We start from the raw sequence: 72,089 nt of genomic DNA on the forward strand, positions 1-72,089 counted from the left end.
AAACAATTGAGGGCGATACTTGGAGCAACGGGATTTTGTCAGCAGTAGATCCCTTGCTATGGGGAAATCACTAAGCCCCTGGTAGCACTCACAAAAAATACAGTATCTAAACCACTTAAATTGGGAAAGGAACACCGAACAGCTCTTTCAAATTTAAAACATGTTAACCTGTCTGCCCCTGCTCTAGGCAACCCAAATTATGACAAACCATTTACTTTATATGTCCATGAAAGAAAAGGGGTAGCTTCAGGTGTTCTAACTCAACTTTTGGGACCTGATCAACACCCAGTAGCCTATTATTCAGGCCAGTTGGACCCAGTAGCTGCGGGAGCACCACCATGCCTTAGAGGAGTAGGTGCCACAGCTTTATTAGTGACTAAATCTGCTAATCTGGTATTAGGATGCCCTCTGACCATAATGTACCCACACGAGGTAGAGGCATTGTTATTAAGACATAGAACTCAGGCATTTACTGATCAAAGGATTACGAGATACAAGATAACCTTATTGAATAATGAGCATATCACATTAAAACACTGTGGAGCTCTTAATCCTGCAAACTTGCTCCCTGATTTTCCAATTTCTGGAGAACCTTTTCATGATTGTACATCTTTAGTATCCACTGTTGATAAACCTCATAATGATTTACTGGACACCCTTTCAGATAATCCGGACTTAATATTATTTACAGATGGTTCTTTTATGAGAGATGGTGTGTGCTATACAGGAGCTGCAGTAGTTACAGAATTGGTTACTCTATGGTCAGCTTCTTTACCCTCACATGTAAGTGCACAAGGTGCAGCACTCACAGCCTTAAAACAGGCCTGTATCATTGCACAGAATAAAAGGGTCACAATTTACACAGACTCCCATTATGCATTTGGCATATGTCATGCTGTTGGCATGTTATGGCTTCAAAGAGGATTCTTAACATCAGCTGGAAAATGTATTGACAATGCAAACCTTATCACTGAACTTCTTTCTACCATCCAGCTCCCTGAAGCCATAGCTGTTGTTCACTGTTCTGCACACACAGGTGGCAATGACCCTGTCTCCAGGGGAAATGATCAAGCAGATACCGCAGCCAAACTAGCAACCTTAGAAGGACCCGAGTTAATTATGCCACTGACAATTACTGATAATTTGGATCTATCCCTTTCCTATAATGACAAGGAAGTGGGAAAATGGAAGCAGAGATTTAAAGCAAAACAGATAAATGGAGTATGGGTGTCATCTGAAGGCAAGCCCCTGCTCCCTAGGGCTTTCTATAACCAAATTTGTCATTCCATCCATAAACATGGTCATTTTGGCATCCAAGGCATTATAGACTCTTTTAAAAGAGTATGGATAGCACCTGGAATAACTACAATTGCCTCCAAAATACGTACAGCTTGTCCTACCTGCTAGGCTTTTAATCAGCACACTTTTCGAGAAAAAGTTTTTGGTGAACGTCCTCTAGCTTACATACCATTTGAGCATTTGCAAATTGATTTTATCTTAATGCCCAAAACTGGACACTACAAATTTTGTCTGGTCATAGTCAATCAACTGACCAGGTGGCCTGAAGCATTTCCTACTGCTCAGGCCACAGCGGCTTTTGTTGCCAAAATCCTTTTGAAAGAGATTATTCCTCATTTTGGCCTGCCAGCATGTATTGATTCTGATAAAGTAACTCACTTTACTGACTCAGTCTTGTCACAAATTTATTCATGTTTGGGGATAACTCCTAAATTTCGTAGACCATATCATCCCCAGAGCTCCGGCCAAGTTGAAAGGATGAATAAAGAACTTAAAACTATAATTGGCAAATTATGCAAGGAGACTCATTTAAAATGGCCTGAAATTCTACCTCTGGCCTTATTTTATCTCAGAAGCAGACCCAGAGGTGATTTAGGCATATCACCATTTGAGATGCTATTTGGACATCCACCTATTCAGGCACAACCATTTAACCCTGCCTATACTTCATTATTAGGAGGGGATACAACCATTGCCACTTATATCAGACAATTACAAACAAAATTGTGAGAACTCCATGACTCTGGAGCTGCTGTTTAAGCAGGCCCCTTAGACTTCTCTCTTCATGATTTAAAACCAGGTGATAGTGTGTACATAAAGAATTTCAAACATACTGGGTCAACTGAACCTGCTTATGATGGACCATTACAGGTCCTATTAACTGCACCAACAGCCATTAAAATTGGGGAAAGAGACTCATGGATTCATTACAGTCACATGAAACAAGTACCCTCTAATTGATAATGAATAATTCTATGTACTAATTACAACCGCCGGTACCTATTATATTTGATTATTGATTGTATTTGACTATTGTGATAAGAATGCTCTATTGCTGAATTTGCACTATTTTGTTGCACTTTATTTGAACGATACATATACTACCTCACAATGGAATATCTGTATTAGTGACCTATGTTTACCTGATGTGCCTTTCAAAACATTTTGTGCCTTTTGTCATTCCGTACTTTCTTGAATGTATTATTGCTTTATATGCCTCATCTGCACCCACATCACTTTGTCTACCTCATTTGCACTCACATTGTGGATTGTGGCAAGTTAAAGAGGGAATGAATCTTATTTTTTAAAATGAACCTCTATTCTTTACCTCTGTGTTAGTGTAAACTACACATTTTTTAAATATTTCTGTTATTGTTTTTGTTTGTTTTTTTCCTCCTACAAGTGCAATACAGTATTTGATTTTTTCCTTTCTTTTCTCTCATTTTTTTACATTGGAAACATGTCACCAGCATAAACAGACTTTTGACTGTTTTTTATTTTTGCAATAAGAATAAGCTAAGATGTCCATTTGCCTAACATATAAATTTATAGCTTTGGACTATAGAAACTGCCACTAGTTATTTAATTATTATGAGACTTTTGCTCAATGACTATGTCTAATCCAAGGAGAATCAGGCCACAAAGGAGCACAGAGTTTTGACCTGTGAAGTGCCAAATGAGCACATAAAAGGAAAGAGACCAAACTAATCCTACAGGGTTTGATGATATCCTACACAAAGACTTGATCCTGTGTGAGACTCGAGGTTGCAATGCTTAGCATATGTTAAGATGCAGGACTTCCTTGTACCACACTTGATATCAAGTACTCGACATCAATTGTTCTGGCTCCATTATCTCTGAAAGTGAAGAAAAGGATTGCACTGGGAAGTGCTATTTCCCATTTGTCTTGAGATCTAGTCTCTTTTTTCTATTTCTTTCATAATGTGACAACTTACTGTAGTCCAGGCTGCTAAATTGGGTTAGTGAGTGATTGTTGTTGCAAAGCTTATGGGACATGGATTACTATAGGAACCTGCTTTGATTTGTGATTTTTTTTTCCTTTCACATTTTTTTTAATATCCTATATTTCCCTTAGAGGTTATTTTTTTTCCCTTTTATTTTTCTTTGGACTCTTTGAATTTTTAAAAATTGATTCATATACCTTATGCCTTGACCATGTATTCCTGTGTGATTCTCATGTGTATCCTTGTATTTTCCTCAGGGGGGAATGTAAAGTTATACTCCTCTGGGGGGACTATGTTATTGCTGTGAATTTGGACTTGAATTTGACCCTAATTTAGAACAGAAGACTACCTCCCAGAATCCAGAAGGTGCCATGAAGATGCCTGCAGAGACCACACACTGCACCAGAAGATCCAAAGTGAATTTTGAGACATGGCAAATTTGAACTTGGGGGGGTTGAATGTATTTATTTTAAATGGACACTTTTATGCCAGAAAGGGGACTGCCCCCTAAATGGCTTTTTGTCAATGCACCAAACATTGGTTTTGTTCTTTCTCCCTTTTATTTCCCTTTTATCTCTGAATTATTGTAAACTTTAATTTGATTATGTTTTCATGATCCACTGGGGAGACTGTTCTCCCAAAGGACCACAGGAGGGGGGATGTAAAGTTGAAAAGACCTTGTACCCCTTTTAAACTACATTACTCAAACTCCCTTTCACCATACCCATAATTCCTTAAGCCTTTTCCTATGACCAATTGGTTTTCATGGGCTGTATGGATATGGGTGTTTTGGCGTGGTCATGAGGCTTTGGGGACCAGAGGCGGTGTGGTGAAGGGTTGAGTTGGGACTCTTTTCCTGTGCTTTAATAAATCCTTATAAATATCATACTTTGGAGGCATTGAATATTAATTTTAAAACTTACAGGGGACAAAGACCCAAAGATGAACAATTGATCTTCTATCATCCATACCTAGCTTTGGAAAAGCAACAACTATAGAACACCTCAAACTTAAAGACTACTGTGGAACCAAAAGTAGTCCAGAAGCATCTTGGTTTAAGAGATGGAGCATTGGCTTGAATTTGAAGTTAGTTTCTGGGTAACGCATTCATGATAGACTGGTTAGAGACCTGGCCTCAAAGAAAGGAGAACCCGAATTCAAATATTGCCTCTGACACTCTGAACCCTAGAGAAGTCACTTATCCTGTCAGTGTGAGAGTAGAAAATAGAACATATGTAGGAAAGCTGTTATGAAGATAGAAATAAGGGTTGGCATTATTGGATTGGATTTGTGGAATGAGTTAAGACTAGCTAGAAAGACAGGTTGCTGTCAGATTATAGAGAGCATTACATGCTTTTATCTTAAGAGGCTACAAGTAGTCTTTAAGGTCTTTAAAATGGTGCATAGCATTATATCTGTGTCTTAGGAACATGATTTGAGAAACTGCAAGAAAAATAGGTTAGAGAATGAACTGGTCTGACTATTCTGGAGGACAATTTGGAACTATGCCCAAAGGGCTATAAAACTGCATACTAAAACTGCATATAAAACTGCATGATCAGGGACAATGCTGAAAGACTTATGAAGGGGAATGCTATCCACCTCCAGAGAAAGAACTGTTGGAGTCATCTTTCAAATCAGTGTATCTTTGGTTTTATTTTGGGGTTTGGGTTATGTATAGACTTTGTTCTTACAACAATAATTAATATGGAAGTATGTTTTGCATGACAATAAAAAACTGGCAGTTCTTTTTGTGGTGGCAAAGAACTAGAAATTGAGGGATACTCATCTGTTGAGGAATGGCTGAAGAAGTCATGGTTTATGACTGTGATGGAGTACTATTGTACTTTAAGAAATAATGAAGGGGGGGCAGCTGGGTAGCTCAGTGGAGTGAGAGTCAGGCCTAGAGACAGGAGGTCCTAGGTTCAAACCCGGCCTCAGCCACTTCCCAGCTGTGTGACCCTGGGCAAGTCACTTGACCCCCATTGCCTACCCTTACCAGTCTTCCACCTATGAGACAATACACCAAAGTACAAGGGTTAAAAAAAAAAAAAAAGAAATAATGAAGGGATGGATTCACAAAACCTGGGGAAATTTATATGAACTGATGTGAAGTGAGCAGAATCAAGAGAACATGGGTACTATACCCGTGTTCTCCTACAATAGCAGCAATATTGTAATGATCAACTATGAAAGTTAGCTACTCTGATCAGGACAATAATCCAAGACAATTCCAAAGGACTCATAATGAAAAATGCTATCCACCTTCAGAGAGAACCAATAAACTCTAAGTACAAACTGAAGCATACATTTTTGATATCATACTGTTTGCCTTCCTAAGGGAAGGCAGGGGTGGAAGAGAGGAAAAGAATTTGGAACTCAAATTTTTAAAAAATTAATGTTAGGGGCAGCTATGTGGCTCAGTGAATTAAGAAAGCCAGGCCTAGAGATGGAAGATCTTGGGTTCAAATATGACCTCAGATACTTCCTAGTTGTATGATTCTGGACAAGTCACTTAACCCCCATTGCCTAGCCCTTACCACTCTTCTGCCTTGGAACCAATTCACAATGTTGATTCCAAGATGGAAGGTAAGGGTTAAAAAAATGAATGTTAAAAATATTTTAATATAATTGGGAGATATCTAACAAAATAAATAAAAATGTTTAAATTTTTTTAATGGGTCAGGGAGGGAAGGTTCATGAGATAGGGAAATAAGTTATGAGATAGTTACAGTAGTAAAAGGTAATGAAAGTCTGAACTAGGGTAGTGCTGTGAGAACAGAGAAAGGGGCAGATTTGAGAAATTCTGTGGAGAGAGAATCCACAATACTACAATTGATTGGCTATGGAGAGTGGGGTGAGGGAGAAGAAAGAGTCACGGATAACTAAGGTTAGAAGTGTGTGTTACTGAAATGATAATGAGGACCTCACCAGAAATAGGAAATTTTAGAGAATCAAGCAAGCTTAGAGTTAGGGAAAGATAAGTTTCATTGAGTTTGAGACACCAAATGAATTTCTTGGTTCAGCAGGCAGTTGGCCTGAGAAAAGTCATTGGATTTGGAAAGTGTGATTATCAGTAATCTTTGAGAGAGCAATTTCTATTGAATGACCATATCATATGGTACAATGATGAAAAGTGTTGAGGGAAAAAGAGATATAGGACAACTTGAAGAAATGACAAGATTTTTTGAAAGTTTGTTTTTTAAAGAATAAGAGAGACCTGATAAGGAAAGACAGAAGATGAAAACAGGGAATGATAGATGGGGTAACCTCATAAAGGAAAAAGGAAGAATAGAATCAATGGCATTAATGGCTTGATGAGAAGGATCACCTCTTCCTCAGAGACTGGAACAGAGGAGGATTAGTAAAGATATTGTTGAATATCAGATGATCAAGTACTCTAATAATGACCAGGAGGATTGCTGGAACAAGAGTCAAGCATTTCTTAAAACCCAAAAGAATCTCTTAAATAAGTGGTAAAGCTCTTAGGGTAGCTAGGAGGCACAGTAAATAGAATTAGAGGCTGGAGTCAGAAAGATTCATCTTTTGGATTTATATCTGGCCTCACACATTTACTAGTTGTATGACCCAAGGCAGACCACTTAACTCTGCCTCAGTTTCTTCATCTATAAAAATGAGTTGGAGAAAGAAATGACAAACCATTCCAGTATCTTTGCCAAGAAAACCCCAAATAGGATCACAAAGAACAGACAAGATTGAACAACAAACCACTTTAGGAGTGGGAGTTGGGGTTTTGGGCTTGCACCACGAATGCACTACTTCCAGGCTTCCCTAACCAAATCCCATTTAAATCCCAACTAAAATCCTGCCTTTCCCCACTCCCCTTAATCCTATTGTAAGAGGGAAATTTAGGTATTTTATAGATATATATTTAAAACGTGGCCACCAGGAATCAACAGTTCAGATTGATTCCGTAATTAAATCAGACCTAAGTCAGCATCAGGTTGAGGCAAGTTTATTTACGACTAGGAAGGTAAAAGTATAGGAATAAAGAGAAAGGGAGAGGCTAGTCCAGGCCTGGTCAGGCCTGGACGAGAGAAAAGGTTAAAAGGCTAAATTAATCAGGCTACAAGCCACAAGGCCTAACAGCCAGCTAGGTTAATGCCTACTTAAAGCAGAGTTTAGAAGTGGCCTAGGTAGGCCAAGGAAGCCAGCCTAACTTACCCACGTGACTATACAGAGTGTAAGAGTTCTGTGGTCTCAGGAGATCCTTCAGCACCAAGTTCAGAGCAGGAACTGCCTCCACAGGAAGTAACCAACTTACTTAAAGAGATAGTACCTTTCGTCACTTCCCATGGGTCCACCTCTAATTCAAGTGGACAAATGGCAGTCTCTACATTGATTTGGACTGCCCAAAGGGCAGTCCCTTGTTCTTGATTTGTTACTTATTGTCACGTGTGGATAACTCGTCTCCCCTCCCCACTAAGGAAGGTGAGGGTGACATCATTTCTACAGCTAGGATGAGTAGATTTTTGACTATGAATCAGCTAGAGTTAATTCCATTTACACACTATTTATCCTTTATACTGCTTGTTCCTTGTATCCTATATGGAGCCAGTATGTATTTGTTTGTTATTTCCTCTGTTTGATTATGAGTTCTTTAAAGGCAGAGACTTTGCATGTTTTTGCAGTACTTAGGATAATGCCTAGTGCATAATAGGCACTAAATAAATGTTTTTTGGCTAACTGCTTGCACATCACTTTACTTTACTTACTGTGAAGAATCTACAGATTTTAAGAAGTCATGCTTTGCATCTTCCAAATCAGAAAACAACTTTTAGGCACTAAAGCCACTAATAAACCCTTAAATCATTTTTAGCTGAGAGTCATAGGAATGTGGCTGGAAGCAGTTCCTATTTAGGAATTAGACCAAGTCTTCTGCTACCCAACGTTGAGGAGAGGATGATGAAATCTTTGCTGTCACCACATCATCAGGTTAACCTCAATATCCCTTGTACTTAAAGACTTTATGTCCTTTCTCTTCCCAGGATTATCTGATTCAGCTGAAACTGGCTTAGTTCCAGACCAAGTAAGGGATTTACAATTATTAAAGGAAGCTTATATTGGCCTAGTTTGAGGCTTGCCATATGCAAAACATGAAGAGGCTACAAACCCAAACATGTGTCTGGCACACTTGACCTTTTCTTTTCTTTTTTTTAATGTCTTTTTATTTTATTGATTAATTATGAAAAATTTTCCATGGTTACATGATTCATGTTCTTTCCCTCCCCTTCTCCCATCCCCCTCCCATAGCCAAAGCACAATTCTCCTGGGTTTTATATGTTTAATCTTTTCTTTTAAAGGGTCACATTCAGTAAACCCAATACAGAACCAGCAAGAATGCCAAGGCAGCTCCATCCTGAGAAACCTCTTAAGAGATTTCAAAAGGTCCCTTGCCTTTCTTAGTTTGCACCAGAGTAATTTAGAGACCAGTGGGCCTGTGCCATTCTGGCTTCCATTAGGAGTTGGAATAGGAGTCATTTAACTGTTTAACTGGTAAAGAAAAGAAAAATAAATTAATAGTTGTACTGTGTTTTAGACACAGACTAGAAATGACTTTTATTTATCACTAAACGATTCATCTAAAAAGAGAAGGGCATGGAGAAAAGAGAGAAAGAAAAAGAGTAGGGAGAAAGAAAGAGAGAGAAGGTAGGGAGGGAGGGGGGCAGCTAGATGACTCTGTAGATTGGGAGCCAGACCTAGAGATGTCTTAGGTTCAGACTTAGAGAGACAGTTTCAAATTTGTCTTCAAGCACTTCCTAGCTGTGGGACCCCTGGGTAAGTCACTTAGACCCCCAGTGCCTAACCCTTACCACTCTTCTGCCTTAGAGCCAATACATAATATTGATTCTAAGAAGGAAGGTAAGGGTTTAAAAAAGAAGAAAGGAGAGAGAGAGAGAGAGAGAGAGAGAGAGAGAGAGATCTAGTAGGCATATGCCCCTGTGTTCTAGGATGACAATTTGAGGTAATTTTATAGGAGTTTTGAGACAAAACTACAATATATAAAATTACTGATTATTTTAAACATTTCAGAACTATTACTTAACAGTAGTAACTATTCTCTTCTATCCCTACCTTCAAAGATTGAAAAGGAACTCCTGCTGATCAATTTTTTTAAAAATCAATTTTGAATAATAGAAAAAAGTAGCTCTCTTTGAATGGACATGGGGGGGCACTATTGATATAAAATAAGACATGACTTTTTATATATTTAAAAAACTTTGAATAAGTGATAAAAGTCCTCCATTTGCCACCATTTATTTTACATAATTTCCCATTGAATTCACAAGATTTTGACATATATTCCTTAGCTTTTCATTATGAAACACTTTTATCACATTAGATATTAAGCATTCCTTTGATAAACATTATATTCTTTCAAGTCTAGCCTTGATTACAAACCAATGGTTTTCTTTCCATTTTAATTTTTTTGGATTATATATAGAAACAATTTGAATAATTTTTTTTCTGATATTTTGCAATGCATGTTCTTTCCCTCCCTCTCACCCCTCCCCTCTTCTAGGGACAGTAGTTAATATGATATAACTTATTCTTTTCGTGTTTGTCATGTTGTGAAAGAAGACACATATTACTTTTAAGATAGAAAAAGTCATGAAGGAAATAAAGTGAATTTCAATTCAATCTGCATTCAGTTCCTTCTATGGCAGTAGATAACCTTTTTCATCATGAGTTCCTTGGAGTTGTCTTGCCTTGCATTGCTGATAACGGTTAATTTATTCACAGCTGATCATTGAATGTTATTGCTGTTAACATGTACAATATTCTCCTGGTCTGCTCACTTCACTTTGCATCCCTTCATATAAGTCTTTCCAGATTTTTTAATGATCATCTTGTTCATTTCTTATGGAACAATAGTATTCTATTACAATCATATACCACCACTTATGAGTTCGATAATAATTCTGCTTCTCATTATATCAATATATTTATCAGTTTTCAATATTCCCTCAAAGAAGGTCAAGACTTCCAGATTTATATAGCCTAGAATACATGTATTATATATAAAATATATAATGCATATATGAACACATACATATATGTATGTATACATCTCAAACATTTTTGTGGTGGATTTATCCTTAAATCAAGAGGGTACCAGCAGACCCTCCATCTATTTAAATTCCTTTACTAGCTTATATTTTTCTGTCATTAATTTTACTGATATCTGTTAGGGAATCACAGAAATGGAGAACTGGAAGATATCCCTGCAGCTACCTCCTTTAATCCATACCCTAAAGGAATCCTCACTATAACTTATTGGACAAGTAGTCTTCCAGTCTCTACCTGAACTCTTTTTAGGGAAAGGACATCCCTTCCTTTTGCTGGAAGCAGCCTATTCTGGTTTGGGATATCTCTTGTGGAATTTTTTCCTGACATCAAGCCTAAATCTGATTTATGGCAACTTCCATTCTCTGTTTGTCCTGGTTCTGCTTTTGGAACCAAATAGGGCAGGTCTAATCCCTTTTCCATATGTCAGCCCTCCCCATACATACTTCTTCAGGATAAATATCCCCAGTTCCTTCAACAGTCTTGGAGAACTGCCTGGGAGCACTGAGGATAAAAGACTCACCAAAGGGAGAAAGGGGAGTGAAATGTCTTCAAAGTTTCTTTGAGAATAAGAAGATAGAAAATATCCAGCATTGGGCCTGGAACACTATACTCTTGTCGATTCTTTGAAAGAACAAAAGAAAGAGATCTGGAACAAAGGAGAGTTTGCTAACAGCTCAAGGGTTCTGGGAGGCATAACAGAAGGGGGAAAAAACAGAGGAGATATGTGAGAACAAGGAGAAGTTTCAAAGGAAAGGGGTTTTGCCTTGATGACCCTGAATCATTGGGATAGAGAAAGCAGAAAGTGTATGGTGGAAGGAGCCCTGGTTCTAAAGTCAGAGGTCCTGCGTCCAAATCTTGTTTGTGTGACCTTGAGAAAGCGACTTGGTTGATTTTTTTTTGGTTGTTTGTAAAATGAAAAGATTGAACTAGACAGTCCTTTCTAGGTCAAGACCTAGAGTCCTATAAAGTGGGGTGTTGCCAGTCACAGGACAAGGGAAGTACCCGTTGGTGGTAGTTGATCTGAATAGACTAGATGATCTGTAAGGTCTCTTCTACTCAAGAGATTCTGTGACCTCGATGTTGTTGTTCAGTCTTTCAATCATTTCTGACTCTGTGATCAGAGATCATCTAAAACAAGTATTCTAGCTTTTTTTGCTAGAAGACATCTAGTTTCCTCCTCTAGGAAATGAGGGTATTGGACTAAATGGCTTCTGAGCTCTCTACTGGTTTTTAATTGATGCTCCTAAGATCCTATTATGGAGAATTCATTCTTTCCCCAATCAGGCCATTCTAATTGTGAACATCTGTGTTAGGAAGTTTTTCCTAATAGCAAGATTACATTTACTTTTTTAAAAAATTAATTTTTAAAAACCCTTACTTTTCATCTTAGAATTAATACTAAGTTTTGGTTCCAAGGCAGAAGAACAGTAAAAATTAGGCAAATGGGGTTAAGTGTCTCGCCCATAGTCAAAAAACTAGGAAGTGTCTGAGGTCAGATTTGAACCTAGGACCTAACTGTCCTTACTTACACTGAGCCACCTAGCTGCCCCTATATTTGCTTTTTTGCAGGTTTCACTCATTGCTTCTCATTCTGTCCCCTGAGCCAAGTGAGGCAAGCCTAATTCATTTTTCACCTAAAAGCTCTTCAAATACCTAAAGTCACTTATATTCACCTAAGTCTTATCTTCTCCAGAATAAACATATACAACCCAGTCTCTATGCCTTTGTAAAGGCTGACTCCTTGTGCTTATGATGAATGGTCTTCTTCCTCCTCACCTCTCCCTTTTGGGAACCTCTAGCTCTTTTTAAAGCTTAGCTCCTATTCAGCCTCCTTCATGAAGCATGTCGTGATTTTTCCAGAAGTTAGACCCCTCTTCTTCTCCAAAAAACTACAATGTATTATATGAACATACAGATGATATTATGTAGCATATATATCATGTGAATATTATATACATAGATACATGTGTGTTTATACATAATATATTTACTGATCTGTGAACAAGTTGTAACCCCCCAATAGAATGTAAGCACTCTAAGGGCTGGGATGTCTTACTATTTTCTTTGTATCTCCAGCACCTAGTATAGTCTCTGGAACATTTGTCGTTCAGTAGTTCAGTCATGTCTGACTCTTCATGACCCCTTTGGGGGGACTATGTAATTAGAAGATATTGAACCCTTGGACTTCATCTCCCAGAATTCCTTTCCTTTTCATCCCCAAGTTGCATGCTTACGTAGTTTGTATATAGTTGTGTGTGACCCCACCCTGGCTCTCTCTTTTCCCTCGTGCATGGCTTGGGAAAGCTGGTTTTCCTTACTGAGGTTTTTCTTCCCTTACTTCAAGTTATTATAAATAAATCTTTTTAAATATAACATTTGGAGTATTTGGATATTAATTTTTTATCTTACAGGGTCCATAGTGTCCACGGGGTTTCTCAACAAAAATACTGGAGTAGTTTGGCATTTCCTTCTGCCGAGAACATAGCAGGCACTTAATAAGTATTTGTTGACTGATTGATGAACTTGAGACCCTTTACCATCCTGGTTACCTTCAGCCAATGGACCAGTGTTTCAGTCTTTGGAACTACCTCTTAAATCTATATCTCTTTGGTCTGTTGTACTCTACTGCCAGGGTTTATTCTAGAAGTCTCAGGATAAAGTTTGTTTATAGATCAAATCTAGCTTGAGTCTGTTATTATATAATTAGAAAACACCACGGCTACTTGACCAACAATAATTAGCACAGTGCCAGACACATTATTAGGCACTTCATAAATGCTTATCAGTTGATTGGCTGATTAATAAAAGGTCTGATACTAGACTGGGCTTGTTCGGGGCTTGAAGTCAGGAATAACTGGATTCAAACCCTGACCAGAAACACATCACCTAGCCTTTCTATGACTCAATTTCTTGTCTGTAACTTGGGTTTAATAATATCTAGCTCACAGAGTTGTTGTGAAGCTCAAATGGGAAAATGTGTACAAAATCATTCAAAAACATTAATGTACTATATTTCTCTATATAATTTCCCTCTAATAGACCATGAGTGCTTGAGCTTCAGGGCTGATTTTTTTTGTCCCAATATTTAGCATGATACTTGGCACATTGTGGGGTATTCATCAATACTTGTTGAGTTGGTTCGAATTGAATTGATCCAATGACTATTATGTTTGAACTGGTGAGTTCTGCTTCTTTTTGTTTGAAGTTTGAACTGCTTCTTCTCCAAAATATCTCTGCAATTGATCACTTTCTATCTGTCATCAAATTAATTCAGGCCCTCTTCACATTTCCCGGAGACTATTGTAATTTGATTAAAAAAAATAATAACCCTTACTTTCTGTCTTAGAATCAATATTAAGTATTGGTTCTATGGCAGAAGAGTGGTAAGGTCTAGAAAATTAGGTTTAAGTGACTTGCCCAGGGTCACACAGCTAGGAAGTAAGTGAGGCCAGATTTAAACCCAGGACTTCTGTCTCCAGGTCTGGCTCTCTACCTAGCTACCTGTTGTTATTCAGTCTTAACTGGTCTTCTGATCTTCAGTCTTTTCACATTGAAATTCATTCTTTACATCCAGCACTTAGCACAGTGCCTGGCACATAGTTAGGTGTTTAAAAATGTTTAATGATGTTTATTGAATTAATGACCAACATCTCTGCACAAAAATCTTAAATGGCTTCCTTTTGCCCTTTTTCCTCTAATAGTTTGTGAACACTTGGAGAGTAGAGAAGCAGTGTGCTCTTTAAATCAGGTTCAGGAATTCTCTTCCCCAGGGGCACATCTGCCATATAGAAGTGCTAGAAATGGGCATGCATGCAAGTAGGCAGAATAGCTGCCAGGAGTACAAGCTCTGCAAAAACACTAGGTGGCACCCAGAGCTTGAGCTGCTCAACATCAGCTCAGTCTTCTTGCAGGAACAGAATTACCAGCCTGGACCCCTTCTGCATCCCCACTTCTAGCCAGAGTCCTTTATCTATCACTGTGCTGATATGAATTGACTAGCTTGTGTTCAATGCATTTGTCCCAGGTTCTGCCTTGCCTCATTAATTTGGGGACCGAACACTTAAAGATTATAACTAATTTCCTAACTTTTATCAGAATGGCCGTCTTGAAGAAGTATATTGAGATACCTGCCTAGAAAGAGGAGGTCCTGGGTTCAAATTTGATGTCAGATACTTCTTAGCTGTATGACTCTGGGCAAATCACTTAACCCTCATTGTCTAGCCCTTACTGCCCTTCTGCCTTGGAACCAAAATATAGCATTGAAAGGTTAAAAAAAAATGGCTCCATCTCATCCCATCAAGATTCTCTTCTTCTAAACTCCTTATAACCCATTTTATCTCATTGGAGTTTGTAGTACATTTACTGAATGGATTGAAAAAATATGTAGCCCACAGGAATTTCCCAATTAGCTGCTGTAAGTATTCTATGAGTCAGATTGGTCTTTAAGACATAGTTTGTGAACCTTGACCGATGCAATTTTTTAACCAGTCATACAAATAAAATACAACATTCATAATAAGGGAATTTTAGATAAATTGTAATATAAACTCTTGCACTCACTATACCACAAATGTGTGTGTGTGTGTGTGTGTGTGTGTGTGTGTGTATACACACATATACAGAGGGGATCTTTATAGGAATTATTGTGGACGTACACACATGGAAAATGTGAGGCTATACATGCTTAAGGAACCCATTGATAAAGACATAATCTCGTTTTAGTGCTTTCTACTGGACCTACTCCCTGTCAAACACTGATTTTCACTGTTCTTTTCTAAATGACAACACTTTACCTCTCATCTTAAATGAACTATTGTTCTCTGCTGCTCCACCTGGTCATCAACCCTAGTTATGTATTTGAGATATGTTTTCTATGTATCCTCTTCTGGACCTTCATGCTTCTTTTCACATATTCCCCATAATTAGGAAACTTTTTTTTTGAGGTAAGTATCCCAACAGCCGGGATCCTTGAAGTCCACAGACTCTTAGATATAGAGACAGACAGACAGACAGACAGACAGACAGACAGACAGATAGATAGATAGATAGATAGATAGATAGATAGATAGATAGATAGANACAGACAGACAGATAGATAGATAGATAGATAGATAGATAGATAGATAGATAGATAGATAGATAGGCTTCAGTGGATTCTTGAACTTAGATGAGAAAAAAAGAAGTCGCAACTTTATTTTTCCTGACCTCTAACTAAAATTTCACATTTCTTTCAATTATTTATAAGCATTATTCTAATAAGGGATTCAATAGGAAGAGGTCCAGAACACACACAAAAAAAGTGAAGAATCCTTGTCAATGTAGCAATATAACATCGATGGCCTTATAAAACTCCTTTTATGGGGAAAGATCTGAGCAACTTATTTCTGGTCCCCCATTTTTGTTTGTCTCTGTCCCTTAGAAATGGTAACAAATGATGGGAGAGAGAGCCCAAGCAGATTTCAAGCAGAGGCTGCATTTGTTTGGGGATGTCCCTCAGCCACTTTCATAACTTTATCAAAATGGCTCAGCACCTAGTAGGTGTCAGAAGAATAGTTCTCAGCCCAGTATCCTCTTAGTTCACATTTACTGTTGGGATGAAATGAGGCTCTCAAAAGTCATTGTTCAGTTAACAAAAAGTTTACTTTACCCTAATATATATATATATATATATATCAAGTCAGATAGATTGTCATTCATAGTGTCTTTGAACACAAGCTTCCTTTGTTTCCATGCAGAAATCTGTGGAGTCAAGGTATAGGGCATGGTGACTCTCATAGTCATAAGCACCCACCAAGTCTGAGAGGTCTGAGGGACCTGGACTCATATGGCTGGGATATCCTTAGATGACCAAGAGGCTGTGTCAGGGAAGCTGCAACCAACCAAGTTCCAGGAGCAGCTTTGTCCTAGACCTATCCCACATTGGCTCCATCAGGGTCAGTCAAACAGGTCAATTAGATCCCCAGAAAAGCTTTGTCTTCTTTTAGCTAAAATTTCCCCATAATGTAAGAGAGAGGGAAAATTAAGAAAGAAGAAGAAATAAAATTGGAGACAGAGTCACAATCAAAGAAAGGGGAAAAAAACCTACAAATAGGTAGAGAGATAGTAAGAAAATTAGAGATAAAAGAAGTACCAAGCCTCAGATCATGAAATCTGTGGGGGTAAAAAGACATAGACACAGAGAGATAGACCTAGCCAGTGACCTTTTGGTTCCATGAAGAGCTCAAGAGAATCAATGAGCTGAGAAGACAGAGGACAAAGAGAAAGTGATTATGGTGCAGTATAAAAAATATTAGACATACACCTTACATCTCTCCATTGACCTTTGAGTGACATAACTTTGGTTCTTTGTAGATGATGGTATTCTATGATTCAGATCCAGATAGTATCTCTGAAAGAATATGCTCAAAAAAAGTCATTGAAAAACACTGGTATTTAAAAAAGAGGGTTTGTTTCAGGAAAAACTTTGGATATATTGAAAGTACTCTGACATTTCCTAAATGCAAACCAATCTTTTTTTCTTCCTCACATGCAGTTCCGAGCTCAGGTTTTCATTCATCAAGGGTATCTGTACCAGAAGTACACATGATGGACCATTTTAGAGGTCTGTCCATCTAATAGCATACTATAGTCAATCTAGACCAGTGATTCCCAAAGCGGGCGCTACTGCCCCCTGGCGGGTGCTGCAACAATCCAGGGAGGCAGTGATGGCCACAGGTGCACTTATCTTTCCTATTAATTGCTATTAAAATTTAAAAAATTTAATTTCCAGGGGGCTAAGTAATATTTTTTTCTGGAAAGGGGGGAGTAGGCCAAAAAAGTTTGGGAACCACTGAACTAGACCATGTCATGGCCCTCTTTAGCAATCTGTTAAAGACCCTTTCTCTTCTTAAAAAACAGTATATGTATTTTCTACATGAAACGTAGAGATTATAAAGGAAACCAGTTATATTGAAATGAAGTTGCCAATTTTTCTTTTTTTTTCAATTAAAGCATTTTTTTTATTTTTATTTTTTTATTCAATCCCCCCCCCCCTCTTCTCCCTATGCCATAGAAGACATCATCTGGCAAAAACATAATAGATTTTGTCTTTCATGTTTCCACTTCTAGGTTCATTTTTTGAAGGTGAACATTCACAAAGTATTCTTCAAATATTAAATCTACGGCTGTATATAATGTTCTCTTAGTTATGTTCATCTCACTCTTCATTATCTCATGTAGTTCTTTCCAAGTTTTTTATTTTTTAATGAATCTGCTCATCCTTTCTCATGGCACAGTAGAATTCCATCACAATCATACTACATTTTGTTTAGCCATTCCCCAATTGATGGGCATTCCCCCAACTTCTAGTTCTTTACCACCACAAAGAGAGCTACTATAAATTTTGGAACATATAGGTTCTTTTCCTTTTTCCCTGATCCCTACTTGGGAAATAGCCCCAGCAATGGTATTGCTGTATCTAAGGATAGACGCAATTTTATAGTTCTCTGAGCATAATTCCAAATTGTTCTCCAAAATGGTTGGATCAGTTCACCACTAATTTTTTTCAGAATAAGTTCCTGGACCCCACGTTAAAAATTCCTTCTCTGGAGTTGGTGTTCTTCATCTATTATTTTTCCTGTGTCAATTAGTAGGCTGAACCATTTTGAGTGATTGTGAATCTCCTTTAGAAGGATAAAGAAGGGGCAGCTGGGTAACACAGTGGATAGAGTGTCAGGCCTTGGTTTATGAGGACCTGGGTTCAAATTTGGCCTTAGACAGTTCTTTAACTTTGTGTTCCTTAGGCAAGTCATTTAACTCTCGTTGCCTAGCCCTTATCACTCTTCTGCCTTGGAACCAATAGCTAAGGATTTTTTTTAAAGAAAAGAAAAGAAAAAGGGTGAGGGGTGGAGAAGAAGGCTTGTGGTGCCTGCACCACAAAGAACAGAAATATAGAAAAGAAAGTATAGAAAATATGAGATTACTGCACTTGTTGACTAAAAAAAATGCAATCATAAATAAGCCTTTTCTGCAACAAGGCCTTGCAATCATTAAAGCCTTCCTCCCATTCTAGAAATTACTTTAGTATTTTTGTTGTTCAGTTGTTTCAGTGACCTCATTTGGGGTTTTCTAGGCAAAGATACTGGCATGGTTTGCCATTTCCTTCTCCAGCTCATTTGACAAATGAGTAAACTGAGTCAAACAGAGTAGAGTGATTTGTCCAGAAGCACACAGCTAGTGAGTATCTGAAGCCAGATTTGACCTCAGGAACATGAGTCTTTCTGATTTTGGTCTGGAATTCTATCCCCTTACTTGTATTTACTTTGTGTTTTTAATGAGAACTGGTCATAAAGCCTGGCCAAATACAGGGACTATTTTAGTTTGCCAGTCACTAAGCATCTATTAAGCATTCAGGCTTAATGTGCCAAAAAGATGACAAAGCCCTCAAGGAGTTCATGTTTTATCAGAGGAAATAACCATGCTAATAACTATGTTTATACAAGATAGACACTGTATAAATGGAAAGTAATCTCTTTTTAAAATTTTTTTAATTGATTTATTGATTTTTATTTTTATTTTTTGGAAAATAATCTTAAAGACAAGACCCTGAAGATGGGATCAAGTTACCAGGAAAGTGTTCATTTTTGTCTTTGTATCCCTTCTTCCCATCACAGTTCCTTGCACATCATGGGTACTTTAATAAATGCTTAGGGGAGAAGCACTGGACAGAGGAAATCAGAAGTCCTGGAGTCTAGGCAAAAGTATGCTGGTAAACATTTAACAATTGGCCCTATTGACCAAAAAAAGAAGTATTTTCAGCTGCTTTATTAATATTTTTTCCCTTACTTTCTAAGACTAGATAATCAAGAAAACAATAAATAGAGGCTTTATTGGTAGCTCTCATTTCCAGAAATGTAAATGAATGCTCACATCTGAAAGCTGGGTCCAACACACCCTTGGTTCTAGATCCTAATCTTCCATTTAATCATTTCCTGGCCCTAGGTAAACCCCACAGTAGGCATCGGGTCTTTTTCTCCTAGAAAATTAGCAGAATGGACTAGATTATTCCATCAGTAAGAAGAAATATTTTACCACCTAAAGAGGAAGTAACTATTCTATACTCCTTGCTCATCTATTTCCATGAGTTCACCTAAGGTCTAGAAAACAGGTTTTCCAGACTATATATAGCATGGCACAAGATAGGCACTGGGCCATACAGGTGGTTATGGACTGAGCCAAGGACTGGGCCACAAAGGGCTCACAGAAAAGGCCATAGCTAATTATGGAATATACTGATTGTGTAGATTAATAAGCACTGCTTAGAAGAGTAACTGGCATTTGAGGAAAAGTGGGGTGAATAAGGGAAAAGGAAAAGAGAATCAAGGAAATCAATGATAGGAGACATCTTTCTTCCCTAGATCCAACTGAAAAGACTCTTATTCTCTCAGTATCTGTTGGACAAGGGCTCAGAACTTCTGGAAAAGCAGAGAAACCATAGCTAAGTCACTACCTAGGAGACTTGTTATTGTAATTGAGCAAAGGAACAGAAACATTCAATGGAACCAGGCTTTGAATATGTCTCCTCCTTTTTTCTTCTCCTACTTTTTGTCATTTTTCTTCCTCTTTCTTTTCCTTTTTTCTCTTTCATTTCTCTCTCATTCACTCAATGTATTAATTATTTTTCTGTGGTACCAAATACTATGCAGGTTGTCAAAGACATAGAAGATAATGTTCAGTCATCTGTGACTCTTCATCATGCCCAGTGGTTCCCAAACTTTTTTGGCCTACTGCCCCCTTTCCAGAAAAAATATTACTTAGCGCCCCTGGAAATTAATTTTTAAAAAATTTTGATAGCAATTAATACAAAAGATAAATGCACCTGTGGCCATCATCATCTCCCTGGATCGCTGCAGCACCCACCAGGGGGCAGTAGCATCCACTTTGGGAATCACTGATCGTGCCATTTGGGTTTTTCTTGGCAGAGATACTGGGGTGTTTTAACTTTTCCTTCTCCAGCTCAGTTTACAGATGAGGAAACTGAGGCAAAAGGGGTTAAATGACTTACCCAGGGTCACACAGCTAGTAAGGGTCTGAGGCTAAATTGAACTCAGATAAGTCCTTGACTCCAAGCCTGGTACTCTATCTATTGGATCACCTAGCTGCCCACAAAAAATAATACTTGCCCTCAAAAAATGTATAGTCTGAAGGGAAGAGGGGGGAAGATGAAGAAAGGAAACATTTATTGAGAACTTACTTTGTGCCAATAATTGTACTTCATAATGATATTTCATCTGATGCTCACGACCACCCTAGCAGGTAAATATTATTATGTTTATAGTGTTTACAGTTGAAGAAACTGAGACAGACAGAACTAAAGTGACTTGCCTAGAATTGCATACTATAAGTGACTAAGACTAGTTTTAATTCAAATATTCCTAACTCTAGGCCTAGTGCTCTTTCTAGTATGGCTCAGTAAATGTTAATGTGTCTCTGTGAACCGAAAGGCACACATTCTATAATCTGTTCCAGTTCCCTTCTTCCTATACACCCTCTTCTCCCTTCCTTCCTACTCCCCATTTCCACTCATATCTTCTTTTTCAGGCAGCTCCAGTTTCTCTTCCTCTCTCTTCAAGCTCCAATTGTCTTACCCTAGGCCCTCAGGGTGAGGATCCTTTCCAAAGACCTGAGCAATAACTTTTAGCAAATTGGAGTGAGTCAGGGCAGGTGGGCATAGAGGGTGCTTCTGGGACATGAGGATGAAGGAGACATGAGGATCCTTGAAAAGGAATAGAATTTCTGTTTGGAGCAAGAGACAGACCAAAATATTTCAAGTTCAGTAACCATGTTTTATTGCCATTTTTCACCCTTGGGTAGTAAGCCTGTATTTCTAAGAGGAGATGAAGCTTTGGAAGGATGGTGACTAGCTAAAGTTGAGGCACTAAGGATGCCTGAGTTTGGTTTAGCATCTAAGTGCCTGAGGACAAAACAAATGTGCCTTTCTGACACCTAACCCTGGGACACATTCGTCCCTTTGCAGGGCCATATATATCCGGAGATCCTTCTAGAATCCAGTTTCTCAGGGATGATTTTGGTATCTAGGAGGGATGTTCCAGGCAGAACTGGGAGGGCGAAGGGCTCCTGGGTATTGGTTATTAATTCCCCATGTGTTCCCTGGATATTGATTGTTACCTCCCCAGTTGATACTTGGGTACCAATTATTAGTCCCCCAACTAGTGCCAGGGTATCTAGTATTAATCCCCCAATTAGGACCTGGATATTGATTAATACCCCCCCAGCTAGTACCTGGGTATCTATTAATACCCCCCCAGCTAGTACCTGGATACTGATTATGGTTTCCCCAAACAGTACCTGGGTATTGATTGCTAATTCCCCAACTTCCCACAGGAAGTCTAAGGGGCCTCCCTCCCCAACCAGTCCCAAGACCCTGACTTCCCCAAGACACCTCAGGATTGATATTCTGAGTCCCCCATGGGTGACCAGGCAAAGGCTTCTGACGAATTCGGTTGTTGAGGGACCAAGGAGAGCGTTGGGCAGGGATATCCCCACTTTGTCCTAGAGGATCAGAACGGGGAGGCCGCTTCTGCTCAGTGTCCTTGAGGAGGAGTGGAGTATCAGGGGAAGAGCTGATTGAGTCTGAGGAGGTAACTGCTGTCTGGGACCCACTAGCCACAGAAGGTATAGCACTTTCAGGGGAAGAAGGACTATCAGGCAGAAAATCATCATAGGAGTGAGCCACCATTTGCCAAGTGTTATCAGAGGCCAGGGGCCCCTGGGTGGATGAACTCTCATCCAGGAGCAAACGTTGAAGCCCAGAATTCCCAAATTGCGAAGGGTGGTCAAGGAGAGAGGCATCAGGCTCCAAAGGAACAATAGTCCCTGAGCTATCAGACAAAGGATTTAATTTGAGCCCAGAATGGTCAGGAATGGAGGATTCCAAAGGGTCTGCCAAGGAAGAGTATCCAGGAAGCAGGGGGTCAGATCCCAAGTCCTGCAGGGTTATTTCCTTGGTCCATCCGATGCTCCTGGCAGAGAAAGCTGGGGACCCCAGTGGGATGAAATAGGAAAGAAAAGGGAGATAAGGAAGGTTTAAAAAAATAGCAAAAGTTTTTGGTTCTGCAGTTTTCTCCTTAATACCAACTTCCTTCAGGAACCTGGGTAACTCGCCTTCTATTTCAGATCTCCATCCTTTGCCTGCCACCCACACCTCCCTTAGATATCTTACACCTCTCTCCCTCATTCCTCCCTCCCTCCCAACTCCTACTATCCTTCAGGGACCTAGATATAAGCCACTATTCACTTTATTCCTTTATCCCACCAATCTGCATTCTCTCTCTACAGCTCCTGCTCCTTCCAAGGGCCCAGGTGTTCATCCAATAATCCCCATACCTGGAAGATGACTGATCATAAACAGACCCAGGAAAGCCCAGCTCCAAGTCCTATGGTTCTGCATCTCTTCTGCACCTTGTTTCTGTCTCCTGTAACCCCAAGAACTGCCAACCCTTTTTATGTTCTTTTTGAAAAGGGAGGTGGCATAGTACAGGAACAGGCTAGGTCAGTGATTTTAGAAACTATAAATCTATACATTCTTCTCAGATTCCTAATCCAAGGCATGGTAGGCAGTTAAGTGTCACTTGAATGCCTTAGGGAGAATAGGGTGTTTCCCACATCCTGGCCCTATGCCCCAGCTCTTAGAGGAGAAGGTATCCCAGCTCTCAGCTTAGACAGTCTTAGACAACCTACCCCTAGAATCACCTACTCTTTCTCCCCTCCCCACTTCCCCAGGCATAAAGATGCTACAATTCTTCTCTGCCCCACCCCTTTCCTCTTCTTTATTTAGCACAAGAAAGCTCTCTCTCTCTCTCTCTCTCTCTCTCTCTCTCTCTCTCTCTCTCTCTCTCCTCTCACACACACACACACACACACACACACACACACACACACACACACATTCTTCCTCTTCTTCCTGTCCCTCCCTTACTTCCCTCAGGTCATCCAGCCTCTCCCATGTAGTTCCTACTCACCACCTTCAATCCCTTCTCCCCAGAATATAACAATCTTAATCACTTAATAACTAATAATTCCTCCTCCTCCCCCCATCCTTCTTTCTTCCCAAGAATCTTCTCTTCCAGCAGAGTAAATACTTGTTTTCCATACCTTCCCCAGGTATGGAAAAACAATTTTCTTTCTTTCTTTTGAAACATGAGAACCTTTTCTCTCTGATTAGGAGATTACTCCAGAACTCAGAGGGAGGAGAGAATGAATCAAACCCCACCAGGTGAGGACAGGACAAGATACAATCTGCTTCCATTCAGCTTCTAGCTTACTGTCACCTGGCTGGAACCTCTCTTACAAAAGCCAAGTGAGTATTTTATTTTGGTTTTTTGTTTGGGGGGGTTGATTTTATATAATTATTCTCTTACAAAAATGATAATATGGAAATATATTGTGCATGATAATACATGTATAACCCAGATAGAATTGCTTGCCAGCTCTGAGAAGGGGGGGAGAAGGAAGAGAGGAAGAAAATTTGGATCATTTAACTTTGGAAAACTCATGTGGAAATTTGTTGTTACATGTAAAGTATCTTTATAATACATTAAAAATAAATAAATAAAAACCAAGTGAGTCACTTTGCTTGGGATCTGGGCTTCCTACTCAACTGCCCTAGCCCTGAAATGTTTCCACCTTTCTTGTCTTCCTATTCCAACTTTCAGGACTTGTCAGCACCCTGGGCCTCTTGTTCATTGGCCAGGAATGTAGTCCTGTGATTGTTTTTGTCCCTGTGTAGATTGGAATTTAGATCTTTCCCATGGGCTCAGCTGTCCCTGGAACCCAATTAATCTCATTCTTGGCTCCAGGTGATGAAGGCTATAGACAAGGTGACTTCATGGTGGGAAGTAGAAATGACCTGCAATGAGCTTTCCTTGGGAAATAGGAGAGACTCTAAGGAAAACAAACAAACAAAAAAAAAACTTTTAACCCTTTTGGGGAAAAGAGAGATAGAAGAGTCTTTACAGGGGCTAACAAATCTTTGGGGAAATGGGAAGAATTCAAGGATCTTTGGAAAGATGTAGGGGAGGTAATCTCAACAGGGCTGGGGCAGGAAGCACAAAGGAGGGCAATAACAATATTAAGAAGACCACAGAGTCACAAAGTTGGGTTCTGGTATGTTTTATTGATCTACCATCATCTTCATGCTCCAGAAAAAAGTGGGGAACTCAATTCATTGCCTGAAGATGCCCCAGTTCCTCTCCAGAACATTTCTGAATTCTGAGGAAAGGGGATTTAGTTAAGGAGTAGGCTGGGGGGCTGGGGGCAGGAGTGGTTGCATGTGGGAGCATTTGAGCTCCAGCAGCTTCCCCAGGAGCATGAAGGACTATTTAGTTCATTGTCAAAGTGATAAAGTAGGGGGCAGCTGGGTAGCTCAGTGGAGTGAGAGTCAGGCCTAGAGACAGGAGGTCCTAGGTTCAAACCCGGCCTCAGCCACTTCCCAGCTGTGTGACCCTGGGCAAGTCACTTGACCCCCATTGCCCACCCTTACCAATCTTCCACCTATGAGACAATACACCAAAGTACAAGGGTTTAAAAAAAAAGTGATAAAGTAATTCTACCACTTTAAGGTCCAAAGCAGTAGAATAAAACATGCAAGCAACAAATTGGGCTTGACCATATTGAAAAGAGATTGGGGGAAAAAAAAAAGAAAAGAGGTTGGGAAGTGGGGGTAGAAGGAGTACTGGTATCAAGATGATAAATGTCACCACTTTGCAGAGGGTAAATTGTATATATGTGAGGAGTTAATTGTCTAAGAAGATGCTTCACTGTCTAACAGAATCTTTTTGGTTGGAATAGTGCTAGAGAAAGAAATTCATTGTTTATGGCAAATATATAGGGTAGGCTTTTGGGAAGCAAGGGGCATCATCACCAAATTGATTCAGGGATTTGTCCATGTCAGGATGAGGAGTTCTCTTGAGTTAGAGATAGGAAGTGGAACCAGCCAGCCCCATGCTGGGATCTTTATCCCATCGGAGCTTTCTCCATCATCCCAAGGTGATGGCAGAAGAGCATTTATGTATGTGTGTATGTTTGTATATATATTCAGGAATTCTCAAGGGGCTCTCCTTGGGGCAAGAAAACCTCAGGGTCAACCAACTGTGGCCCCAATGGCTTCACTTGGGCTAGGAGGTCCCGAATGGAACGGCAGGGGATGGTGCTAGGACCACAGGGCTTGGCCCCTGCTGAAAGGTCTATTTGGGAGGATCCCTGACTCACACTAGATCCAAGGGAAGAAGAGGACAGAGACCCACAAGGTTTGCCAGAAGAAGAGCTACTCCCACAAGGCTTGAAAACCACATTGGAGCTACTGAGGGAGTTGGAGCCAGAAGAGGAGCAAGGCCCTCTGGAGCCTTGATAACCAGTCCCACAGGGTTGGGAATTAATTAAATTGCTGGACCCACTGGAACTACTCTGAGACACAGAGATGGAGGAGGAGGAGCAGGGACCTGCTGAGATTTGGGAACCAGATCCACAAGGTTTAAGTACAGAGCTCCCAGAGGCCCCAGTTTGGATACCACCAGTACCCACAGGCCGATAAATAATAATTGGAGAGCTTCCTGACTGGTAAGAGACACTGGAACCATGGCTGGAAATGAAGGGGTTGTTGGAGAAATATTTCCCCTCAGAAATAGGGGGTCCAGCAGCAAAGTTGGGGACACCTGGAGAACCCTTGGGGGGGTTCTCCTTAGAGAAGTAGCCAACAGGGTAGATCTTACCCTTACTATACGTCATTCCTGGGACCAGGTAACTGTTAGAGGACCCACCTACTACTTCATAGCTACCATAGGAGTTGGATGAGGTGATAGGGGAGCAGGGTTTGCCAGGAACCCCCCCATTGCTGCATGGAGAGCCCCCCACAACCTGGTTGCCACCAGAACCATGCTGCTCTACAATTACCACTACTGGCTTATGGCCTCCTGATATAGAGTGGGAGCTGGAGCTGGAGCTGGAGGATGGAAGAGGGCCCCCACTACAGTGTGAATATGGATTGTCTGGACCACAGGGTTTCAGACCAGAGATAGACACACCAGAGTTGCCACTACTGCCAGAGTAAGAGGAACTAGACTGGGAGGACCAGGATCCAATGGAACTACTGGAGCCACTGGAACCACTGGAGCCACTGGAACCACTGGAACCACTGTAGACCTGGTAACCGGTGCTGCCAGAACCACCATTGGAGCTGCTAGAATCACCACCAGAGCTATGGAAACTATTAAAGCCATCGGAACCACTAGAACCACTGGAGCTACTGGAGACATGGTAACTGGTGCTACTAGAACCACCACTGGAGCCACTGGAACCACTGGAACCACTGGAGCCACTGGAGCCACTGGAGCCACTGGAACCACTAGAGACATGGTAAGTGCTACTAGAGCCACCACTGGAGCCACTGGAACTACTGGAGCCACTGGAGCCACTAGAGCCACTGGAACCACTGGAGCCACTACTCCCTGTGATACAGGGGTCATTGGGAGTGATGATTCTGGTGGGGTCCTTACAGGGATCCGGGAAGGCCCGGATGCTCTTAGCCAGGGTTCCTAGGAGAGGAGAAGAAGGTTCAGTAGAGTCCCCAAAGTTTTTCCTTCAGCCCTGTTATAATCAATTTTTCAGTTCTCTGAATTTCTTTTCTCTCCAACACCCTCCTCACCCCACTAACTCCAAATGCTTATTACTACTAAGAGGCCTTGATCTCCTGCTTGCTGAGAATTGACAGGATTTATGAAGTAGGCAGAATGAGAGAGAGAGAGAGATGGACAAAGCTGCGGATCAACTCAACTTGACATTATGGAACAGAAAGACAGAGAAGGAGAGATGGGGATAATAGGAGTGGAGGAAAGACTAAGGCATAAGGGAAGACTGACACAGAGATAAGAGACCCTGGGGCACAGAGAGATGAGAAAGGAGACCCTGAGAGAGATAAGGTAGAAGGCATATTAAAGGGTAGGGGGAGAAAGAAGTCCCAGCACCAGAGAGAGGGAAATAGTGATAGAGAAAATGAGAACACTGAAGAACAGATAAAATAACCTGACCCAAGTGAGTCAACATTTGGATTAGGAATAGGTCCCTGATATCCTACATTCTGCTCTTGGTCGTGTTTGGAAAGCAAGGGTGGGGGCCAGGACCATCTAGGCCTGTTACTTCAGAACCTGTTGATACCAGCTGGACAAGACACCACACCCAAAGACACCCCCGTTGAAGGACGCCCTGAAACTTCTTGCACTGACACTAAAGCCCTGAAAAGTACCACCCCTTTATCATTTGCATCCCCCATACCCCACCCAGGAAGTAGACTTTTTTTTAACCCTTAATTTCTATCTTAGAATCAATACTGTATATTGGTTCCAAGGCAGAAGAGCAGTTAAGGGCTAGGCAATGGGAGTTAAGTGACTTGCCCTGGGTCGCACAGTCAGAAAGTGTCTGAGGTCACATTTGAACCCAGGACCTCCAGTCTTTAGGCCTGGCTCTCAATCCACTGAGCCATTAACTGTCCCTGGAAATAGATATTCTAAAGCTTCCATGCTACTTGGGGAATCAGTCTGACTCCACTCAGGTCTTACATTCCCCTAAGGGCCTGACACTTCTTGTTTCCTTAATGTCTACTTTGTACTCAATTTCCTAAAAGCCCTCTTTATCTCCATTTTACCCACAAGCTCTGCTGGCCCTCCTCCGTCCCTGAACCACTGGGATTTCTCCCTTCTCTAACTCCCATGTATGATGTTCTAGAAAGAACAAGTGCTCTGTTCTCATCCCAGTCTGGTCTTTTACTAGCCCTGTGACCTTAAGCAATTCACCTCTCCCTCAGCATCTATTTCCTCATCTGATAAATCACACCTGCTGAATAACCCAGAGTCATGAAAAACAAATAAAATAATGCTAACCACAATAAAGCACATGAAAATGCTTTATAATTATGAAATAGATTTATTGTTAGTAGTAGTATCAGTCTTTCCATTCATTGCTTTCCTCCCTCCCTTCCCCAGCTCTCCATGGCCTCTTGATGTCCCAGGGATGTTTTACTTCCCTCATATTTCACGGGGACCATCTGACCTCTAGCCCGAATTCCCAATCTCATACTGGTTCCTGATATTCCTATTCGGTGCTACATCTGCTCTCCTTTCTTTCATTGGTATGTGTCCCCATTCTGGAACCTCTCAGAAACCCATTCTATTCTTCAGCTACTGAGGCTCCATCCTGCCCACCCCTAAAGTTTCGACTCTGCAGCGTCTGGTTCTGACAACTCCTGGCATGGTGGTATCTTCTTCTGAAACTGAAAGCCCCTAATCTCCCTCCACATACAATGCTACCAGCCAATATAATCCAAATTCTCATGTCCCTATCTCTTTATCTTCCTCCTATCACTAGTCGCCTCCTTCTCCAGCGCCACACCACACACCTTCCCAGACATTCAATCTCTCTCCCCAAAGACTCAGGGGTTCTAAATCTCAGTCTCTTTCTGATTCTTGGACATGGAGTACCCAAGTATCCATTCATTCTCTTCATTCTGGGAGCACTGCCTTCTGCTCCCAGAGAGCACTCAGATTCCCTTGTCTCCTACCTGGCAGGAGGAGAGCAACCAACAGCAGCACCTTCAGGGTGAGCGGGCAACCCTTCCCTCGCCCCATCTGGGCTGCCCGAGTCGTACCCATCTTGCTTTCTGACTGATGGCAGCTCTGGACACTGGGTCCTTTATGGCAGGGCTGTACATTCCCCAGGCAGGAGTCACGCAACAGAGAGGGGAGGGGAAGAGAGGAAGGGCAGGGGGCGGGCAGGTGCCCTGGGGTAGGTTGGCGTGGCCAAGAGTTGGTGGACTAATCAGTGTGCAGCATCTGCTAGTTCAGCAGAGGTGTTGAGGAATCAGGTAACACGGGGTATGGACACTGGGGCCCAAACAATTTCTCTCACCTGACTTTGGCTGCTCTTGGCACTTTGCCTAACTTGGAACTGGGCATCCTGACCTGATAGGTCACATTGATTGCATGCTCCTGGACCTCCACTCTCACCATGTATTTTGGGTATCAACTCTAAGCTTTCACTCACCCCAATTAGGCTTCCATCCAAAACCCAGGACCCCTTCAGCCCTTAAGAACAATTCTCCTTTTCCTCTTGAGAATCAGGCACCTGAAAAATGAAGACCCAACTTTCTGGAGGACTCCAGGAACAGAGCGAGGGGCCTGAGTGCCTGAGAGGGGAAGCAAGGCAGGGTTCCTCTCCCCGGTGCTCAGGTCCATTCTCTCCTTACAACACTAGCCCTGGTGAAGAAAGGGAGGGAGAAGATTAATAAAAATAACTAACACTCGTCCACACAAAGCACTTTACAAATATTATCTCATTTGATCCTCACAATAATGCTAGGAGGTAGGTGCTATTATTATCCCCATTTTACAGTTGAGGAACTTGAAACTGAGGTTAAATGACTTGCTCAGGGTCACACAGCTAATAAATGTTTGAGGTCAGATTTGAATTCAGGTCTTCCTGACTCCAGGTCTGGCACACTATTATTATATTGGGCCCCATAACTGCTCCCCCAACCCTCCAACCAAGGAAATGATCATAGAATGGGTGCTTGGGGTCCTGAGGGGAGTAATGAATAATTTAAGTAATGCTTTATAAGAGATTTTCTTCACAACTATGCTGGGATGATACCAAAGTCCCTGAGGGGAAAGTAGACCTAGAAAATGAAAAGAGAGAGGGGCAGTGGTAGATTTGGGGGCCCCTGATGGGAGCAAGGACCTCGAGAGCAATGGGAGGAGATTTAGAGGTCTGGTTTATTTGGAGGCAGTTGGGAAACCCTGTTCTGGAGGCGACTGAGCTGTAGAACAAAGAATGTGAGGTGGGGCTTGGGTCCCTGAAAGCAAGTGAGTATGAAGGGGCACAGGGTTTTTGAGGGGACAAACACCCAGTCCTGGGCACTGGGAGGAAGCTGGATGGATAACCCCCATCCAAAGAGGCCTTAATTACTCACTCTTCTCTTGCTCCCCACCAAGGGTGGCCCTGACCATGAGTGAGCAAGAGACTAATAATCTAATTAGGGAAGGTGGTGGCCCTGAACTAACGCAGGGAGTAGCCATTCATCGTGTTCCCTGCCCTGATGAGTGAGCCGGAAACCTAGGTCTGGTGAGGGAGAGGTAGCCAGACTTTTGTCTGGGTCCTTGCTATCGATGCTTTCTGTTTCTTACATCACCATCATATCCCCTGCATCTCTCCCCCGGAGCCATCCCATGTGACAAATAGTGGATTTTATCTTGTTTTGTTTCATTGTTCTTTAGAGAGGAAGAAAGTCAGCCCAACTGATCCATAGATGGAGGTTTCTGAGTTCTTGAGAGAACCAGATAGAACCTGGAGAAATAGAAGTTGGGGGAAGGGGAAGCAAGGCAGGAGATGCTTGGGTTCCTCTCCTGGGCTCTCAGGTCCATTCTCTCCCTACAGCACTAGCCCTGGCCATGCTCCAGCTTTTTGGAGGTGTCCTGCAGTATCAGTACAGTTTCTGGGATCCGAGTCATTACGCTCCTCCTTTTCAACCCCAGGAGGCTCAAACCCAGACTGCAGAGAAGAAGAAGCCCCTTCCTGTCTTTTCACTCCACCCCAACCCAGTCTCTCATTTACATTGCTTTCTTAAGTCCCGTTCCAATCAAAACCTGCTCTGTCCCCAGGGGATCTAACTGGCCTTTCTCGGTCTAGGTCTCATTCTTTCTCTGTGTGTCTCTTTCTACCCACACACACATACTCTCTCTCTTTGTCTCCTACATTCTCTCTAGTCTTCTTTCTCTGCCTCTTAATAATCTCTTTGCCCGTCATTCTTTCCCTCTCTCTGCCCCTTTTTGTCTGTCATCTGTATCTCAGTCTCTTAATGCCTCAAAGGCCAAACAAAGGAGCTGAGTGTATGGGGGAAAGAAGAGACACAAGTCCAAGGTCCAGCTACTTCTCCACACCTTCCCCTTCCCCCAACTTCTTCCCCGATGCCCGATACCCTCTTAAGGAGAAAGCAAATAGGGTAAGTCCCCATTCCCAGACTAACTCAAGTCCGGGACTCACAACTCAATCCCCCATCCATCCTTTCCCTGGAAAAAGAAAAAGACATAAACATTGGGTCAGAGACTTTGGGCAAGCCTCTCTGCGACTCAGCCATAAAATGGGAAGAAAAATGCTTTCTTTCCACCTACTTAGCATGATCTTGAAGACTATATGAGACCCTCTACAAAAAGCATTTTATAGACTGCAAAACACTATGGAGCTCAACTATGGTTATTATTAATGATAATATTATTTAACATTAGATCCTGCCTGCTTCCCCTCTGATCTTGTTTCTTTCCCCCCTGACTTTTACCCCTAGGTTTTGAGGATGGATGCCTCTCTGGCCCCTCTAAGGACTTGGGGAGGAGTTAAGAGGAGCCTGAGTTACCTCTGGCCACTAGAAGGTGGAAGTGTCGGGAAGTGTGTCTGGAACTAAAAAAAGAAAGAGACAAGGGACAGTGCAGGGAGGGAGGATGAGGAGGGAGTCCTTCATATGCCCTAGGAGAGCAGGGTTTCTGCATCCAGTTCCAGGCTAGAAGTGGGTGGAGTTGAGTAGCCCTTTGAGTTATTCTTCACCAACCTCCTCACTCTATTCTGGAGACTTAGTATTGTTTCCAAGAAGCATTCCAGAGCGTTGAGGTCAGAACCTAGAAGTGTGGGCTGGAGAAGAAACAAGAAAGACTCACTCCTTGCCTGGCTTCCTTTTCTTCAGGGCCCAAGGCCTCACCCACAGAACTCATCCCAAAGGCTGTAACCCATTCCATTTCTCTCAATTCCAGTTTACTCTACTTGTATCGATTCCAACAAATTCTATTTTACTTTTCTCTACTCCAATTTGCACTATGCCTTCCTAATACAAGCCACTAGGACTATTCTGTTTGACTTCTTTACTTTCCTATTGCTACACTCGCTCTCCATATTCCTTTTCTATAGCAAAAGGAGCCCAAATTATATTTCAGCAAATGTGGGAGGAAACTTCTACCCTCAGAACCATAACCTGATAGGATTAATAAATGTTACTTTCTAACAGTGACAATTTTATAGAAGTAGAATAGCTGCTTCTGAGATCATGGGTTCCCCCATCATAAGTGAAAACTGTGTGTCCTATCCCCAAATGATCAAAGGATGTGAACATGCAGTTTTCAGATGAAGAAATCAAAGTTATCAATAATTGTATAAAAATGTTCTAAATCATTTTTGATTGGAGAAATGCAAATTAAAACAACTCTGAGATACCACCTCACACCTATTGGATTGGACAATATGACCAAATGATAACTGTTAGAGGAGATATGGCAAAATTAGGACAGCAATGCATGTTTGGAGTTGTGAACCCATCCAACCATTCTGGAGGGCAATACCCAAAGGGCTATAAAACTATACCTACCCTTTGATCCTCTAATATCACTACCTAGGTCTGTAGCTTAAAGAAAAAATTTTAAAAGGGAGTGGGGAACCTACTTGTACAAAAAATATTTATGGCAGCTCTTTTTGTATTGATAAAGAATTGGAAATTGAGGGAATTTCCTCCACCAATTGGGGAATGGCTGTATGTTATGGTACATATTAGTGATGGAATACTATTGTGTTGTAAGAAATGATGAACAGGGGGCAGCTGGGTAGCTCAGTGGATTGAGAGCCAGGCCTAGAGACAGGAGGTCCTAGGTTCAAATCCAGCCTCAGACACTTCCCAGCTGTGTGACCCTGGGCAAGTCACTTGACCCCCATTGCCCACCCTTACCACTCTTCCACCTATGAGCTAATTCACAGAAGTTAAGGGTTTAAAACAAAACAAAAAAAAAGAAATGATGAACAGGATGATTTCAGAAAAAACTGGAAAGACCTACATGAACTGACGCAGAATGAAATAAGCAGAATCAGGAGAATGTTGCACACAGTAACAATAGTGTCTGATGATCAACTGTGAAAGACTTAACTATTATTAACAAGACAAGGATCCAGGACAAACTCCAAGGAGCTCATGAAGAAAGGATATCTATTGCCATAGAGGAAGCAGACTGAGTCCCAACGGTGACTGAAGCATATTATTCTTCATTTTTATTCCCCCCATGAATGTTTCTCTGGTGAAAGCAATATATGTTTTGTTTCACTACAAGATGAACATAGAAATGTGTTGTATGATAACATATATACAACCTATATCATATTACCTGCCTTCTTCGGAGAGGGGTAGGAGTGGGGGGAGACAGAACATGGATTACAAAATGACAGAAAATAAATATTAAAAATTATATCAACATAGTATCTGGATCCCAGAGTATGGGAAGGGAGTAAAGTATAAGAAAACTGGAAAAGTAGGAGGGGGCCATTTTTTTTTGAAGGACTGTAAATGCTAGAGGAGTTTGTATTTTATCCTAAGGGAGAGGGAAGAGAAAAGAACTGCTCTAGTTTATTGGATGGTGGAGGATGTGATATGGCCAGATTCATGGTGTAGGAAGATTATTTTGCCAAGCAAATGGAAGATAGATTGGAGGAGGATGAGGATATATTGGAGCAGAGGCAGAGACCAATTAGGTTATTATAATAGTCCAGGCAAGAGGTGATGAGGGCATGAATTCAGGTGGTGTTTTTGTGAGTAGAGAGAAGGGAATATCATCTATCAGAGATGTTGTGAAGGTAAAAAAAGACACAGATTGGCCACAGATTGTATTATAAAGGACAAGTGAAGGTTGTGAGCCTGAGTGAAGGATGGTATCACCCTGATAGGGAAGTTTGAAAAAAGAGAGGATTTAAGGAACAAGATAGAATTCTGTTTTGGACATTTTGACTTTGAAATGCCTATGGGAACATTCAGTTCAAGGTATCCAAAAGACAGTTGGCAATATGCCTGACTTGGGAGAACACAGCTAGGTACACATGTATATATGTATAATCTATATGGAGATGATCAATGAACCTATGAGAGCTGAAGACCAAATGAAAGAGGATAGAGGGAGAAGAAAAAAGGGCACAGGACAGAGACTTGGGGAACACTGGTGGTTAATACATGATAGGAATGAAAATCCAACAAAGGAGAACAAGGAAGATCAGTCAGATAGGTAGGAGGAAAATAATGTCGCAAAACCAGAAAGGGGAGAATATTCAATAGAGGTGAGTTTGATTAACAATATCAAAGTCTATAGAGGTGTCAAGAAGTTAGATAAGGATGAGAAATGGCCTTTGAAATGGGTGTTAAAGAGATCATTGGTAATTTTGGATAACAGTTTCATCTGAATGATGAAATAGGAAGCCAGATTGCAGAGGGTTAAAAAAATGAGAGGAAGTGAAGTAACCTAGTATAGACAGTTTTCTCAAGGAATTTGGCAAAGTTGGGGAGGAAGTAGCTAATAGGGATGGAAAGATCAAGTGAAGATTTTTTAAGGAGGGTGGCAACATGAGCTTGTTTGTAGGCATTTGGGAAAGAGTCAGCAATTAAAGAAAGTTAAAGAAAAAAAAAGAGAAATTAGGAATGAGAGTGGTGAAATCAGCTGGAGAAGATGTCATTGCTCATCCTTTGTTTCAAAAAAGACCAATGCTGTTGAGAGGACTTGTTCATGAATTGGATTTTATCGAGGTTGAGTTGCACAAAATCATCAGCCTCACTGTGTCTTCTTGAATCATGGAAGTCCAACACATGATTAAATAAAGGAATTTCAGAGACCATGAACATAAAACTAAAACACTTGTGGGCAATGGACAGATCAAAGGCTTGAGCATCACTATGTGTATTTGAGGGAAGGTGGAAGAGTAGATCTTGGGAATGTAGTAAATTGAGGAACAAGGAAATTAGTTTGTTTGAGGGATTGTTGAAGCCCCCTCATATCAGACCAGGAAATAGGATGGAGAAAAAAATCTGGCACTGAATTCATTGAGGAAAGAAATACGCTAGGGCTTAATAGATAATGGCCTCCTGGATCTGGGTTGGGTGATAAATGTGGCTGGCATAAACCTGAAAGGAGAATGGGTTTTGTACTATGCTTTCTCTGATAATCTGTCTCTTCTACCCAGGGTGAGGCATGGAAGGGAAAGGAGCATCATAGACTTTCCCCAAGAGCTCACAAGCCAGTCCAAGGTAATAAGCAGGAAATTAAAGGAAAGGGAGAGGGATCTGTAACCTGATGCCCAAATTTCCCCTAGACCAGTGATGGGCAAACTACGACCTGTGGCCCAGATGTGGGTCCCCTGAAATGTTCTATCCTGCCACACCACATTATTCCCAATCTGACGAATACAATGAGTAGGATACAATACAATGAAACTTTGAAAGAGTTGCTTTAGAAACAGACTGACAGATGAGCATTTCCTTTCCTTTGGCCCCCTCTTTAAAAAGTTTGCCCATCACTGCCCTAGACTATTGATATTTCTGAACCAGAAGCCCAGGATGAAGGGAGAAGAGTAGAGGGTTTGTTACATGGGCTCTATTTTTGCTGTTGTTATTTGGGTTTTTTGCTTTTGTCGTGGTGGTGGTGGTGGTGTTTTTTAATCATGGTGTTCCTTTGGTTATAGCAACATAGCATCACTGGAAGGATATTGGCATTTTAAAAAAATGAGCTTTGGAAGCAGGGAAGAAACTGCTGTGCAGTTTCTTAATTATGATCTAACCCGTTTTTTTCCTTCTAGTCAATTCTTGGCCCAGCTCACTCGTCCATCTACACTGTCCAAGATACATATATTGATAAACTAACTCAATGGACTGTGTCTAAGACTGGATATCATACTCTGGGCAATGTGCAGTCTTTATTTGCTTTTAATTGTGTGAATTGTCGGGCAGATCTCATTTTGAGTGGTTACAGATCTCTTCAATAGATATATATCCAAAGGGATAATTTTGTTTAGCAATTCTCTGATTCTCTATACCAAATGAGGCATTTAATAGAGAAAGATAGGCTTGACAAAGGTGTGCACTGGGGGGCAGGTAGGGGACTCAATGGACCAAGATCCAGGCTTAAAGAGCAGAGGTCCTAGGTTTTAATTTGACCTCAGACACGTCCTAGCTCTGGGCAAGTCGCTTATCCCCCCATTGCCTAGCCCTTACTATTCTTCTGCCTTGGAACCAATGCACAGTATTGATTCTGAGATGGAAGATGAGGATTAAAAAGAAAAAAAGAAAAAAGGCATGCACTGTTGTCATGGAGAATGTTCTGTGCAGAGTCTTAAAAGCAGAAGGATTTGTGCTGATAGCATTAACCCCTAGAATGCTAGAAAACATCTGCAGTGAGAGCTATAGGCTAAAAGATGCAAAAATAAATGAGGCAATCTTTGTCCTCAAAACCTTAGAGTCTAGCTGGGGAAAAAAAGACACAAAGAGATAATAATATGTTAGGCATAAAAAAAACTCCTACACAAATGCCAAATAAAGAACACATCCTTTACCAACCAAAACATAATAAAAATTATAATCAATAAAGATCTTTCATGAAAAGATTAAAATTTAAATGGAGACTAATTGAACCCTTAAGAATTGATAGGTCATACTTGTACAAAAATATTTACAGCTACTCTTTTTGTGGAGGCAAAGAACTGGAATTTGAGGGGATGCCCATCAATTAGAAAATGGCTGAACAAAGTGTGGTGCATGTTAGTGATGGAATACTATTATGCTGTAAGGAATGATGAACAAGATAAATTCAAAAATCTGGAAAGGCCTACGTGAACTGATGCAGAATGAAATAAGCAGAGCTGGAAGAACATTTTACACAGTAACTGCAATATTGGAAGATGATTATCTGTGAAAACTTGACTATTCTCAGCAATGCAATGATCTGGGACAATCCTGAAAACCTTATGACAGAGAATGCTATTCACCTCCAGAGAAAGAGCGTTGAAGTCGTCTTTCACATCAGTGTATCTTTGGTTTTATTTTGGGGTTTTCGTTACATATGAGTTTGCTCTTACAACAATGAAAGTGTGTTTTGCGTGACAACAATCTTTTTTTTTTTTTTTTTAACCCTTACTTCCACCTTAGAATCAATACTGGGTATTGGTTCCAAGGCAGAAGAGTGATGAGGGCTAGGCAATGGGGATTAAGGGACTTGCCCAGAGTCACACAGCTAAGAAGTTTCTGAGATTAAATTTGAACCCAGGACCTCCCACCTCTAGGCCTGGCTCTTACTCCACCGAGCTACCCAGCTGCCCCCTCAAATAATAAATCTTATAAATAATAGTTTCATTGAAGAAAATGACAATAAGGTAATGTCAAAACTTTGGGGATAGAGCAAAAGCTTTCCTTGGGGGAAATTTGTATCACTAAACACATTTATCAACAAAAGGGGAAAAGAAGAGATTTAGATATGACCATTAAAAACAAATTAGAAAAGCAACAAATAAAAAATTCCAATTAAGCATTCAAAAGTAGAAATTATGAAAATCAAAGAGAAAGTTAACATAATTGAAAGCAAAAAAGTAACTGAACTATAAATGTAGGAACTCTTGAGGGAGGAAACTATCTAAATAAATATGCCATTAGTTAATCTAACTTTTTTTAAAGAGGAAAACCAAATATCAAAAATAAAAATAAAAATTCACAAATAAAGAAAATTTATTAGAAATTATTCTGACCAATTATATGCTAACAAAACTGATGATTTAGATGGCAATGGATGAATATTTACAAAACTATAAAATACCTAGATTAACAATAAGAAATAGAGAATTTAATATAACCTCAGAGGGGAAAAAAGAAATTTTATCAAAGAAAATGAAAACAAACCAAATTATATTTAGTTCTCCAAGGTGAGAGCTGTATACAAGTGACCTATCAAGCATTCAAAGGACAATTAATTCCAATATTTCATAGATTTTTTGCAAAAAGAAAAATAGAAAAAGAAGAAATCCTATGAAATTCCTACTTCTGAATGACCCAGTGCATCTGGAGTCAGAAAGATCTAGGTTCAAATCCAACCCTAGATACTGGCCTTTGACAACTCACTTAACTTCTCTTTGTCTCAGTTTCCTTGTCTGTAACATGGGGATAGTAAAGCACTTATATCTCCCAAGATTGTTGTGAGGATAAAATGAGATAATATTTACAAAGTACTTTGCAAACCTTAAAATACTATATGAACGATAGCTTTTGGTTTTGTTCAATGGTTTTTCAGTCCATCCAGCTCTTCATAAACCCATTTGGTATTTTTTCATACCCCATTTGGTATTTTTTTTGGAGTGGTTTGCCATTTCCTTCTCCAGCTCATTTTATAGATAAGGAAACTGAAGCAAACAGGATTAAATGAATTACCCAGGATCACATAGTTAGTGTCTGAGGCCAGATTTAAACTCAAGATGATGAGTCTCTCTAACTACAAGTCTGGTACTCCATCCACAGTACCACCTAGCTAATAACTAAATGCTAGCTATTATGGTATAAATATAGTTTTGAACTTAAACCAGGGACATACAAAGCTGAGGGGGGAAAAACTACAGGCGATTATTCCTAATGAATATAAGATAAAAAATATTTTGTGAAGTATCAGTAAAGAAACTGAGGCACTATATTAAAAAGATGATATACAATGGCCAGGTTTGATTTATAAAAAGAATGAAGATTGGTTCAATATGATATTAGGAAAGTTATGAATACAACAGACTATATTAATAACAAAAACAATCAAAGAGATTAGAGTATATATTAACAGAAGCAGCAAAATCTTTTGAAAAAGTACTATATCCTTTTTTGCTAAAAAATATTTTTAAAGTATAGAAATAATCTGATTGTTCTTAATATGATAAATAGTATCTAAAACCAAGCACTAGCATTTTTTATATAATGAAATAATAGAGACTCTTCCAAAAAAAGCAAGGATAAATCAAAGATGTCCTTTTTCACAACCATTATTTGAGATAGAATTAAAAATTTTAGGTATAACAATAAGTCAAGGAAAATAAGTGGAGGAAATAAGCACTGACAAAGAGGGAACAAATTACTGGTATTTGCTGATTATATAATAGACTTAAAGAACCCTATAGATTCAACAAAAATTAATTGAAACAATTAGCAACCTAATCAAAATAACAAGATATAAAATAAATCCAAACAAATCATCAGCCTTTCTGTTAGAGCTACATCTCTTCTATATACCACAATAAGCACTAAATGGATGCATGACCTAGATGCAAAATATTACATCATAAATAAATTAGAAAAGCAGCTTTTACAATTACAATTGTTATTTTTATAAGTGAATTCTATGAAGCATCAAAAGAACAATTAATTCCAATATTACATTCCCTGTTTGAAAAAAAATTAGAAAAGAAGAGGTTCTATGGCCCCATGGTTACCAGTGTTTACAATTATGAATTGGGGAAGAATTATTAACCCAATAAGAAATAATGTTTATCACAAGAGATAAGATGAATAATTTTGATTACGTAAGATTGTTTTCCTGCACAAACAAAACCAACAACTCTAAAATCAGAAGGAAGTAGTTAATTATACCAAAATCTTTCTCTGATAAAAAGGTATATTTAAATTTATAGGAAATAAATTCAAATTCAAATATTTCCCAGCAGATATAAATGGGCAGTTGTCAAAAGAAGAAAAGCAAGCTATCACCAATCACACAGGGAAAATGCTCCAAATCACTAATAATATGAGAATTGAAATTAAAATAACCTCTTAACATCCATCTCACATCCACAAAATTGTTAAAGATGGTTCAAAAACCTATTGTTGGACATAGGAAAATAGGTACATTAATGCAATGTTGGTGGAGATATGAACTAGTCCATCCATTCTGGAAAGCAATCTGGAAGTATGCTCCTCAAATCTCTAAATTGTGCATGTCCTTTTACCTTGTGATATTACTACAAGATTTATACTTCATAAAGACAAAAGAAGGGAATGATCCATATGTGCAAAAATATTCATAGAAATCCTTTTTTTAAGCCCTGGATAAAGCACATTTTAAGAACTGGGTAATGGGAACTACCCTCAATTGCAGGATGATTGAACAAATTTAGTATATACATATAATGGAATATTATTGTGCCATAACAAATGATGAAAGGGAGAAACCTTGAAAGATCTGCCTAAACTGATGTAAAGTGATCAGAATCAGGAGAATAATTTATTTAATGACTACAACATTATAAAGAAAAACAACTTTGAAAAACTTAAGAACTCTAAACAGACACAACAACCAACTATAGATGACTGAGGATGAAGTGTGCTTCCCACCTCTTGACAGAGTGATAGGCTGGAAGTTAAGAGCAGAACTAGTGAGGACAATGCAAAAAAAATTAGGTAGCTATATATATCACTTGAAAGTTTCCAAAGTAATTTATTTATACTGTCTCATTTGAAAAAGGAAAGGAAGGAAGGAAGGAAGGAAGGAAGAAAGGAAGGAAGGAAGGAAGGAAGGAAGAAAGGAAGGAATGGAGAGAGAGAGGGAGGAAACTTCATCAGTGAAACATTTTAAAATGTACAGAAAACAAAAGGAAGTTTTTGAGCATGGGGCAACACATTGAAAATAATATTTTGGGAAGATGTGTCCTCAGCAGTTGCATCATATCCTTGTTTTCTACCTCACAATGATTCCACCCGTCTCTGAATACTACTTTCTTCCTATGCAGTGTTCAGTGCCCACATTCACATTTTACTGTGCTCTCCTATGTAGCCGAGGAAAGGCCACAGCAAGGCTGGCTCAGTAGCTTCCTTGATCCTGAATGGGATGAAGAGGGGGAAAAGAGAGAGAGAAAAGATTGGGTGTGAGAAAGTAGCAGATGAGCCACTCTCTATTTCCATTGCCACCACCCAGCACAGGTGGCCCTTATCCCCAATCCACCTGGGCTTCTGCAATAGCCTCCTAAAACTTCTGTCTTCCTGCATTCTCACCCACTCCAATCTGTCTTTCATCCTGTTGCCAGATGTGTCTTCCTAATGCATGGAAATGATCCTGTTGTGCATCTGCCCAAAAGGCTCCAGGAGCTCCCCACTGCATGATGAGTAAAGGTCAAACTCCTTTGCCTGGAAGCCAAGACCTTTCACAATCTCCTTTCTAGCCTTATGTCATGTCACTTCTCTTCATATACTCTATAGTCCACTGAAACACCTCACTTCCCCTCAAACACTTCAGTGCCTCTGTTTATTCTGTTCCCTATACTGAAGGAGGAGGAGGAGGAGGAGGAGGAGGAGGAGGAGGAGGAGGAGGAGGAGGAGGAGGAGGAGGAGAAGGAGGAGGAGGAGGAGGAAGAGAAGTCTCGATCTCCCCTTAACCCCCATTACCCCATTCTTATAAGTCTAACTTACAACCTCCTGCTCTAAGTCTTCTATGAGTCCTCCAATTAATCAGTAATCACCTTTTCCCTCTTGGTCCTCCCTGTGGTTTGTACCTGTCCTAGGCACATTCATGTATTATCTTCTTTTACCAATCTTCATAGTCACATGGTTAACTAAGAAAGGAAGAGGGTCTGCTGTGTTTGTTCATTATTTTTTTAAGGATTTAAAATTTGAAATTAAAATCTTTCCTCCAAAAAGGCAAGGTATCTTCTGTACATATATTAAGACTCTATAAGATTCCTTGAAAGCTGCAAGTACAGGGAGAAAGAATTTGGTTCAAATCTCTTTCATAGTTTCCTGGGAGCATTGAGAAATTAAGTGACTTGTCTGTGGTCTCAAAGTTCATACATGACAGTGACAGGTCTGGAACTCAGATCTCCATGACTTCAAAGTCAGTCCTCTATCCACCACACCATGCCACCTGTCAAATATATATTTTATATCTCTAATAATAGGAACATTGTGTTGTACTTCACACACAAAGATGATACTCTGATCCACCCCCACTGTTTTGGCATCTGCTCCGAGTTGTTTTTCTGGTAGTCCAGACAAATAACATTGAGTCATGCACCTGGTCATCCTTGTGACCAGGCATTTGGATAGTGAGGTGACTGGTCCCTGCTGAGTACTTTCCAGGAGGTGAACTAGCCCATGCTAAGGCTGGAGTTCTAATGTTAACCTCATTAGCTCATGCATTCTAACAAACTGAGCTTCTCCATCCCATCCTCTGTGTCCTGCTCTCTTCTAAGGCTGCCATCTTTACCCTGCCCTGCCCACTTCCAGGCTTTTACTGTGGGACATATTCTGATGTAGTGCTCTGTTCTCTACCTTGCCCTCTGATATTCTGTACCTCACTCTAGTATGTCACCCTCCTCTAAGACATAAAATACTCTTCTCACTTCTTTTCCATTTCTATGCCCACTGGGTCATAGTGCCTTGATTGAAAAAAAAAAAAAAAAAACAACAAAAAAAAACGGGGGCAGTTAGGTGGTGCCGTGGATAGAGCACTGTCTGGAGTCAGGAAGATCTGAGTTTAAATCCATCCCCAGACACTTACTAGCCATGTGATCCTGGGCAAGCTGTTTAACACGGATTTGCCTCACTTCCTCATCTGTAAAATGGGGACACACTGGAGAAGGAAATGGCAAACCTCTCTAGTATCTTTGCCAAGAAAACCCTATGGACACAATTCTATGGGGTTGCATACAGTTGGAAACAACTGAACAGCAACAAAGGGAATCACAACATCATAGCTTTAGAACCAGAAGGGTCCCTTAATTAAGGTGAAAGAATCATTTTACAGATGAGGATGTTGAGGCTCGGGATATAAAGGAAGATTCAAACTCAGAGTCTTTGTAACTCCAAGAGTCAACTCTGCTTCTCAAGTGGGGATTCTGTTGCTATTTTCTTCTCCCTGGACTAGGAATAATAGTTCACATTTCTACAAAGTTTTCTTCACAACACAACAATGTTCAGTAGCCCATATTATCTCCTATTTCCCAGAAGTGGGCACTGAGGCTTAAAGAGGTAAACTTTTGCCCAAGGTCACAGTTATTAAGGACCCAAATCTGGAATTCAGTTGCTTTGGAGAGACGGAGGACCCGTGAGTGGGGAGGAAGGACTGAACCCGTTCCTGAGTTTCAGGAGTCAGTTGAGCGCCAGTTATCCTTCCCCATTGTTTCTCCCTTGATGTGGCGTCTGATCCAGGCTCTCCATCCTCCTCGGGAGGAGATAAATACAGAAACTATGATTAGCTTCGTGGGCAAGAATAATATTTTCCCCGCTCTCGGATCCGTGGGGTGGTAGGGAAACCGGGCGGGTCTCAGGGCTGTGAAATAGCTCTTCTTCCCACGGCTGCTGCTCTGACAGCTCCCTATTATCGTCATGCTCCCAGAAACCTTAGACAGCGGGCTGGCCTCCTCAAACGGGCGGAGCACAGAGGCAGGGCTCGGCCGGAGCACCCTGTTGGGTTGCTGTTTACGGAGCGCCACTACTCGATCCCTGCCCTCTCCCGCCTCGGGAGCGCTCGCTCCGCACAAGGCAATGGGAGAGGCTACACGCTTAGAAAGCTTTCCCGACCGAGCGACCTGGACTCTCCTCACTCAGTCCCACTGGCTTCTCCCCACTGCCTCTGATGTAGCCCGGCGTCCTATGGGAATGGATTTATTACTATTTTTTTTTAATTTTTATTTTGAATATTTTGCCATAGTGACATATTTCATATTCTTTCCCTATGAGAATGGATTTAAAAGACTGTGCCCCGAAAAGGCAGGAAGCTCTACTTCTGAGACCCATTAAATAGCTCGGGGCTGTGGGAGGCTAGTCCAGGAAATTTCGTGGGGGAAGCGCGGATGGGAGTGATGGCGAAAGTGCTATCCTTTAGCCCTGAAGTATGGGAGGGAAACTGACCCGAAAAGAGGAAGGTGGTAGGAGAGGGGCCTCTAGTGGATTGGGCAGCTCCTCATCTTTTGGTCCTCCCGGTAACTTCCTTGTCTGTTCCCTGTTCTTAACTCTGCTACTTGTTTTCTCACTCGTTGGTTTGGTTTGGCTTTTTGGTCACAGGTGAGAAAAATTCCTAGTTACACCTGTTTTTGAGAAGAATCTAGTTCTGTTTCCAACATCAGCTAATGGGGTGACCTTGAGCAAGTCAATTCCCCATTCCAGATCTCAGTTTCTTTATTTGTAAAAAGATAAAGTGGACATTAGAGATTTTAAAAAACTCTTATCTTCCATCTTAGAATCAATACTAAGTATGGGTTCCAAGGGAGAAAAGCGGTAAGGGCTAGGCAATTGGTGTTAAGTGACTTGCCCAGGGACACACAGCTAGGACATGCCTGAAATCAAACGCAGGTCTTTCTGACTCCAGACCCAGTGCTCTAGCCATTGAACCACCCACCTGCCTCCTGGGCAAACAGAAGTTAAGTGATTTGCCCAGGGTCTCATAGTTAGTAACTGTCGGAGGGTAGATTGAAACTCAGAACTTCCTGACTCCAGGCCCACTGTTCTATCCACTAGCCAGCTAGCTTCCCTACAGCAGAAACTCATCCTCTTAAAAATCTCATGGAACATATATAATCCAGTTCAAATTGCTTACCATCTCCCAGAGGGGGAAGGGAAGGGAGGGGGATGACAATTTGGATCTTATAATTTCAGAAAATGTAGGTTGAAAACTGTTATTACATATAATTGGGGAAATAACATATCTTTGAATAAAAAAAAAACTCATGGAACAAGTAAGTGTTCTTCACATAGGAGGCAGTTTCCTCATGAGAACTTCAATTAATACATCAACAAGCATTTTATTAAGAATTCACTGTGTGCCTGGCATCAAAACAAAGACTGAAACAATCCCCGCTCCTTAGGAACTTCCATGCTAATGAATGAGAGCAAGTACATATTTAAATCTATATAGAATAGAGAGTGAATAAACACAACACAGTTAAATACTGGGTTTCTAGGAAGGAGGGAGGGAGAGCTTTAGCAGTTGCTCAGGAAAGGTTTTGTGCAGAAAGTGCTGCTTGGATACTTCATGGTACCCTCTTATGTCTGGAATGAGGAGGTGTACAACTACAGTCAGTAAACAAGCATTTATTAATCTACTACTGGATATCAGGAACTGTGCTAGGCACTGGAGCTGAAAAGAAAGGCACAAGACAGTCCTTGCCCTCAAGGACCTTGCAATCTAATAGGGGGAAACAACATGCAGACAACTATATGCTATACTAGCAGGACAAATAGGAAATAATCAAGCCAACATAGTGCGATTATTATATTATATTATAATATATAATATACATTATATTATAGGTCCTTTTCTAAGGACTTTATACCTGTTTTATAGATGATTTAACAGGCAGAAAGTAGTTAAGTGACATTCCCAAGGTCACATAGTTTGTCCAAAGTGGCATTTGAACTGTCTTCCTGACTCCAGATGCAATACTCTAACCACTGCACTATCAAGCCTGCCCTAATTTGTTGGATTCAATTTGATTTTATCCCTGAAGATCTACAGGTGAATAGACAACTATCTGCCCTTTAGACTTTTATCTACCTGTAGGGAGAAGGCTGGATCAGATGATCTTTCAAGAGTTCTTTCAGCTCTTTCTACCAAGGTGAAACTAGGATTAGAATTCATTATCTTTTCCCCTAAACCCTCCCTTCCTCCTATCTTCCCTTTTACTGGAGAGGGCATTGCCATTCTCTCAGGCTCAGAACCTAGGCGTCATCCTGAATTCCTCACTATCTCTCAGCCTCCAAATCAATCCAAAGCCTGTTGATCTCACTTTTGCAATATCTCCAGAGTACCACTCCCTCTCCTCTCCACTCCCTTCTCCCTTCTGATACTGTGACTGCTCTAGTGCAGACTCTCATCACCTGGAACCTGGAGGCTGGTGGGGCTATCTGCTTCCTGTCTCTCCCTCCTTCATTCCATCCTCCATTCGGCCATGAAAATAAGCCTGATCATGTCACCCATAAGAGGCTTCTAATTGCCTCCAAGAACAAATATATCACCCAGCCCCTTCCTACCTGTCCAGTCTTCTTATACCTTACTCCCTAACACATTCTTTGATTCAATGACACTAGACTCTTGGCTAATCTACAAACTCTTCATGTCTTGGCTCAAGGGCATTTTCTTTTTTTCTTTTAAAAAATACCCTTACCTTCCAATTTAGAATCAAAACTGTATTGGTTCCAAGACAGAAGAGTGGTAAGGGCTAGGCAATGGGAGTTAAGTGACTTGAATATGAAATATGTCACACAGCTAGGAAGTATCTGAGGTCCAATTTGAACCCAGGACTTCCTGTCTCCAACCCTGGCTCTATCACTGTGCCACCTACTTGCCCCACTCAAGGGCATTTTTTCTGGCTATTCTCCAGGCCTGGAACCTCTCTCTCTTCCACTGAGACTTTCTGCCTTCTCTGGCTTCCTTTAAGTCCCAAATAAAATTCTACCTTCTACTTTATAGTACAGTTTAAGATCTTGTACTGCTAGACCACCATCCATCACATTTATTTCATTAGTTCCCTTGTCATTCTTGATCTTTTGTTCTTCCAGATGAATTTTGTTATTATTTTTTCTAGTTCTATAAAAGAGTTTTTTGGTAGTTTGATAGGAATGGCACTGATAAGTAAATTAATTTAGGTAGGATTGTCCTAAAATTCTGCCTTTTAGAGAAATCCTTTCCCAACTCTTAATTCTAATGCCTTTGCTTTCTTAATTACTTCTTCCTATTTATTTATCCGGTATATAGCTTACTTTGTATGTATTTGTTTGCATATTGTCTCCCTCATTAGACTGTAAGCTCCTTGAGGACAGAGGAACTGTCTTTGGCCTATTTTTGCATTCCCAGAATTTAGTATAGGGCCCTGCACATAGAAGGAGAAGGCTCTTAATAAATATTGATTGATTGATTGATTGTTCTTTATTCTCTCCTTCAAAAAGGAGACCTTTAAACACCTACTATGTACAAATCCATGCTATTTTGTGATTCTCTTCTCTAATTCTGTGTTGTCTGATATCTTCTGAGATGTGATATTATCCCAGCTCAGGCAGTCCTTGTCCTGTCTGCCAGGAATTGACCTTGTATGAGCTGAATTAATGACCTGGAACAATGGGCTTGTTCACAAGATTCCAGTCCACAATATTCAAATCAGGACACTCCTTGGTTAAGAAAACATTTACATCTGCACACAGATCTTGGCTATTTATAGATATTTAAATCCCCCAAAGCCTTCTCCATCCAACCTCTCCCATTCCCTCTTCCTAGCGATGATCTTGGGATTTTCCCCAATCATCTAGATGTGTTTGCAGAAGGTGAGCCTTTGTTTAGCTATTCCGCTAGGCCATACCTTTCTTATAGAATGTCACCTTGTTGAGACGACTCAAGATAACAATGCCAGATAACGTTTTAGTGCCTGGGGCTGCTCCCAAGATGATTAGCTTGCCTCAGATCTGAAGATGGATCTTGGGATGAGCTATCGTTTCTAAGGACCTATACAAGGGATTCTTTCACCTTTTCACTATTTTTTCCCCCTGCATTAGTCTAGAGGTGAGGGCAAGGGAAGAGATGTCCCCTCAAGAGTTGATAATGGCTGCCTAGAGGCCTAATAAATACAATAGCTAACATTTATATAGGCTTTTACTATTTAAAGTGCTTTTCAATTATTGTCTCATTTTAGCCTCATAACTACTCTGGGAAGCAGTTACTGTTATTAACTCTATTTTATAGATACAAAACTGAGACAGAGAGATTATCTATGATCTGAATTAATGATCTTGAACAATGGGCTTGCTCACAAGACTCTAGTCCACAATATCCTCACTTAGGACACTCCTTGGCTAAGAAAACATCTTTGCTATTTATAGATGCTTAAATCTCCAAAAGCTGGGGTGCAGAAAGAGTAAGCCTCTTCGAGAAAGAGGAAGTTCATGAATGTGAGGCTGGAAGGTCAGGAAGAGAATAAGGCTATGACATAGGAGGGAAGACACGTATTTTACTCCCAAGTATTACCAAGAGTTATTTGGATGATGCAGATATAATTGAAAGAGGATTACCTGTTCATCAGCCACAAGGTATGTTTCCTTTTTCCAGAGGAATCCAAATTCTAACACTGTAGCATTATGAGACCAAGAGGGATTTTGGAAGATTCTATGGAATGTATTTTTTATATTTTTCCATGGACTCTGATAGGTCCATTGGACCTTTTGCATTTTCTGCATGGTAAAATAAAGGCTAGAGCATCTAGCTGGTGCAGTGGATAGAGCACCCAGAGTCAGGAAAATTTGAGTTTGAATCTGGCCTCAGCCACTCACTAGCTGTGTAATCTTGGAGAAATTGCTTAATAACCCTGTTTGCCTCCATTTCCTTTTCTGTAAAATGGACCAGAGAAGGAAATGACAATCCACTCCTGTATCTTTACCAAGAAAACCCCAAAAGGGTACACAAAGAGTCGGACACAAATGAAAAAAACTCCTGAACCATTAACCACAAAATAAAGGCTATCCTCTACCTAAAATATATTTGTGGGAAGGCAATTTGGAATCATGCCCAAAGGGCTTTAGAAGAATGCCTGCCCTTTAATCCAGCCATACTACTTATGGGTTTGTACCCCAAAGTGATAAGGAAAAAGACTTATATAAAAATATTGATAGCTATGCTCTTTGTGGTGGCAACAAATTGGAAAATGAGAGGGTGTCCATCAGTTGGGGAATGGCTGAACAAATTGTGGTATCTGTTGGTGATGGAATACTATTATGCTAAAAGGAATAATGAACTGGAGAGACCCCCAGGAATTGATGCAGAGCAAAAGGAGCAGAACCAGGAAAACGTTGTACACAGAGACTGATATGCTATGGCACAAATGAATGTAATGGACTTTTCTATTAGCAAATCGAAGACAAATCAGAGGAATTTATGAGAAAGAATGCCATCCACATCCAAAGGAAGAACTGTGGGAGCAGAAATGCAGAATTAAACATATAATTGATCACGTGGTTCAATGGGGATATGATTGGGGGGTTGATATTAAAAGATCACTCTATTGCAAATATTAATAATATAGAAATAGGTTTTGAACAATGATACATGCATAACCCAGTGGAACTGCTTATCAGATCTAGGAGGGGAGAAGGAAGAGGGGGGTAAAAAATCATGAATCATGTGACCATGGAAAAATATTATAAATAAATTTAAATTTAAAATGTTTTATTTTTTGTTTGTTTCATTTTCAGATGTGAATTATACACAAAATATATTTGGAGAGTTCCCAGAGTAAAATCTAGGTGAGGACAATAATAAACCAAATAGAACAAGACCTTTTAGGGAAGGCTCTCATGATTGAATCTAGAGCCTTGAAAAACCTTAGGACCAGAGTTTTATATCTCTCTTCCCTCTACCAGTCCTCTTTGCCCCAAATCTCCCTTGTAACAAATATATTTACTTATGTCTGTATCCCACTATCAGTAATATTCTCTCAGCTGGGAAACAGGAAGTATATTTAGTTCTAGACTCAGATATAGTCTTTAATATCATGATCTTGTCCATATTCCAGCCCCTTCTTATAAAATATTTCCTAACTAATTTAGCTCCCCATTATTCTTGCCTTTGAATTTCCAGCACTATATTATCTTTATTGTCCATTTGGCATTTAGATGAGAATACTGAGTTGGAAAAGATCTTAATAGTCCTCATTTCCCAACCTCTCACTTAATGAATCTATACCTTCCAGACTTTGCTTGGACATTGCTGGTAAGAAGGAACGACAAAAAACAAACAAACAAACAAAAAAACCGGCCTAACCATTTTTAGACAGCTCTACCTCTTTATAAACTCAGAGATTCAAGGAACCAATCTCTGTCATGAAAGTCTGTCAAAGCTTTGAAAAGTGTCTAATTCCTCAAATTACACATCCCCAGTTCCTTCAAAAGATTGTCATATATAGATTAGTTTAGAGCAGATGATGAGAAGGAATAAGAGTTGCCAGGGTACTCACTCCCTGGTCTTCCTTAGTTTTTTTCTGACTACAATTTTTTTTTTCATTTTTATTGTCATGCAAAACACACTTCCATATTGGTCACTGTTGTAAAAGCAAAGTCATATGTAACCAAATCCCAAAATAAAAGCAAAGATACACTGATATATGTTCAAATTTGAACCCAGAATCTCCTGTCTCTGGGCCTGACTCTCAAACCACTGAGCCACCTAGATGCCCCCACAATATCTTTTAAGAAAATCAAAAGACTGTTTTCAAATCTGGCCTCAGACACTTCCTAGCCATGTGACCCTGGGCAAGTCACTTAATTCCCATTGTCTAACCCTTAACCATTCTTCTACTTTAGCACCAATGCACAGTATTGATTCTAATATGGAAAGTATGAGTAAAAAATAAACAAATAAAAATACTAGAATCATCAGAGGATTTTCCAAAAGTACCCCTTGAGGATAAAAAAAAGAAAAAAATGAAAGAAAAAATGTTTGAATACATGAAATTAAAAGCCTTTTGCTCAAATAACCTGAAATTATTAAATGGGAACAGCAGATACTTGGGGAAATTTTGGCAGCAAATTTTTGTCTGAAAATTTTCATTTCTAAAATAAATTAGGAATTTATTCAAATACATAAGAATAAGAACTCTTCAATGGGTAATGGTCAAGGCAGCTTCCAAAGGAAAATAATCCGAATTGCTAATAGTCATGTGGAAAAAATGCTCTGTCACTAATAATTAAAGAAATAGAAATTAAAGCAACTCTGAAGCTCTACCGCACATCCATCAGATTGGCAAGATAAACAAGAAAAGGGGTGGCAGAAAAAGGGCACATTGATGCATTGTTGGTGGAGCTATGAATTGGCAAAGCCATTCTGGAAACAGTTTGAAATTATACTCAAAAAGCTATCATACTGTGCACATTTTTTGACCCAGTGATAACACTACTAAGCCCTGGGAGACTGAAGAGGAAAAAACAAATATTTATTGTAGCTCTTTTTATAAAAGCAAAGAACCTGAGGGGTGCCAATCATTTATGAAATGGCCAAACAAATGTAACAGAATACTACTGTGCAATCGGAAAAGATGAAAAGAACACTTTCAATGAAATTTGGGAAGATTTGTAAGAGCTGATAAAGAACAGCGTAAACAGAAAAAGGAGTACAGGGGACAGCTAAGTGGCTCAGTGGACTGAGAGCCAGATCTAGACACAGGAGGTCCTGGGTTCAGATCTAATCTCAGACACTTCATAATTATGTGACCCTGGGTCACTTTACCCCCATTGCTTAGAGTTCTTAATAAAAAGGTGAAGAATTTGGAGTGCAAAAATATGTCTATAGTTTGGACAGGGCCACTGCAGGAATTTATTTGTTTATGTAAATTTACCTTTCCTCAAAGAATTTATTAATAGTTTCTTTTTCTCCCCCAGGGGGAAAAAATTTGTTCATTGAAAAAAAAAAAGTCTTATACATAAAATAAAGATAAAAGTCTCCCTTGACTGAAGGAAATTTTTTTTTGCCCATTTGCAGTCTCCTGGATTCCTAAAAGGAATGAACTGGAAAGGAAGGACTAGGATGATCTCTGAGCACTGTGAAATACTCTGGAGTTGTTCTAGTGTCCTACGAGTAGGATATTTGAAAAAATAGTTATGCTTCGTGGTGGACACAATCAACGAGCAAGAGAGGAAGCCAGAGGAAGCCAGAGATGGTGCTTGACAATATCATTGAAAGAAGGTTAGAGGGCATTGAAGGCATGCTTGTGAATAGTCTATATGCTATAGGAATTGGAAGTAATTGTAATTTGCTGACTAGGAGTTACAGATCATTCACCTAATTATACAAGTGGACAACAAAGGAGAGCTGGAGCTCTGCAAGATGGTTTTTCCCAATGTCTCATGTATCCTTAACATCAGGACACTTAAATGTGTTTTTAAAAAAAAGCCTTTGTATGGAAAACAAACATAGAGACGGGGGAAGAGAAATGGGATACGTTGTAATATCAGATCCTATTCAGAATTTGATTTCCATCATATTTTAATTTTTATTTTTTCTGCATTTCTTATTTTTAGATTTATATTTAGTTTAATCCATTTAATCTATACACAAATGGAGTTTGGGGAATTATATGATGAAGGAAAGAGATTGGAGTCCTTTAAAACTGAGGGAGGGAGGCAGCTGGGTGGCAGCTGGGTGGCTCAGTGGATTGAGAGCCAGGCCTAGAGACAGGAGGTCCTAGGTTCAAATCTGGCCTCAGACACTTCCTAGCTGTGTGATCCTGGGCAATTCACTTAACCCCTGTTGCCTAGCCCTTATCACTCTTCTGCCTTAGAACCTATACACAATAGTGATTCTAAGACAGAAGGTAATGGTTTTAAAGAAATAAATCAATAAATAAAATTTTTTAAAAACTGAACGGGGAGGGGAGGGAGAGGCAGGATTTTGAAGTCAGAATTTTTTAAAATAAATGTCAAAATTTGTTCTTACATGCAATTGGGAAAAAAAGAAAATATTTAATTTTTTTTTAATTTGGGAAGGGATTGAAGTTAAAGCCATTTGATAAGTTATAAATTATTACTGCAAATAGCTATACCTTTTGATAGAAAACAGAGAAAGGCAAGTTAGGGTAGCTGTGGTCATACTCTAGTAACCAAGTTGCTCAATCCTGGTTGTCCATGCACAGATGCTCAAACTCATAGCCCACAGTTTCCAGTGCCATCTGGTGGTTTGCCTAGATAAAGCACCCCAAAGACTTATTACAACTGTGCCACTCTTTCTTCCACCTCCACCCTCATCTTAGAACCAGTATAAAAAAGTGTCCCCTGTCTGTGGGCATATGACCTTTATATAGGAGTTCATCCTTAAGATTTTTAGGGGGTGGCAGAAAGATGAAAATGATGTAAGCTTTTTGAGTTGAAAACTATTTCCTTTTTTAAAAATTCAATCTATGGAGGCAGCTAGGTAGCTCAGTGGATTGAGAGCCAAGCCTAGAGACAGGAGGTCCTAGGTTCAAATCTCGTCTCAGACACTTCCTAACTGTGTGACTCTAGGCAAGTCACTTGACCCCCATTGCCTACCCTTACCACTCTTCTGCCTTGGAGCCAATACACAAATACACAGTATTGACTCCAAGATGGAAGGTAAGGGTTTAAAACAAACAAACAAAAAAATTCAATCTATTTTATTTCCTGTTCCCAATTTTCTCCCTCCCATTAAGAAAACAGAAAAATAAAATCTGCAATATTCATGAAGGTCAAGCCTATTTCCTTTCAATTTAAGTTGTTTTGCTGCAAAATGGAGTTTTTAGTTCATCTCCCCCCCACCCCTCATTTTTCTACTTACTAGAATTGCTTTATTTCCAGTTTAAGATCCCAAACAGATAGAAAAGTCTATGGATATTGGAAACAGGGGTTGGCACAGGACCCCTGCCATGTGGACCATTTCAGCACAGGGAGAAGCTGTGGATCAAGACAAGAAGGGGATCCCAGATCCCACAAAGAGAGCTTAAACCTCTGTGCTGTGCAGGAACAGGTAATAACTGGTAGCTTTGCTGCCAACTAGTTAGTCAGTCAATAAATATTTATTAAGCACCTACATTTTGCTGAAAGATAGCATAGACAATGAGTTAAAATCAGTACTAAACATGTATGCACCAAATGACATAGCATCTAAATTCTTAAAGGAAAAGTTAAATGAGTTACAAGGAGAAATAGACAATAAAACCATAATAGTGAAAGACCTCAATTTACTCCCTCTCAGATAAAGAAAAATTTAAACAAAAAAAGAAAGACCTGAATAGAATTCTAGAAAAGAGAGAGTACTCTAAAGAATTGATTCAAGTGGAACCAAGATGGTGGAGAAAAGAAGCTCTCCTGAGCTCTCCCAAATACCTTTAAAATAATGCCTCAGTATAAATCCTGGAACTTCAGAATTCACAAAAGGAAAAGGAAAAATAAATTTCCATCTCAAGACAACTTAGAATGTTGGCAAGAAAAGTCTGTTGTACCAGGGAGTATAGGACAGTCCAGTGCAGGCTAAACCAAGGTAGGCCTCATAATAATCATAGAAGGTAGATGCTATTATTATCTCCATTTTACAGATGAAGAAACTGAGACAGAAGATGAGTGGTTTGCCCCAAGCTTATATAGCTAGTAAGTGTCTGAGGCTTTATTTGAACTCAGATCTTCCTGACTCTGGACCCAGAGTTCCATCCACCACTGCAAAGGCAAAGAGACAGGAGAAACTGTATTCTGTACAAGGTATAGCAAATAGGCCAGTGTATCTGGATTGCAGAATGGGCAGAGTATAAGAAGCCTGGAAAGGGAGGAAGGGCTCAAACAGGGGACTTTATGCTTGATCCTGATGGTAAGAGGAACCCTGAACGAAAGGCCCAGTTTTTGTCCCTGTGTGGAACTACTAATGCACATGTGCAGGAAAGACACTGAGGACCTAAAGAAAGCCTACCCAGGAGCCATAACTTCAGATTTCAAAGACTTTCTTGACTTCCATGAATCAAAAGAGCTCTGATAGAAATAAATGATGACATAATTAATGTTCAAGGTCATTATCAAGAACTTCAGGAAGGTGAGCTAGAGTCCTGCCACTAAGTCTTTGTGTCTAGGGGACACACAAAATAAAAAATGAATGAAAAGCCACTCTATGCCAAATACTCGAAAGATTTGCCAATTTGCCAAATAGCCTGAGAACAGTAGGAACCCTACCAAGAAAATTTATCACAACCACTTTTTGCTTATTGGTTGGTCTCCCTAGTGATTAGGAAGAAAAGAATAAATGGAATAAAGCCTTAGTTAAGCAGACTCTGAGGAGAAGAGCCCAGTTGTAGACACATTTGCTTACCAGTTGTAGAGAAACTGAAAGCTAGATAATAGTTTGTTAAGGTGATGATTCAGACGAAAGAAGATTGTCACTTAACAGGAATTCTGGGTGGAGTTTGTCCAATGGTCACCTTTGTGGGGAGGGGAAAGAAGGAGAACTGAACTCAGAAAGAGCTCCTGTTCTCCCTAGTGCTTTTAGAGAAGAAGAACTGGGGGGGGGGCGTTGGGGGGTCAGGAATCCAGCATCTGAGAATGCTGATAATCTTGGCTTTCTACCATATTGGTTTTAGAGAGGAAGAAATGGGGAGAAAATCTAGCATCTGAGAATGTTGATAATTTTGGCCTTCTACCATATTGGTTTTAGAAGGGAAGAGATGGGGGGAAATCCAGCATCTGAGAATGCTGATAGTCTTGGCCTTTTACCATATTGGTTTGTTTTTTTTAAATCCTTAACTTCTGTGTATTGACTCCTAGGTGGAAGAGTGGTAAGGGTGGGCAATGGGGGTCAAGTGACTTGCCCAAGGTCATACAGCTGGGAAATGTCTGAGGCTGGATTTGAACCTAGGACCTCCTGTCTCTAGGCCTGACTCTCAATCCACTGAGCTACTTAGCTGCCCCTCCATATTGGTTTTAGAGTAAGAAATGGGAAGAAAATCTAACATCTGAGGATGCTGATAATCTTGGCCTTCTACCATATTGGTTTTAGAAGGGAAGAGATGGGGAGAAAATCCAGCATCTGAGAATGCTGATAGTCTTGGCTTTCTACTATATTGGTTTTGGGACTACAGGTATATTGGTCAGAGGATAGTGATGGTCAGTCTAGACCACCACCAGTTCAAATGTCAGTACTTGAATGGCCATTAGGTCATAAAAGAGCTAGAACCCTCAACCAGTGACCAAGCTAACTTGTAATGTTACTGGAGAAATAACAGTGGTTAAACTGCCTCTAAGTGAAAACACTAATACATGTGTATGTGGCAAATGCCTTGGGTATAACTGCATATTTTGCTATGTATTAATTCATGTATCATCTGTGGCTATTTGGTTTCTAGGATGTGTTTTTGCTGTTTTTTGTTTATTTATTCTCTAATGGAATCTATGTTCTTCCTCCACCACCTTATGTTTATTTGCTTATGCACTAAATGATATGCAAGTAGTATTACTGAATGTACAAATATGTTCTGCATATAATATATTTAGTCACTCAACCAGCTTTGTGAATTGGCATTTTGTATTGTGCTATTTTTATTGCTAGACAGGTTGGAGAACCAAGAACATCAGGAAAACTGAGAGAGGAGAAAATATCTAAAAGGAGAGAGGAGTCAATATGCTGCAAAGAGGTCAAAAAGGATGAAGGCAGAGAAAAAGTCATTAGATTTGATAATTAAGAGATTATTGGCTCAGTGGATTGAGAGTCAGGCCTAGAGACAGGAGGTCCTGGGTTCAAATCTGGTCTCAGACACTTTCCAGCTGTGTGACCCTGGGCAAGTCACTTGACCCCCATTGCCCACCCTTAACACTCTTCCACCTAGGAGCCAATACACAGAAGTTAAAGGCTTAAAAAAGAGAGAGAGAGAGAGAAAGATTATTAGAGAGGCAGTGAGATAAAGAATGTGAGAGAATGGCAGGCCTGAAGTCAGGAGGACCTGGTTTCAAATCTGGCCTCAGATATTTCCTACATGTATAACTCTAGGCAAGTCACTTAACCCCAATTGCCTAGCCTTTACTGCTCTTCTGCCTTGGAACTCATACTTAGTACTGATTACAAGACAGAAGGTTAGGGTTCTAAAAAAAAGAGAGCGAGATCATTGGTAATGCTTCCTATAACCATCACACACACACACACACACACACACACACACACACACACACACACACACACAATCTAGGGAATAAGTATAGGCAAAGAAGGGAAAGCTAGGTGACAAAGTGGGTAGAGTGCTAGGCCTGAAGTCAGGAAGACTCATCTTCCTGAGTTCAAATCTGGTCTCAGACTAGCTATGTAACCGTGGGCAAGTCACTCAACCCTGTTGTTTCAGTTTCCTCATCTGTCAAATGAGCTGGAGAAAGAAATGGCAAACCACTCCAGTATTTTTGCCCCAAAAACCCCAAATGGGGTCACAGAGTCAGATATATCTGTAAAAGGATTAAACAAAGAAGGGGGGGAAATCTCTATTTTTTTTTGTAGATGCTATGATAATCTAACTAGAGAATCTAAAAGTTGACTAAAAATATTAATTGAAACAATAAATTAAGCAAACTTTCAGGATATAAAATAAATACACATAAATCTGTATTTCTCCATACTTTCAACAAAACACAACAGGAAAAGACAGAAAGAGAAATTCCATTCAAAATAGCTATAGAACATATAAAATAGTTGTTAGTCTGTCATCAGATAAGAACTATATGAATATAACTAAAAAACATTCTAAAGAATTTAAGAAACACTTTAAATAGTTGGAGAAATAATCATTGTTCATGGGTAGACTATGCCAATATAATAAAATAATAACAATACCACCTAAATTTATTTACTTTTTTAGTGCCACACAACACATATACAAAGAGAAAGAAAAGGTCACTGACGCAATTTTAGTTAAGTAATTTTATTTTTTCCTCAATTACATTGTAAAAATAATTTAAACATTCATTCCTCACATTTTAAGTTCCAAACTCTCTCTTTCCCTCCTTCTCTTCCCCCTCCCTGAAATAGTAAGCAATTTAAAATAGGTTATGCATGTGCTATTATGAAAAACTATATTCTATATTCATCATGTTGGGGAAGAAGACATGTTACCCATAAAAAGAATGAAGAAAATAAAGTTAAAAATAGTATGTCTCAATTTGCATTCAAACTCCATCATTTCTTTCTCTGGCAGTGGAGAGAGGCAATTTTTAAGGTACAGGCAGAAGGAAGGTCAGGATTCGAGAGAAGTAGGACACCTATTAGAGTTACATGTTGAATTTAGTTATCTATTTAAAAACTGCATTTCATAGGCATTTGTCCTTTCATCTACAATCTTCTTTTTCTGTTCTACTATATTTTTCAAAATGTTCCTTTTATTTGGTGTCTGTGAAGCTTAAAATAAAGAAATATATTTTTCAAAAGATCATTGGCCACTTGAGAGACAACAAGTTTCAGCTGAGTGAAGTCAGAAGCCAGATTGAAAGAGGTTAAGTAGTGAGAACAACAACAACAAAAAAAGCAGACATATTCTAGAGAAGCTAGAGGAAAACAGCTTAAGGAAATGGTAAGACCAAATGAAGGTTTTTCAAGGTTGGGGAGCCCTAGTCATATTTGTAGGCAGCAGGAAATAAGATAGTAGATAAGGAAAGATTGAAGATTAGATTGAGAAAGGAAATGATTAGAAGAGCAATCTGATAGATGGGATCAAAGTTCCAAGGCTTCTTGTTGAAGGAAAGGGCCATCATCATTCATCAGGGTAGAGGAGGAGAGAATTGAAGAGAGCTTTTGAGATGTAGACAGTTAATGTCCTCTTTTTTCTCAGTGTATGAAGAGAAGTCTTCTGCTGAGAGGGAGAGGAAGCTCAAGAAAAACCACTGTAAAGAGTGAGAGAGAGAATCAATTAGGAAGAAATAAAAGTAATGACTCGCACCCCAAACGAGATTAGATATCATAAATTTGTAGCAGATACAGTCAATCCAGTTCCATGACTTGACTTACTTTTTAGCAGCACACAAATAGAAGCCACAGTTGTGAATGGTAGGAATGGTATAAGGTTGGGTTTTAGCAAGGTAAATTCAGTGACAGAGCAAGGCAGGAAGAAATTAGAATGAACAGAAAGGGGGTATGGGCCTTCCTCTGCAGAAAACTTGCATTCTGTTGACACTAAGGAAGACTGACTGAGTAGCTCCCCAAGGTGCATTATTTATTTACAAGAGCCACTGCTTGAACTCTAAGCTTGACCTCCTCCATGTTACTGCTCATAAGCAGGTTCTCGGAGAGTATTAATTTCTGAATATCTCTGTATCCAAGTGGCTGAGACCTATCTTTGCCTTTCTTTCTTTCTTTCTTTCTTTCTTTCTTTCTTTCTTTCTTTCTTTCTTTCTTTCTTTCTTCCTTTCTTTCTTTCTTCCTTTCTTTCTTTCTTCCTTTCTTTCTTTCTACCTTAACCTTCCATTTTGGTCTGAATTTTAAGACAAAAGAACAGCAAGGGCTGCAATTGAATTTAAGTGACTTGCCCAGGGTTACACCGCTAGATTTGAACCCAAGTCCTCCTAAACTCCAGGCCTGATTCTCTATCAGCTATGCTATCTAACTTCTCCAGAAGCTATCTTTTCCTTCTAGTGCCTCTCCAAATGTATTAGGGGATTGATTGATTGAATATGTCTAAGCCACTTTAGAAATTTTAGGCTGTAAGGAGTAGGTGTAATGGCAATGAAGCACTAACGTTTTTGCTTCTTTCAGACTTTGAATGATTATATTCACTGCTCTGTAAAAGGAATGAAACTCTCGAGTGACTCACACTCTAAATGACCAGGTTTTAAAAGTTATAAAACTGGGAGAGGCTCTTTCTCATTTTAATAATATTTGACCCTTTCAGTCTTTTGATTGGCAGGTATAAAGGGAGCATAAAGCAACTCTCCATATCTTTGCTCCTTTAATATGGAGTGTTTAAGGAAGACTAGTGCCTCTGGAGTGAGGGCTGGCCCAGCCCTTTTCTGGGCTGCCTTCCTCTTTTGGTACCAAGAAGCTGTAGCGTTTGCAATGGCCACACTCAGGTAAACTGTGTAGGCAAGGGGGCTAAACCCCATTGAAGGTAACTGATGGACCTCAAATCTGTCAATGAATTTGGAAGGTGTCTACTCCTAGACACATGAATACTTTCCCTGGCAAAAGAGAACAATTTGTTCCAATAGCCATGCTCTGTAGAGCTCTAAGAGCAAAGTCATTCACTGCATTCCAAGCCATCACTATTCATCTTAACTTTTGTCTTGCTATTGGGCTTGGGTGATCCTAGAAGAAAAAGTTGGGCAACTTTATGCAACAACTCTGCCTCACTTAAATCTAGTTTATGCACAAGTCAAAATATATTACCAATGATGTGATTTTGTTCCTCCCTGAGCGTGAAGGACAAATGCCAACCATTCAACTTTTAATGTGTCTGAAGACATTTCTCAGTCACCCTGATGCCTTGATGGGACTATAAGTCAATTAGCCATTGGATGACTGAAGGCTTAGCCCTGGTAGCCTTTTAAAAAGATCCTCTTCTCTGGGAGGGGGTAAGCAAGAGGAGAGGAAGAGAAAAATGAATCATGTAACCATGGAAAAAATATTTAAAATTTTAAAAATTAATTTAAAAAATCCTCTTGAAGAAATCAAAACTATCCATAGTCATATGAAAAAATGCTCCAAATCACTATTAATTAGAGAAATGCACATTAAAACAACTCCGAGGGGGCAGCTGGGTAGCTCAGTGGATTGAGAGCCAGGCCTAGAGACTGGAGGTCCTAGGTTCAAATCCAGCCTCAGACACTTCCCAGCTGTGTGACCCTGGGCAAGTCACTTGACCCCCATTGCCTACCCTTACCACTCTTCCACCTATAAGTCAATACACAGAAATTAAGGGTTTAAAAAAGAAAAAAAGAAAAAAAAACAACTCCGAGATACCACTCATATCTACCAGATTGGTTAACATGACCAAAAAGGAAATGATAAATGTTGGAGGGGATGTGGGAAAATTGGGGCACTAAAACACTGTTGGTGAAAACCTGAACTGATACAACCATTCTGAGAGCAACATGGAACCAGGCTCAAAGGGCCACAAAACTATACAAACTCTTTGACCCAGCAATATCACTACTATATCTGTTTCCAAAAAGAGATCAGAGATAAAGGGAAAGGACCTCCCTTTATACCAAAAATACCAAAATATTTTTAGCACCTCTTTTTATAGTGGCAAAGAATTGGAAACAAGGCTTGTCTATCATTTGGGGAATGGATGAACAAGTTGTGGTAGATGGTTGTAATAGAAGACTATTGTGCCATAAAGAATGATGAATAGGATGAATTCAGAAAGACTCATATTAACTGATGCAAAATTAAGTAAGCAGAACCAGGAGAACAATGTATATAGTAACAGAGATATACTATGATCAGTTGTGAAGGACTAAGCCATTATCAGCAAAGCAAATCTCCAAGAAAACCACAAGGGATTCATGATGAAAATGCTATCCATAGCCAAAGATGGAATTGTTGGAATTTGAGTACAGATAAAAACATGCCATCTTCCACTATATTTCCTTTATGAGATTTCTATTGAATGTGTAATATGTGTCTTCTATCATGATGAGCAATATGGAAACATGTAAGTATGAATCATGATTTATATATTTATATATCAGATTATTCCCTGAGGGGGGTAGGGGGGGAAGGGAGAAAATCTAAATTTTAAAAGGTCACAAAACACTTGTCAAAAAAGTAACTGAAAAATTAAAAAATTAAAAATAAATAAAAATTTTTAAAAGATTCTTTTCTGGAAGCAGAGAATAGAGCTGGCTAGCTATGGAGGTAGAATTCAGTTCTTGAGAGGTAGTAATAGCTTTTTACTCTTTCCTTTGCACTTGTTCCAAGGTAGGATGAGGGGTAAGTGAGAAAAGTAAAGGATTTCTCTCTCCCCCTCAACCTTATCTGCAATAACATCTTGCACTGTTGATTCTACACCGAGTACAGAGAAGACCCAAAGAATCCAACAGAAGAATAGTTATGTGTTATTAAGCATCAGGGCCAGGAAGAGCAGAGCATCCTGCTCTGTAAAATGGTACATTCTGGACACTCTAGGGTGAACTCTTTGAGGAAAGAGATTGTCTTTCTTTTTCCTATTTGTATCCCCACCACTTTAGCATCTTGCCTAGCACACAGTAGGTGCTTAATAAATGTTCATTGAATTGAAAGAGGTAGAGAGGAGTAGCTAGATGGCTCAGTGGATAGAGATCGAGGCCTAGAGACTGGAGGATCTGAATCCAAAAGTATCCTCAGATGCGGGAGGCCTGCTCCCGCAGTCCATGTACTCTAGAAGGTGGGACAGCATCAGCGAATTGGAACAAATGAGAACAGTCAGGGTTTCAGTCAGGTATCCCAAAGACTGTTCTAAGGTCAGCCCTGGGCTGGCTTTATTTTTTATACCCTTTTCTTAAGATTATATACAGGTTGGCATGAATTTTCATTTTCAATATGTATCTTTTCTTGGAGATAATGGATTGTTATACATTAACTTTTACTGAGTTACAAAATCATTTGATTGACATTTCATAATTATTCTGTTTTCTTTGATTAAAAGATACAAAGCCTTACAGGGATTGTTCTCATCATGGGGCAGCTAGGTTAGAAATTATTCTTCCACCCATCCATTAGGTTCAAGATGTGCATTTCAGCTGAGAATAATGGTTTAATTACATTTTAACCAATTAAGTTAAGAATGATTATTTTTTGCTCTATTCAGTTTCATATTTGATCAAGTGATTTGCTACACTAACCTGTTACACAATTACACAATAACTAAGTATTATTGATTCTAAGGTAATAGGTGTTGAAAGATTTCAGCAATGTGGATCTCCCAAGACCTGGGACCTTTCAAAATTCACAAGTTCACCACCCATCCAGGACACATCTCCAGGAGATTCATTTGTCTAAGATCTAGAAAAAGCAAACGCAAAACAGGTAGAGGTAGCCATAGCCCCTGGAGGCCTCCTGGGTGGAAGACAGAGCAATTATCTCTTCCCTCTGAATGCAACTGGAGACTATTTACACGCTTCATAGCCTGAAAGGAAGAAAAGAAGACTGTCAAACTAATGGCCTTTATATATCCAAAAAATCAGCTCTTCCTGCTTTGCAGCTAATTGAGATACCAGGCCAGATGTCAATCCCCCAAATTTCCATATGGTCGACTAAAAGCAGCTGGTGAAAGTCTGCATATATGCTGTATAACTCATTGTTGTACTAGAGGGAGGAAACAATTTGCCCAAAGTCACATAACTGGCAGAACTGGGACTAGAAACCAGATATACAGAGATCAGACTCATTTCCATCAACCACCAGGGCCTGAAATCTGGATTCTGTCTTCAGCAATGTATGGCTTTCATTAAGTTAGCTGAGGGTGACCCCTTCGCCCAATTCAATATCCTCTCTTCTATTCTCGGCCTTTTGGATCTCTCTTACTGCCTCTGTTTACCATTCTTGTCTCCCTGATGATATTTGCTTTGACTGCAGGGACACCAGTCTTCTAAGTTTTCCTTGTACCTTTCTGACCAATCAGTCTGTATCTCCTTTTCCCAACTTTTTTCCTTTTTCTCATGGAATTTATTATAGGTTTTTATTATTTTCATTTTAGAGGGCAGGTAGATAGTACTATGGATAGAGTCTAGGCCTTCCTCAAGTGTAAAATGGGAATAATAATAGCACCTATCTCCCAGGGTGTTATGAAGATCAAACAAGAAAAATATTTGTACGGCCTTTTGCAAACCTTTGTATTATATAAAAACTAGCTATGACTAAATATTCCCTTGTGGGAACTGATACCTTTTCAGTTTGTCAGCACCTCTATGAAAATCATTACTACATCTACATTTGCTATCCTGATCTTTAGACAATCCTTTTTTCCCTCTTTTAAAAAATTATTTTAATTTTTTAAAATTCAATATAAAAATAATTCTGACAATTGTTATTTGTCATTTCATGATTCAGATTCTATCCCTCCCTTCTTCCCGTCCCCTCTCCCAGAGGTGGTAAATAGTCTGATATAGGTTATACTAGTGCTGTCATGCAATACATATTTACATATTCCTCATGCCATGAAATGGCACAGACAATAAAGAACTCATGGAGAAAAGAAAGTGAAAAATGCCATGGTTGGATTGGCATCAGACTCCAACAGTTCCTTCTTTGGCTCTGGAGAATATTTTCATCATGAGTTCCTTGGGGAACTCATGGATCAGTATTATGCATTACTGATAATAGTTTAGTCCTTCAAAGCTGATCACCATACAATATTTCTGTTACCATATACATTGTTTTCCTGGTTCTGCTTACTTCACTTTGCATTGACTCATGTAAGTCTTTCCAGGTTCTTCTGAATTCATCCTGTTCTATCTTTTAAAAAATTTTTTAAATTATTTGTTATATTGAAATACCTAATTAACTCTCTCTCTCTCTCACCTCCCCCATTAGAGAAGGCATCCTTTAGGGGGAAGGAGGAAGTCTGTATATATAAAACAATGTCTTACTTATTTCTATTTATCAGTTTTCTCTGGAGGAGGACATAACACAAGCCATTCTGCAAACTATTTCTGTTGCTGTATATAATGTTCTGTTCATTTCACTCAATAATTTTATGCAGGTCTTTCTTTGTTTTTCCAAAATTAATCTGTGCATCATTTCTTACAGTGTAGTAGTAGTCCATCACAATCATATTTGCAACTTATTTAGTCATTTCCCAAATATAGGCATCTCTTCATTCCAGTTCTTTACCACCACAAAAAGAGTTGCTACAAATATTTTGGAACATATAGGTTCTTTTCTGTTTTCCTTGATCACCTTAGGAAATAAACTAAATAGTGGTACTACTAGGTCAAAAGACATACACAATTTTATAACTCTCTTGGCATAATTCCAGATTGCTCTCCAAAATGGTTAGATCAGTTCACAATTCCACCAACAATGTATTGTGTCCCCATTTTTCCACAGCCTCTCCAACCCATGTCATTTTGTCCTTTTATCATTTTAGTCACTCTGGTAGGTGTGTGATATCTCAGCATTGTTTTGGTTTGTATTTCTCTAATCAATAATGATTTAGAGCATTTTTCACATACATTTTCATATAAAGCTTTGATATCTTTATCCAAAACTGTCCATATCTTTTGACCATCAATGGGGGAATGGTTTCTTAAATATTTGACAAATTTCTCTATATATTTTAGATATGAGACCTCTCTAAGAAACTGTTTATAAGATTTGTTTTTATCCCAACTTATTGCTTTTCTTCTAATGTTGGCCACATTAATTTTATTTGTACAAAAACTTTTCAATTTAATGTATTCAAAATTATCCACTTTACATCTCACAATGCTTTCTATCTCTTGTTTATTCGTAAATCCTTCTCCTATCCATAAATCTGATGGGTAAGATGTTCCCTGTTCTTTTAATTTGCTTATATCTCTCTTTATTTTTTTTTAATTTTTTAAATTTTTTGAGAAAAAATTTCCATGGTTACATGATACATATTCTTACTTTCCTCTTCACCCCCCCAAAAGCCTCCCCCCATAGCCGACACACATTTCCACTGGTTTTAATATATGTCATCAAGACTTATTTACATATTATTGATAGTTACATTGGTGTGGTCATTTTGAGTCTATATCCCCAATCATGTCCACATCAACCCATGTGTTCAAGCAGTTGTTTTTCTTCTGCGTTTCCACTTCTGTAGTTCTTTCTCTGAATGTGGGTAGCGTCTTTTCCATAAATCCCTCAGAATTGTCCTGGGTCATTTCATTGCTGCTAGTACAGAATTCCATTACATTCAATTTTACCACAGTGTATCAGCCTCTGTGTACAATGTTCTTCTGGCTCTGCTCCTTTCACTCTGCATCAGTTCCTGGAGGTCTTTCCAGTTTACATGGAATTCCTCCAGTTTGTTATTCCTTTGAGCACAGTAATATTCCATCACCAGCATATGCTACAATTATCTCCCTTTATGCCTAGATCATGTAACCATTTTGACCTTATCTTAGTAAATGTTATAAGACATTGGTCATGTCTAGTTTCTGCCAGATAGTATTCTATTACAACCATATATTACAACTTGTTCAGCCATTCCCTAACAGATGAACATCCCAGTTTCCAATTCTTTGCCACTACAAAAAGGGCTACTATAAATATTTTTATACAAGTAGTTCCTTTTTCCCTATCTCTTATCTCTTTGGGATACAGAACCAGTAGTGGTATTGCTGGGTCAAAGGGTACGCATAGTTTTGTGACCCTTTGGGTATGGTTCCATATTGCTTTTTCCAGGATGGTTGTATCAGTTCACAGTTCCACAGATACAAACATTCTGGAGAACAATATGGAACCATGCCCAGTGGGCCACAAAACTATTCATATCCTTTATATAATCTTGGTATCAGTCAAGTCAGTCAATAAACATTTATAAAGCACTTATTATGTGCCAGGAAAAGGTGTCCAAGTACTGGATTCAAAACATCTTTGTTCTGTGTGATCCTAGAGAAGTCACTTAATCCCCATTGCCTAGCCCATTGACTCCAAGACAGAAGGTAAGTTTAAAAAAAAAAAAACCCTTTGCTTAGACAACCTCACTTAAATTTAATCATATACTGCCTTTGCTGTCTTTCATTATTAATGTTAATGAAAATCATATATTGTTGAAAATGAAATCCACATTTCAGGACCTTCTGTGGTAGTAAACTGATGGGAATGGGTCTTACCTCAGAATACTTGATTTCTGGTCCCAGCTGTCATTTAACTTTTTATGGATGCATGTCACCTCTCCAGCTAGGATCAGAAAATAGAAAAAGCATTAGAGAACATCTAGTCCAACCCCCTTATTTGACTCATATGGAAACTGAAGTCCAAATGACTTAGGTGTTTTTCCTAAAGCAATTCAAAAAATAAATAGAAAAGCTGTAAATCAGCATCTTGAAGACTGGAACCAAATGTTTCTATCTCCTATCTGGCATAGAGGTATTCATGTTCAAAATGTGATTTCCGAGCATTTCTTTCAGGCTAATTGTTTTCCTGGTTGCACTTATTGTGGCAAAGCACTGGTTTTTAAGTTAGGGAACAAGTTCAGGTCCCTGCTTTGACATTTACTAGTTGTGTGAGTCTAGAAAAGTGTCATAGGATCTTAGGGTCATAGATTTAGATCTAGAAAAGGGATCTTAGAGGACACCTAATCCAACCCCTTCATTTTATAGCTGAAGAAACTGAGGCCCAGAGATTAAGTGATTTGACCAAAGCTATCCAGGTAGTAACAGTCTAGGACTGAATTTGGGCTCCATGCATTTAGTATTCCAAGTTCTGCACTCTTTCCATTACAACATGTTGAACCCCAAAGTTGGCTCCTTTCTGAAAAAAGGACTGAGAGGCCTTTAGGGTGCTTTGTCTCCAGCATCGTGTGCTTTATTTGTGGGGCAAAAAGATTATATCATGATCAGTAAAAATGTTATAATGTTGAATGCCTTAGTAGGTTTTGGGAACATTCAGTGATGGGCAAACTTTTAAAGAGGGGAGCCAAAGGAAAGGAAATGCTCATCTGTCAGTCTGTTTCTAAGGCAACTCTTTCAAAGTTTCATTGTATTGTATCCTACTTGATGTATTCGTCAGATTAGGAATAATGTTGCAGGACAGGATAGAACATTTCAGGGGGCCGCATCTGGCCCATGCTGTAGTTTGCCCATCACTGTACTAGACACAAACTATTCCTGAGGGTTTTTCTTGGAATCTTTCCTGGATTAAACTAGATGAGAGCAACAAGCTCTCAAATGGACAATTTGGGGTCAAACCTTGAGGTGTCCTAGACCAAAAGATAGATTATTACCCCTTATTACTACCTGCCTCACAGGGCTATAAGTACATTGTAACAAAGTATAATATGTGCTATTTTAAAGCCTATCAAATTCTCTGACTCATGAAATGTTTTGAGGGCTTAGTTAGCCTTTGATTTCTCTGCAGCTTAAAAATGGTTAGTCCTGTATCCTCTCAACCCTAGCCCAGAACAACAACAGCTTTCTCTGAAACCTCTAGTTCTCCGAGTCTCCAATAAGACCAATTTACGTTTCTCAAGGTCCTTAGAAAAGGGTCTAAGAAACCACATAATTAAGTCCATGAAGTTAAGACTATGAGGATGAAAGGAGGAGCAAGATATTTTTTAAAACCTATGGCTAAGTGCTCCTTGTGGTGGCAAAAAATTGGAAAATGAGAGGATGGAATGGCTAAATTTAAATGGCTAAACAAATTGGGGTATCTGCTGGTGATGGAATACTATTGTGCTGAAAGGAATAATGAACTGGAGGAATTCCATGTGAACTGGAAAGACCTCCAGGAACTGATGCAGTGAACCAGAACCAGAACATTGCACACAGAGACTGATACACTGTAGCACAACCAAATGTAATAGATTTCTCTACTAGCAGCAATGCAATGATCCAAAATATTTCTGAGGGACTTATGAGAAAGAACACTATCCATATCCAGAGAAAGAACTGTGGGAGTAGAAACATAGAAGAAAAACATATGATTGATCACATGATTTGATGGGTATATGATTAGGGATGTAGACTCTTAAGTGATCACCCTAGTGCAAATATCAATAATATGGAAATAGGTCCTGATCAATGACATGTGTAAAACCCAGTGGAATTGCTTGTTGGCTATGGGGAGTGGGGGAAGGGGAAGGAAAGAACATGAATCATGGAACCATGGAAAAATATTCTAAATTAATTAAAAATTTCCAAATTAAAAAAATAAATAAAACCTGTGGCTATGTTTTCTTTTCTCTCTTTCTTCCTCCCCATCCCCCCAGTGGGAGACTAGGAATAAATATACATAGCAACCTCATCCAAGAACCAACAAGAATAAAAGAATCTGAAAACACAAGGATTATTAGTGTGGTTTTATTTTTCCATTTCATGAAAGCTCTGGTATTGTCCATCTTCACTTGCCTCTCATAGCCACAAAATGGTGGCAGAAAACACAGCTCTGTGCCACTCCAGTTAGAGAAGAATTGGTGTGGGAAGGAGAGGCCAGAATATGAGGTAAGGGTGTGCTCTGGAGGTGATCAAAAAGAATTTGGTAAAGATGAAAGGAAAGCTCAAATCTTCAGGAGAAGAGTGAAGTCAGAAGGGCAAAGATTGTTAGGGAAAGAGGTGAACTAGGCTTTTGTGCACATAAGAGAAGGGGATTTGGGATTATCCAATTATCTGTATTCTTCCCTGGGTAGATCAAGGTAGATCATCATCATCTATCTCAGGGAGAGGAAGCCAGGGATTCTCAGGGGGTTGGGGTCCAGCAGGCCAAGGGTCATCAGGAAGTGGAGGTTGGGGAGTAGTTGTGCTAGGAGGTTCAGGGGGCCAGACTCCACTTTCGGGTAGATCTCTCCAGGTGTGACTGGAGCCTGGGGGTGGAGGGTCTTCAAAAACAGGGGGTACCCCTGGCCAGGGGTCACCAGGGATTGGAGGGCCCTGTGGCCATGTTGGCGCACCCCCTTCTTCATGAACCTCTAAGACTTGGTCATTGTTGCCCGTGATACCTGTAAAGGACAGAAAATAGAGTGGAATGAATTCCTCAGAACAGATGAAACCCTCCCCACAAATGCTATGAATGACAGAATTCTTCTAAATCCTGAATTGGACATTAACCCTGAAAACAGAAAACATTAAAACTCCCAAATTGCCAAGGCATCCTAAATTTATCAGAATCTTTATTTTGATCTTTTTCTATTCAAAGATTTTTTTTTATTTTGCCAATTACATGTTAATTTTCATCATACATTTTCTGAAATTATAAGATCCAAATTGTCTCCCTTTCTTCCCTCCCCCCCTCAAAGATGATAAGCAATTTGATCTGGGTTATACATATTAATTGGAATTTTTAATGGACTTGAATTGAACAGTCTGCATCACTGACCTAAAAGCCTTAAAAGTCTACACACTTTAAATTGATTTGTACCCAACAAACTAAGCTCAAATTCATATGGCCAACAAAACAAATTGACACAAACCCCTAAACTTATCTATGCCCCTAAAACCCTGATGGCAAACCTATGACACGTGTCAGCACTGACACACATGACCATTTTTTATGACACGGCTGCATACAGAGTAAGTATGAGGCTGTATGCCAAGTTATGCTATTTTTTTTTCTCGAAGTGACATACCACCCGATTTATGCTCAGTTTTTTGGCGAATTTTGACACACCAAGCTCAAAAGGTTGCCCATCACTGCCCTAAAAAAAAATCAGAGGCAGTTGTAGCCTAGTGGTTAGGAGCACTGGCTAAGGAAGACCTGAGTTCAAATCCAGCCTCAGGCACTTTTTAGCTATATGACCCTGGGCAATATCCTTAATCTCTCATTGCCTGACAAAAGGATTCACGGAGAAGGAAATGGCAAACCACTTCAGTATCACTGCCTAGAAAACCCTATGGTCCATGGGGTCATGCAGAGTCAGACACAGCTAAAACAATGAACCACTACAACAACTAAATCACTCAAACCTCTAAAATGCCTTTTATCCATTCATTCAAATATTTATTAAATACCTAAAGAATACACAACAGTTTGCTGGGCACCGAGTGAAAGATACAAAGTAGATACAAGATTCAAATTCAACCCTGCCTCATGGGCCTTGTAGTCTAGGAAGAGAATAAACTAGAATTGTATTAGGAAAGTGTAAAACAAAAGAGAAGGTACATAAAGTTGTACAGGACAGAGAGAAATTCAACAAGCAAAACAGAGGGAAGAAAATTACCTAAATATTAAAACTAGCTATAATGATCATTTCCACCTCAATTCTGATCCACTAACCTCCACACCATGCCAGATTCCCCAAACAGAAGAAACCTCTCAAGTCCCCACAGATAGTTTGGCTCCAAATTCATTCGATACTCTAAAACATAATAGTCTTAAGTCTTTAGTCCATTTTATTTTTTGATCTATATAAACTTCAGATTTCCACCTCAAATACCTTCCCAACCTGCATCCCTATGTCATCTCCTACCTTATCATTTTCCTTTCCCCATCCCTCAGATCACCAAGTTGTTCTCCTTCCTCCATTCCACTCTCCCCTCCTCCCCCCTCCTCTGCTTGCTTCCTATGCTCACCTCCTGCAAGGAGACAAAGAACCAGTATTCCCAGGAGCTTCCAATTCAGCATGGTGAAGCCAACTCTCCTGGGCCCCAAAAGGAGGGGTAGATTGAGTCTGTGATGCCTAGGACCTGATTTTATAGAAGAGAGAGGAGGGGGAGGAGCCCAAGCACTGGGAAAACCCCAGTGACTCAGCCTGTGCCAGAAAAGGGGCAAGAGCCTAACTAGACAGACTTGTTGGGAGGGGGGAGAGGGAGTTTGCTTCTTCTCTGCAATAGTCACTCACTTTAAGCATAATCTCAAGCCAGTCTCAAACTCATCTGTCCTGGATCTCAGTTTCCCTGGCTCTCCCCAACAGTAATCTGGATACCTAAGATTCCTAGTCCCTGCCTTCTCTTACCCAAGTAGCCTCCACATGGATTAGAACTCCTTCCACTCCAGACTCACCCTGAGGCCCATCCTCTGGACCCATCTCTGATTCCCAACCTTAGCCAGAAATCACAGACAGGATGCAAATCCCGCTTGGAGAAGCAATCTAATTACAGAGGCAGAGAAGCAGAAGCATCAAAGACTGACTTGCCTGGATTTCCAGGCACATGTCCCTGGAACATAAGGGAACACTGTACCAGCACACTATCCCACAGCTCTTTCCTCAAGATACCAAACATTTCCCTATAGTCCCTGCTCTTCTTAGGAACCATCTTTGCTCCATGTTCCAACCCTCCTTCAGAATCCAAACACTGGACCACCTAGCTAGGATCATATAGGAAACATGAGGAAGAGCCTGGGGCAAATTTGCACTGACTCAAAACAGGAAGGAAATAGTAGGAAATCCTAATTCCCCCTTTTGTAGTCAACAAGATTATTCAGCAGAAGCACCAAGGTAAGGGCAATCATCTTTGCCCATCTTCCTCCATCCTCCTCCTCCTTTCTCCTCTCATCCCCTGTGGTGCTTCTGTTCCTAAGCCCCACTCTAAACCTCTTATCCTCAGACATCCTTCTCCCTGGGCCTCATTCCCCTATTTCTGAGTTTGTCATTCTTTTGAGTTCTGGAAGCCTTTCAGGGTTTCATGTTCAATTGCTTCTTTCAGTGGTGAAGGCTTTTCTTTTCTGAATTTTTTTTTAAGGTGTTGCTACTCAGAGTCAAGAGAATAGAACTAAAAGAACAATTTACACAATAATAATACTGTAAAGACCCACAACTTAGAAGGTCTTAAGAGCTCTGAGCAAGAAGTAGCCAATTATA

General features: G+C 39.8%; 3 protein-coding genes across 3 annotated transcripts in view; all 3 read right to left on the reverse strand.

The window, feature by feature from the left end:
• Positions 1-21,408: 21,408 nt before the first annotated feature.
• Positions 21,409-22,803, reverse strand: C4H6orf15 (chromosome 4 C6orf15 homolog). The gene is made up of 2 exons (XM_044674400.1): positions 22,740-22,803; positions 21,409-22,388 (listed from the first exon to the last, which is right to left on the reverse strand). The coding sequence occupies exons 1-2, from the start codon at positions 22,801-22,803 to the stop codon at positions 21,409-21,411; spliced, it is 1,044 nt and encodes a 347-aa protein (XP_044530335.1).
• Positions 22,804-25,448: 2,645 nt separating this feature from the next.
• On the reverse strand, positions 25,449-29,053 carry CDSN (corneodesmosin). Its single transcript, XM_044671584.1, has 2 exons — positions 28,963-29,053; positions 25,449-26,944 (listed from the first exon to the last, which is right to left on the reverse strand). Exons 1-2 carry the CDS (start codon positions 29,051-29,053, stop codon positions 25,449-25,451), a joined length of 1,587 nt encoding a protein of 528 aa, XP_044527519.1.
• A 40,116-nt stretch (positions 29,054-69,169) lies between these two features.
• CCHCR1 (coiled-coil alpha-helical rod protein 1) overlaps positions 69,170-72,089 on the reverse strand; it is an 18,248-nt gene continuing 15,328 nt past the window's right edge. Inside the window, exon 19 of the mRNA XM_044676859.1 lies at positions 69,170-69,290. Coding sequence (XP_044532794.1) covers positions 69,261-69,290 — 30 coding nt within the window. The 3' untranslated portion in view covers positions 69,170-69,260. The remainder of the gene's footprint in view (positions 69,291-72,089) is intronic.

Source organism: Gracilinanus agilis, chromosome 4 (assembly GCF_016433145.1).
Source record: "Gracilinanus agilis isolate LMUSP501 chromosome 4, AgileGrace, whole genome shotgun sequence".
In the NCBI taxonomy this organism is placed as follows: domain Eukaryota; kingdom Metazoa; phylum Chordata; class Mammalia; order Didelphimorphia; family Didelphidae; genus Gracilinanus; species Gracilinanus agilis.

Excerpts from the sequence above, each read along its gene's own strand:
- CDSN (XM_044671584.1), bottom strand. The coding sequence starts at position 29,053 with ATGGGTACGACTCGGGCAGCCCAGATGGGGCGAGGGAAGGGTTGCCCG. Across the intron at positions 26,945-28,962 it reads GGTTGCTCTCCTCCTGCCAG|GAACCCTGGCTAAGAGCATC; the intron begins GTAGGAGACAAG and ends CTCCTCTCCTAG.
- C4H6orf15 (XM_044674400.1), bottom strand. The coding sequence starts at position 22,803 with ATGCAGAACCATAGGACTTGGAGCTGGGCTTTCCTGGGTCTGTTTATG. Across the intron at positions 22,389-22,739 it reads TATGATCAGTCATCTTCCAG|CTTTCTCTGCCAGGAGCATC; the intron begins GTATGGGGATTA and ends TGGGGTCCCCAG.